General features: G+C 48.0%; 2 protein-coding genes across 2 annotated transcripts; one reads left to right on the top strand and one right to left on the bottom strand.

Annotated features, from left to right (window-relative positions):
• Positions 1-19,528: 19,528 nt before the first annotated feature.
• LOC134413691 (serine/threonine-protein kinase pim-1-like) lies at positions 19,529-20,553 on the bottom strand. The gene is made up of 3 exons (XM_063147734.1): positions 20,097-20,553; positions 19,695-19,871; positions 19,529-19,614 (listed from the first exon to the last, which is right to left on the bottom strand). Exons 1-3 carry the CDS (start codon positions 20,551-20,553, stop codon positions 19,529-19,531), a joined length of 720 nt encoding a protein of 239 aa, XP_063003804.1.
• Positions 20,554-22,391: 1,838 nt separating this feature from the next.
• On the top strand, positions 22,392-45,452 carry LOC134413690 (olfactory receptor 14J1-like). Its single transcript, XM_063147733.1, has 3 exons — positions 22,392-22,461; positions 43,448-43,911; positions 45,420-45,452. Exons 1-3 carry the CDS (start codon positions 22,392-22,394, stop codon positions 45,450-45,452), a joined length of 567 nt encoding a protein of 188 aa, XP_063003803.1.
• Positions 45,453-70,820: the final 25,368 nt, after the last annotated feature.

Here is a 70,820-nt window from a genome sequence, read left to right as displayed (position 1 = left end):
GGAATTTTGAGGTTTTTGAAGTTTTGAAGTTTTTTGGGGTTTTGGGATTTGGGGTTTTTGAGGGGGAAAATGGGAAATTTTGGAGATTTTGGGGGGTTTTGAGGGACTTTGGGGTTTTTGGAATTTTTGGGGCTTGGGGACTTGGGGGGGGTTTGGGGGTTTTGGGGATTTTTGGGATTTGGGGGTTTGAGCATTTTAGGGGATTTGGGGGTTTTGGGGGCTTTGGGAATTGGGGGGTTTTTTGTAATTTAGGGGGAAAAGGGGAATTTTCGGGGAAATAGGGAACTTTGGGCAATTTTGGTGATTATGGGGTATTTTGGGTGATTTGGGAGAGATTTTTGGGGTATTTTGATTGACTGCATTTTTTTGGGTTAATTTTGGTGATTGGGGGTGATTTTGGGTTAATTTTGGCAATTTGGGGTTAATTTTGGTGGATTCTTGGGTTAATTTTGGGTTAATTTGGGGGATTTTTAGGTAAATTTTGGTAATTCGAGGGTAATTTGCGTGATTGTGGGGGGATTTGGGAGGGTTTTGGGGTGAACTTTGGTGTGTTTGGGGTTAATTTGGGTGATTTTTGGGTTAATTTGGGTGATTTTTGGGTTAATTTTCGGTTAATTGGGGGGATTTCAGGGTTAATTTTGCTGTATTTTAGGTGAATTTTGGTGATTTTTGGGTGAATTTGGGGGATTTCAGGGTTAATTTTGGCTCATTTGGGGTCAACTTGGGTGGTTTCAGGGAAATTTTTGGGTTAATTTTCGTGACTTGGGGTAAATAGTGAGCTAATTGTGGGTTAATTTTGCTGATTTGAGGTTAATTTGGGTGATTGTGGGGTGATCTGTGGGATTTTTGGGTTAATTTTAGTGTATTTTGGGTTAACTTTGCGTTAATTTGGGTGATCTCAGGGGTTTTTTTGAGTTAATAATGGTTATTCTTGGGTTAATTTGGGTGATTTGGGGAGATTTTTGGGTTAATTTTTTTGATTTTAGGTTAATTTGAGTGGTTTTGGGGGGATTTTGGGGTGAATTTTGGTGATTTTGAGATAAATTTAGGTGATTTCAGGGGGATATTTGGGTGATTCTGGGTTAATTTTAGTGATTTGGGGAAATTTTTGGGTTAATCTCAGTGATTTTTGGGTTAATTTCAGTAATTTTGGGTGGATTTTTGGGTTAATTTGGCTGATTTTGGGGTGACATTTGGCTGATTTTGGGGTGATGTTTGGTGATTTTTTGTGTTAATCTGGATGATTTCGGGGGTATTTTTGGGTAAATTTTGGTGATTTTTGGGTTAATTTTCGGTAATTTGGGGGGATTTCAGGGGGATTTTGGGGTCAATTTTTGTGCATTTTCTGTTAATTTTAGGTGAATTTTGTTGATATTTGTGTTAATTTGGATGGTTTTGGGGGATTTTAGATGAATTTTGGGTGAATTCTGATGATTTTTGGGTAATTTAGGTGATTTTGGATTCATTTTGGGTTAATTTTGGTTTCATTTTGGTGTATTTTAGGTTCATTTTGGGTGAATTTTGGGTTTATTTTTGGGTGAATTCTGTTGATTTTTGCCGTTTCCCTCCCCAGCTCCATTTGCAGCAGCGCCTGCGGTTCCTGAGCGCCGCCACCAGGGGGCGCCGAGCGGCGCTGAAACCGCTGCAGGAGCAGGTGGGGAGCAAACCAGTATGGACCAGTATGGATCAGTATGGACCAGTATAGACCACTAAGCCCCCCAGTCCCCTCCCAGTATATCCCAGTATCCTCCAGTCCATCCCAGTTTATCCCAGTTCTTTCCCTGTCCCTCCGAATTCATCCCAGTTTGACACTAGCTGTGATCTCAATGCTCCCAGTCCCTCCCAGTATAACCCAGTCCCCTCCCAGTCTGTCCCAGTTCATCCCAGTTTGACTCCAGCTCTGATCCCAGTGCTCCCTTTCCCTCCCAGTTCCTCCCAGTCCATTCCAGTGCTCCCAGTTTGACTCCAGCTGAGATCCCAGTAACTCCCAGTTTGATCCCAGTCCCCTCCCAGTGTTCACAGTAACCCCAGTCCATCCCAGTATCCACCAGTTCCTCCCCAGTCCATCCCAGTATATCCCAGTATATCCCAGTTCCCTCCCAGTCCATCCCAGTCCCTCCCAGTATAAACCAGTGTCCCCCAGTTCCATCCCAGTGCTCCCAGTTTGAGTCCAGCTCTGATCCCAGTGCTCCCAGTAACTCCCAGTACGATCCCAGTTCCCTCCCAGTATATCCCAGTATCCCTCATTTCCCTCCCAGTCCCTCCCAGTGCTCCCAGTAACTCCCAGTTCCCTCCCAGTCCATCCCAGTTCAATCCCAGTTCATCCCAATGCTCCCAGTTTGAATCCAGTTGAGATCCCAGTATATCCCAGTTCCCTCCCAGTCTGTCCCAGTATCCCCCAGTCCCTCCCAGTGCTCCCAGTTTGACTTCACCTGTGCTCCCAGTAACTCCCAGTTTGATCCCAGTCCCTCCCAGTATAACCCAGTCTCTCCCAGCACCCTCCCAGTTCCATCCCAGTATATCCCAGTATAACCCAGTCCATCCCAGGTATCCTGCACTTCCCTCCCAGTTCCCTCCCAGTCCTTCCCAGTTCCCCCAGTTCCATGCCAGTCCCCTCCCAGTATAGCCCAGTATCCCCCAGTCCCTCCCAGTACAACCCAGTCCCCTCCCAGTCACTCCCAGTTCATCCCAGTTTGACTCCAGCTCTGATCCCAGTGGTCCCAGTAACTCCCACTTCCTCCCAGTGCTCCCAGTTTGACTCCAGCTGAGATCCCAGTAACTCCCAGTTTGATCCCAGTGCCCTCCCAGTACAACCCAGTTCCCTCCCAATCCCTCCCAGTATAAACCAGTATCTCCCAATTCCCTCCAGTCCCCTCCCAGTATAACCCAGTTCCCTCCCAGTCCCTACCAGTCCCTCCCAGTTTGATCCCAGTTTGTGAGGTCTCTGATTGGCCGCAGGTTGTGGGTGTGGCACGGGCGGGGCCGGGCTCGGCCCTTCCCCCTCTGGAGGGGGCGTGGCTGCGGTGCCGGCAGCTGGCACTGGGAGCACTGGGAGAGGAGCCCCGCCCCAGGCACAGGCCACGCCCCCTCTGCGGGGGCTGGCACAGGAGATGGGCGTGGCACAGGTGGGGGAGGGGCTAAGGGGGTGGGGCAGGGCCTAAAGAGGGATGGGAGGGGCTTAAATGAGGGAGGGGCCTATACCAGGGGGAGGGGCCTAACCCAGAGGGCTTAAATGGAGGAGGGGCTTAAACCAGGGGATTGGATAAAGTGGGGGAGGGTCTTAAAGTGGGAGGGGCCTAAAGGGTGGGGCAAAGGCTTGAGGGGTGGGACTTAAAGAGGGCGAGGGGCTTGAGGGGGAGGGAGGAGATTTAAGAGTGGGAAGGGGCTCAAAGGGGGAGGGGTTTAGACAGATGGCATCTAAAGAGAGGGAGGGTCTTAAAGATGGGGAGGGGAGAGGCTGGAAGGGTGGGGGAGGGGCTTGAGTGGGGGAGGGGCCTCAAGGAGGGAGGGGTTTAGAGAGCTAAGGGATGGGGGAGGGGAATGGGGAGGAGCCAAAAGATGGGGGAGGGACTTAAATTTAGGGGGAGGGGCTTGAAATGTGGGGGAGGAGCTGGAGGGAAAGGGGAGGAGCTTAAAGAGTGGGGGAGGGGCTTGGAGAGAGTGGGAGGGATTTGGGGTGGGGCTTAAATGGGGCTGAAAAGGTGGGGGAGGGTGCTGCCAATTATGGGCGTGTCCTGCGGGGTTTGGGGGGAGTGGCTAAGCCCGCCCCCTTGTGTCCGTCAGGGCTCGCTGCTGTCCCAGGCGGCCATTTTGCGTCAGCAGCTCCGCCAGGGGGCGCTGCGCCAGGGGGTGGGGCCTGCCCTGGAGGCGGAGCCAGAGCCGCTGGCCCCGCCCCTCCTCACTGTGGACGTGGCGGAGCTGCTGCCCCAGCTGCGATTGGTCGGAGAAGGCTGCGAGCAGCGAATCAGGGACTGGCCCTGCCTCCAGGAGCTCGTCAGCCAATGGTGAGGGATGGGGTGGGGCCTGGAGGGGGAGAGGCCTGGAATGGGAGCCTGGCTCCTCCCACCCCAAGACCCACCCCCTTTTCCTAACCCCGCCCCTCTCCCCATGTGGGCCCAGCCAGCTCAGTGGGTCCTGTTCACACCCCCTGGCTGCGCCCCCTTCTCCCATTGGCTGCAGCACTGGAGAGCCACCGCCCACACCCTGCAGGCCACGCCCACCCCTGAGGAGGCCCCACCCACCCCTGAAGAGGCCCCGCCCACTGCTGTGAAGGGGGAGGAGTGAGCAGAGGTGGCTCCGCCCATTTGAAGCACTCTGGAGGTTCTGATTGGTTGGGAATAAAATGGTGTGGGGAAAGGGGCGTGGCCTGAGTCTGTGCTCAATAGGGGGACCCAAAATGTCCCCAAATGGCCCCAGAATGTCCCAAATGGCCCAAAAATCGCCTCAAAATGGCCCAAAATGTCCCCAAAGTGCCCAAAATATCTCCAAATGGCCACAAAGGGTCCCCAGGGGGGTCCTGAGGTATCCCAAAGATGTGTCCATAATGGTCCATTCAGGTCCCCAAAATGTCCCCAAGATGTCCCCAAAGTGCTCTCAGAGTGTCCCCACAGAATCCTTCAGGTGTCCCCAAGGTGTCCCTGCGATGGCCACTGAGATGTCCCCAAAGTGTCCCCAAGAGTTCTTCAGGTGTCCTCAAAGTGTCCCTGAAGTGACCCTGAGATGTCCCCAAAGCTTCCCCAGCGTCACTCCCATATCTCCCTCAAATGTCCCCAAAGTGTCCCCAAGGTGTCCCCAGGGTGTCCCCAAAGTGCTCTCAGGGTGTCCCCATGATGGTGACCCTGAAGTGTCCCCCAGGGGTCCCCACGGGGCATCCTGAGGTGTCCCCAAAGTGTCCCCAGGAGGGTTCTGACAGTGTCCCCCTGGGGTTCTCAGAACATCCCCAAGGTCTCCTCAAGGTGTCCCCAAAGTGTCCCCAGAGTGACGGCTCTGAAGTGTCCCCAAAAGTGTCCCTAAGGTGGCCTTAGGGTGTCCCCAAAGTGTCCCCAGGGGCCTCCTGATGTGTCCCCTTGGTGTCCCCATGACAGCTCCCAGAGACCCCAGGGTCTGGCGTTCCAAGAATGTCCCCACAATGTCCCCAAAGTGTCCCTGAAATGACCCCAGGGAGTTCCTGAGGTGTCCCCAAGGTGTCTCAGGGATGTCCCCAGGGTCACCCCAAAGTGTCCCTGAAGTGGCTCCAAAGTGTCCCCAAAGTGCTCTCTGGGTGTCCCCAGGATGTCCCTAAAGTGTTCCTGAAAAGACCCCAGGGTGTCCCCAAAGTGTCCCCAAGGTGTTCCTGAGCTGGGGGTTCTTAAAATGTCCCCAAAGTGTCCCCAAAGTGCTCTCAGGGTGTCCTCAAAATGTCCCCAAGGTGTCCCTCATGTCTCCCCAAAGTGACCCCACAATGTCCCCGAAGTGTCCCCAGGATGTCGCCAAAGTGTCCCCGAGGTGTCTCAGGGATGTCCCCAGGGTCACCCCAAGATGTCCCCAAAGTGTCCCCAAGATGTCCCCAAGGTGTCCCAAGAGTGTCCCCAAGGTGTCCCAAAGATGTCCCCAAAGTGTCCCCAAGGTGTCCCCAAGGTGTCCCCAGGCTGCTCTCAGGGTGTCCCCAGGATGTCCCCAAAGTGTTCCCAGGGGGGTACCAAAGTGACCCCACGATGGCCGCCGTGATGTCCCCAAGGTCTCCCCAGGGTGCTCTCAGGGTGTCCCCGAGGTGTCCCTGAAATGACCCCAGGAGTTCCTGAGGTGTCCCCAAGGTGGCCCCAGGGTCACCCCAAAGTGTCCCCAAGGTGTCCCCAGAGTGCCCCAAGGTGTCCCTGAGGTGTCCCCAGGGTGGCCCCGCCCCATCCACGTCAGGGGACACCAGCAGGGGGCGCCCCGGTGCTCCCAGTGCATCCCAGTACAAACCAGTGCATCCCAGTGCTCCCAGTTCAAACCCTGTCCATCCCAGTGCATCCCAGTTCAATCCCAGTGCTCCCACTGCATCCCAGTTCATGCCAGTGCTCCCAGTTGATCCCAGTGCTCCCAGTACATCCCAGTCGGTCCCAGTTTGTCCCAGTTAATCCCAGTCCATCCCAGTGACTCCCCCCAGTCCCTCCCAGTATATCCCAGTACAAAGCCACTCTGTCCCAGTCCCTCCCAGTACAGAGCTGAGGAAAGTAAGGGGAGACGAGCACACATCCTGATTGATGAGCATCGATCTCTGACTTATTGATCCACTTTTGCTACTCATTGCACAGGAACCTTCTTCATTTAAATATTTTGACACATAGGGAAGCTTCCTAACACAAAAGCAAGTCCTGTAGTGTGTCCAAATACTGCCCAATGTGTCTGTTAGACTCTTCACTTTGATTTAGATTCAAATGGTTAGTGAAGAAAAATTTCCTTAGGAACTAGCCTGGCAGACTTGGGCAGGTGTTGACGAATCCTCCAAGGCTGTAACTGCCAAGAGATGTGTAATGCCTCAGTGTCAGCAACGGGACTTTAACTTTGAAACTTAATAATGACTTTACATCTTCTGTTAACCACTGTGGTAGAAGTATCCAGTTTGTCCTGAAGTTGCAGCCTGAATTTCTTTTCCACATCAGAAGGTTTTGCTTCTTTGCTTCCTTTTTCCCTACCAGCTGCAATATTTCATTGATTTTTTTTTCTAGAGCTTTCTGCCTTTTCAGTGGAAGGTTATGCAGCAGAATGAAGGTAAAGCTCCGAGGTAATGTACCTTTGCATTTATTACCAGGTTATTTAATATAAAGTACTGATTGTGCTGTTTGTTTCCATATTTCATAGAATTAAAAAGGTACATTTGCAGCTCAGCACCTCCCACCTGTGCAGCAGCTGAGCAGGTGTCACACAGTGGGTCCTGTTGAGTTTGATGTCAGGTTCTTGGCTCAGCTCAAGATCTACCACTGTTCACAGCAAAACTTTAGCTTGATTATACACGGGAGACTAATTGGTGTCACTAATGGATCGTTTTCACTTCATTCCTCAAAGAAATCTCCAGATAAGGGGACCGATGTGCCTCCTGCCCCCGAGGGATGGATGGTCTGTGTGTGTTTGTAATTCTGGGATGGCTGGGCCCTTAGTGAGAATTCTCCAAACTTCCCTCTGCAGGAAGCTCCAGTTCGGTTTTAGGTTTGCAAAGGCCTTTGATGGGGCCCCTTAGCAACAGCTCAGTCTTATCTGAAGGCTGTGCAGCCTCTCAGAGAGGAAAGATCTTTGCATGAAAAGAATCCTGGCTGGCTGTGGATGAGTGATCTGCAGAGGGAGGTCACCAGTGATGCTCTATGGGGACCGCGCTGTTCAGCACCATCTGAAGTGACCTGGAGAGAAGGCAGACAGCAAAGTGACAAAGCTGTTCCAGAGACTATCATGCATTAAGTTTCCACACTCATTTTCTAATCCCCATTTTAAAGTTACCAGCTCCAGTCTCCCCTGTTCATCATCCTGCTTTTCCTTTGGGTATGGGGATGCTCCTGCTGTAGAGTGGTTTAATATCCATTTAAACTGCACCACTTATGCACACCTTTATGTTGTGTGACAGTTCTGCTTAGGCAGTTATGGTAATTGGGAACATCCAGTTATTCTGCTTTTTACTGCTAGCAGTCAGTGGAATTTGTACCTCTGGCATAATGGTGGAAGTATTTTGATCAGAGGTCTGTTATATGGGAAGAGTAAATGGTTGGTGAAATGAAAAGTACCAGGCTTAACTAAAAAGTTATTTAAAAGACACTTGCCTGGAAGGTTGACTTGCATATAAAGTGCTTGGATGTGTGAAAGAAGTAATTAAAATGCATGATGATTTCTGGGAAAAGTGTGTAGAACTTGCCTCAAAAAAACTTCCACAACTCCTGTGCAAGGTACAGGAAACCCCGTGGAGCTTAATTTAACACAGAGATCAGCACTTCTGTACTTCACATTATTCACATAAAGGTTTGGAAATCTCTCCCACACCCTGACCCTCTCACAGTGTCAGTCAGAGTGGGTGATAGCCTAAAACAGACACAGCCAGTCATGACGTGTAGCTGACATTGGGCAGATAGACCTGCTCTGCAGCATTAGGGAGGGCTTGAAGGGTCTGCTTTCAGCAGAAGTCATTTTTCTTCAGCCAGAGGGGCCAGAATATCTGTTAGCTCATTTGGATCCGTGAGGCAGATCTGTGAGGAAGACACAATTCCTTTGGCACTATGTTCACAGAGCCACCATTGCCGGGGCTTTACAGGAAGCCCTTGGACATGAGCTGGAGGACACAGGGCTGGAGCCCTGAGCTAGGCAGAGGATCCTGATTTGATCACTGCATGGTATTTGTCAACAATGGAACATAGGAATACTCTTTGATTTTTGCTAATTTTCCTGTTGTTTCCCTATATCACTTCTGCTGAATTCATTTCCATCACAGAAAATTGTTCTCAAAACTAAGAAGGTAGAAAGCTCCAGCCCTGAAGATTCCAGGCCCTCACTGACCTGGAATCACCAGACAATCCTTGGCAATTGGTACTGTTCTCTTACTTTGTTAACAAAGATGTTGATGGTAAATTTGTTAACTTTTGCTACCAAAGGTGTTGATGGTAAATATGTCTGTGATTGAGAAGTGTGGATACAGCACTTTGAAGAAAGGAAAAGCTGCTGCTGTACAATCTGTGCCCCCCTGCACACCATCTTCTTCCTCTTCCACTGCTTGTCTTCTCTGAAGCAGGAATCTCCCATGTAAACAGGGAGCACCAAGCAATCCATCATTTGTCAGTTAACCCCAGCAAAGGGCACTGCTATCTCTGAAGGAGGCAGCTTTTATTCCAAGTGAGGCTCCGTCTGCCTCTGACCTTGTGGAGTTTCTGTTGGAACAAGGAGCTCCCACTGCACTTTTCCTCCTTCCAGACTGAAACCGAGCAGGGGCTGAGCTCTCACCAACAGAACAGCAGACAAAGAGCTTTTTTTCCTTTTTTTTTTTTTTTTTTTTGCTAGGATAACAATCTGGAAGTGGAAAGGAGAATGGTGTTGAAGTGAGGGGAGAACGACCATCCTGTGATGCATCAAACTCAATTTATTGATCGATCAGTCAGCTTAAATAATAGTGTTAACGAACTTCATGCATATTCTGAAATACAGGTTTATGATAGGCTAACAGAGAAAACTCTAACCACACCTTTTGTTTTACTACACCGTTGATTGTTTACACAAAACAAAACCAGTGTTCTCACTGTGATACGAACGGTTCCCAAAACTTCCACATCTGTTCTCAGGGTGCCATCTTTTCCCAGAGAGAGTGTTACACTTGTTATGAGAAGACTGCCTGAGAACTTTATTGTTTATACAATGATGCCTGAAAGAGTCTAATTGTTTATAGAAGTCAGGCTGGGAACTGCTTCACAGCTACCTGTTACTTTTCTCTCAATTTCATGGCTTCATGGCCTTTTTCTTCAAGCCATGCCTGAACTAAACTCTCCACAGAATGATGTCCTTTTTTGGATGATTTCAGATGTCAGATGCTTTGAGCAGTAAAATTGCTATGGGCCTGTGCAAGGTTAGAGCCATCTTCAAAGAGCAGGCCTGGAATGGGAGCAAGCCCTTGAACCAGCTAATACAGGTCTCTGCACCAGAGTGCAGCCCACTTGTAAATTCCTTGTAGGATGTGCTGCTGAACCGCCGCTGCTCTGGGGGAATGTTGTTTTCCAGAGTGTGCTCAATGTGCTACTGAAGTTCATGTAATGGCTTTCTTGTTTATCTGCTTGAAGAAATCATGAGAGCAATAAATTCCTTTTCTCATTAAGGGATCTATTGGAATTGTTGTTCCAGTGCTTTCCACCTGAGAGCAGGAGCAGTGATTAATTTTGTTTCTCTTCAAGCTTCCTGCACACATCCTGTTGGCTGCAAGGGATTCTTAGGGAATGGCTCAGTGACTTCTGTGGTTTCTGGTTTCCAGGGATGAGGCATGCTCTCTGGACAACCTGTGCCAGCATTTCACCACCCTCAAAAAAAAACCCAATATGTATTATATGGGAAAAGCAGGGCACTGACACCACACTGCCTCAGCTACTGGCACCAAGTTCAGAAGACTGGGGTTGTTTTTCACCTGGTACAGTCTTTTAGACTGTACATGGCATTCATAACTAGATAAGAGAGTATTTATCTCCAATTTAGTCAATTGAGATGTAATAGCAGCTCTAAAATAGCTACAGCACAGGGGGGCTCATGTAAACACAAATAATATTCCCAGGTTTACCTACATAATTTCCTTCTCTGTTTGCAGACTGTGACACAGCATCCTGTAATGATCACACAGTGATCACTGCAAGAGTGAAAAATACAGCTGGGTTCCCCCATCCTTGGCAGCTACAATACTGTAACAATAAAAGCACAATTATTAGAAGCACATTTCTATATTATCTGTCATAGAAATATCCACATGCCTTCAATAGCACTGTGTGGCCAGATGGTCAGAGACTGGGGCTTGGCTCTTCAGCAGGTTTTGACCATGCGAAGGGCAGAATAAGAAATGCACAAGAAACAATGAGCAATGTGGAATATCCTCCCAAAGTGCAGGGGGCAGTGCTGGCAGCAGAGCCCTTGTAAAGGTCTGAGCCACCAAAGCACAAGAGGAAAAAGCCCTTCCTCTGCTCTGTCCCCAAACTGGAATCAGGTGCTAGGAAAGACCTTTCAAGCCAATGCAATAAACCAGTAAAGGAACCTCTGAGCCCTTCATGGGAATCACTTGAGCAGGGAAGTCTTGCTGGCAAAACGTTGTTGGTCACCAAGTGAGGCTGGAAAAACCAGGTACCAAGCACTAAATCTCTCTCTCCAGGGGTTTGGAAAACCTCTGGCTTCTGGCATTTGGGGATGCATCAATAACTAGAAACTAACTACATGAAAGAAAGGGGGAAAAAAAGCCAAAACTTCTTCTTGCCCGTTTATTCCTTGCAGCAGATAGGTGAAAAGAGTATTTTGCCAGCAGCAGCTCTGAATTATTTCACAACTGCACATCCCTCTTGTGCTGCAAGTTAGAAATGACAGTTTAATTCTTTTTTAATTGCCTCATCTCTAAAGTACCTGAAAGAAGCCGTTTTTGCCAATTGTTCCTGGGCTCTGAAAGCAGATGATTGCTGGAAAAGCAGTCAATGCTCCTCTACTTTGGAAAGGGGCTCTGCAGAGAGGAGAGTGAGGGGTACAAATATTTTTGAAATGACTCTGTAGTTCCCTCATCCAGTGTGCTCTGTGTTTGTGTGGGCTGTGTGTTTTGCAGTGCTCATCTGGCTGGTGGAACGGGAGGCTTTGGGATTTTGGTTGTATGCATTTGAGGCTCTTTAAGCTTCCCAGGCTCCTCACCTGCAAGAGGGCAGGAGACCTCTGGGGCTCCTGCACTCCCAGGGCCATTCCTGCAGGGACCTGGATTTTTGAGCAGGAGGGGATATCAGGTTTGAGGAGCAGAGCAGCTGGCAACTGTTTCTGCAAAGAGGTGTTGTTTGTCCTTGCTCACATCAATTCATGCTTAGATCTGACCTCCTTTCTCCTTCTTCTCAGAGCTAAAATGTTCATTTGAAAGCATAGATTTTTATTTTCTGCACTATGTTATCGCTTCTCCTGCTCTTACAGAACAACCAGGAAACACAGTGCAGATGTTATGAATTACAGAGGTGCTGGGGCTGTGCCAGCTCTCAGATCTGTTTCTGCTGGTGGCTCAGGAGCTCCCATTTACAAAGCCAGAAAAGCACTCCTTCCCTCAGAGATCCTCCAAAATGATCTCGGCACCAAGGCAGCACTCTAGGAGGAGAACTGGGGACGCCAGAATGGGGTCCTGCATCCAACAAATGCCTTCTGTTGCAAGGCACAAGGGCTTGGTGTCCCCTCATCCCTCCCAGCCCAGGCAGCGCCTTTCTCCTCTGTCCACATAACACACACTGCACCATCCTGGGGATCAAAAGGCTTTGGGATCCAGGATTTCCCCCCAAATCAATGACTACAGGGCAATGAAAATAAAAACCACTTCAGATTCATTAATTCTGTCCTTTTATTTAAACAAAAATCCATCAAAACAATTCTAACTTAGCAAAAGCTACAACTCAACAGACTAAGGAACATATTCCAGACTAGTGATGAATATTATCTATCAAAATCAAAAAGGACTTCCTAACAAATTTCATTAAAAGAGGTTACCTCTAGTTCAAGCCTTTAAGATTTTTAATATAAATCCCTTGACTTTTTAATATGACTTCCTATGTTGAAACCCAAAGTGTATTTCATTATTAAACAGGAATAGATGGCATGAGATAGTCATCATCCTGTTACCTTTATTTGTAGCAGGGAGCATTATTGTAGCAGGGAGCATTATTAATTTCTAAAACGTAGAAATGAGAGTGGAATTTCTTTAGAGTCTTCTGGCCACGCTGCAGACAGCACTGCGTACACTCCAGACAGTCCTGGGTCCCTTGGAGCCAGAGCCCTCCTCGGGTGGTGACAGTGACAGGCGTGCCTCAGCTTCTGTCCCTAAAGAGGCTAACCCGAACACTAACCCTAACAACTAAGCATTACTCGAACATGAAAAATAACACTATGCCTAACACTAAAACTAAGCCCAAACCTAATGCTAACCCTAAGCCTAAACCTAAACCTAATCCTAACCCTAGACTAGTGGGAGCTTCCAGCAGGCTTGGGGAGGGGCTGTGGGGGCAGCGCTCTGGAACCAGGCCTGGAGTCAAGGCCTCTGCCCTGCTGTGGGGGGCTCTGCTGGGCAGGGCTGGGCCTTGGCCTGTGGCGTGCCTGGGAGCAGCCAGGGCTCGAGATGTGCTGGGCAGGTCCCCACACGCCTCTTCTTCCCGCGGCGTGTTGGGCTGCCCCAGGAGCTGTGGGTAGCGGGGGTTCACCCAGATGGTGCGGATAGTGATGGCCCTGCTGCCCTGCTCGTCTGACAGCTCCTCGCTCATCCCGGCATCCCCTTTGGCAGCTGCTTGATCTCTGGTTTGGGGAGTAAGCTCTAAGTGTCCTGTGCCTTAGAGGTTCTGGTTCCTCCTCACAGGACACATAGGCGCTCTCCTCCCTGCTGCTGCTGCTGCCGCCCTGGACATCCTCTGAGCTGTCCCCCTCCTTGCTGGGCAGCCCTGCCAGGAGGATCTTTGCTGCTGCCATTGCCCACTGCCTGCGAGCGTCCACCTGGCTTGTGGAGGGGCTGGGGGGCAAGAGAAAAAGAATTGTTTCACGACTGGAGTCCTCTGCCCAGCTGTGAGAGGCTCTGCTGGGCAGAGCTGAGGCTTGGCCTGAGGCTGTGCATGGGGGAACGTTGCTGCGCTCTACCCCGGCCTCGCCTGGCCTCACAGAGGTCCTCACTTCTCCGCCTCTGCAGCTCTGGTCGGGGTTCTGTTCCCCCTGGGACAGCTCTTTGGGGCTGCTCGCTTCCCAGGCCTCCTCCTCACCATCTGGTGTTGTCAGGACAGCCCCCAGTGCTGCCCCTGCCCCCTGCCCACCGAGAGCTTCCAGCGGGGTGGGCGAGGCTGTGGTGGGGCAGCTGGGGCCGTGCGGGGAAGCCGCCCGCCTCTGTCCCCCTGCTGCGGGGGCTGTCGCTGCCGCCACTGCCTCCATGCCCTGATCCCCGTGCCGCTGCGTCCCCGGCTGCCAGCTGCGTCGCCGGAGCACAGCCGCCACCCTGCCGAGGATGGCACGGAAGCCACGGCGCAGCGAGCGCAGCAGAGCCCGGCCGTGGGCCCTGCGGCTGTGCGCGGCCACTGCCCGGCTCTCTGCTGCCGCCGCCTGCGCGCCAGGGCTGGCACAGGAGTCACGCTGCTCCTCGGCCTCCAGAGGTGCTGCCTCATCCCTCACCCCCTGCCTCCGGCGAAACACAGCCACTTCTGCTTGGGCTTCGCGTCGGTGCTCGTCTCCTTGTCCGTGGACATCTCGGAGTCGCTCCGACACTGCCGTCCCCCGGGAAGATGCTGGCTCCTGATGGAGCTGCTCTCCTGGGAATGGCACCCCCGCACTCTTTGCCCCTTTTTATACTGTCCTGGTCAGGGCGCGGCCCCAAACGTCACAATGGGCTCTGGGCACACGCAAGCCTCACGTCACAAAGGGGAACACGGTCTGGGGCGGGGCGGGGGGGGGGTCCCAAGTGTCTCCAAGGGCTCTGGGCACAGACAAGGAGTACAAAGGGTCCATGTTTCTCACTTTATCACACAGAGTAATACACAAGACAGCTCACAAGTTTCATGAGGTAAAAGAAAAGAATCTGCTCATGAGCTATTGGAACAGAATTTTGAAACAAAAGAGACCAAAGACGCATGATGGTCTGGACTGCTTCAGTGTCTCTTTGGCTTTAGTTGAATTCAAAAGATTTCCTTCCTAATGTGATTGGAAGTCCTACACTGCAAACCCTTTCAAGTCTGCCTTTGCCTTGTTGTATCTTTCTCTAAGAATACCACATTTGGTTCATCTCATGGAAGGTACAATCTGCACAAATGCTGCTCTGAATTGCTGTGATGTCTGGGCTGTAGCTGGGGTTAGATGTGATTCTGGTCAGTATCCCCTGAGGCTCAGTTTTGTCGTGATATGAACTGATGCAGTAAGCTTGACTTAAAGAGCGGCACGGGCTAAAGGAGTCAGTCTTTGAATGCTTCTGAATATATGATCTCCCTGTCTGCTGCTTTTCTGGGCACAGCTGCAGGTGCAGGGCTTTGAGGCAAAGCCCAGTGTGCAAATTCCTGCTCCCAATCTTGCCTTCCTGCAGGACACTGACAGAATGTGCTTTCTGTTACAAGCTTGTTTCTCCAGGCTGGACTCCCTGGGCTTGGATTAGAAGGAAAAATATGGATGATTGTATCCCCTGGATATTAAGAAATAAAGACAAATGAAACCAAGCCCTGCCGCCACGCGCACTCTCCTCAGGCCCCTCCGTTCCCGCCTCCTGCCCTGAGGGCCTTGGCGGTGGGGGGCGGGGGGGGGGGGGAATGGCGTTCTGAGGGTGGCGCCGGGATCGTGTGGGCGGCTCCTAGATCGTGTGGGCGGCTCCTGGATCCTGTGGGCAGCGCTGGGATCCTGAGGGCATTGCCTGAATTGTCCCGGCAGTGCTTGGATCCTGAGGGCAGGTGCTGGATCCTGTGGGGAGCGTCGATCGTGTGGGCAACTCCTGGATCCTATGGGTATCATCTGCATCCTGAGGGCAGTGCCCAGTTTGACCAGGCCGCACCTTGATCCTGAGGACAGCTCCCGGATTGTGTGAGCAGTGCCTGGATCCTGAAGACAGCACTCGGGTCCTGAGGGCAGCACTCAGATCCTGAGGGCAGCACTCGGATCCTGAGGGGAGCACCTGGATTGTGGGGGGAGCACCCAGACAATATGGGGAGCACCCAGATCGTGTGGGGAGCGCCTGTCTCCCTCCCAAGCAGACCCATTATCCACAGTTCTGGAACACAGTGACTTCTCCAATCTATACAACTGGTGAGAAACCACATAAGGGCATGTGATTATCTAAAGTTCAAATTTCTGCCAGAGTAGATGAATGGTAAAAGCATCATCCGCCTTCCCTCAGCCCAGGCCAGGGCCAACATCATCCACAGCCCTGGGGCGGTTCCTGTCCGCTTCCTGAGGGAATGTTTCCCTACAGTTCCTCACACTTCCCGTCAGAAGAAAGGGTGAAGGGAAGTAGGACATAAGGGATACATGTTTACTTCCCCAGGATGAGCACACTGCTCCCTACATGCAGGGGAAGTACCCCCAAGCACAGGACCTGATGTGTGTTTTTAAAAACTTGAGCCTCAGCACATCCTTATGGCCCTGCCAGAGGTGAAACTGTTGCCAGCATCCTCCAGTAATGCTACCCAACATAAGAATAGCAATCAAGGAGCGCAGGTACAAGCACACATCTGCCCTTTATCTGCCAGGTCTAGTTGGCTGTGCTCAGTCCTGGAGAATCAAGGTTGGGAGTTGCCTAAAGTTCCTCAAGAAGCTGACAGATTTTTGCCCTCACATAAAAAGTGCCCTCTCTGTTCAGATGATATTGAAGGACTGTGACTTTGAAATGCAGAACTATTTGCCTTGTTTAGTGGCTTGGACAGCCTTGCAGTTCTGGGGAAGTTTAATGCAGATTCCCTCAAAGAACACAGCGTTTTCTAGGGAATATTCCTGTTTTTTGCCAAAATACAAGAGTCTCAGGGCCTCTGCACTCCATTTCAGTGATCCAAAATTCAGGTTGTTCATCCCTTTTGGCCCAGTGAAAGGACTGTCATGAAATTTCATCTCTGACTTGGAATCTCATTGCTACCTGCATTGAAGTCCTGGAGAACTCATCATTAGGTGACCATGTGCTCATTTGAGATGCTTCAGAACATGAAGATAGATGATCCCAAAGTTGCGCATTCCCCAGTCTGGAAAGGAAGGTGCCAAAAAGAGAAAAATGGACACAAAAGGATAGGGTCCTGCATCCAACAAATGCCTTGTGCTGCAAGGTACAAGGGTGTCCTCTCATCCCTCCCAGACCAGGCAGCGCTTTTCTCCTCTGCCCACATCACACACACTGCACCATCCTGGGGACCAAAAGGCTTTGGGCTCCAGGATTTTCCCCCAAATCAATGACTACAGGGCAATGAAAATAACTAGTACTTCCATATACTCATTCTGTCCTTTTATTTCAACAAAAGCAACCATCAAACCACTTCTAACTTAGCAAAAGCTACAACTCAAAGGACTAAGGAACATATTCCAGAGGAACACCTTCCTGACAAAGGGCATAATACCATCTATCAAAAAAAAAATGGCCTCCTAAGAACTTTCCTAAGAGATTTCTTCTTCTTCCTAGGACTTTTCTCACCTCTACTCCAAGCCTTTAGAATTCTTAACATAATCCCCTGGCTTCTTTCACTTCCTAGAGTGAACTTTGATGTGTCATTTATTAATGAAAGAGGAAGAGAAGGCATTAGATGGCCTTCACCCTAATGGCAGGGAGCATTACAAATTGCTACCTTGTATTTCACATAAAGAAACAACTTTATTAACACTCCTGTTTATTATCCTCATGTTCCTGGTATGAACATGGGCAGACATGGGAAGGAGCGTGAGGCACTCACCTCTTCCTCGGTGCTCCAGCTCAGGTGTCTTCTGGCCACGCTGCAGACAGCACTGCGTACACTCCAGACAGTCCTGGGTCCCTTGGAGCCAGAGCCCTCCTCGGGTGGTGACAGTGACAGGCGTGCCTCAGCTTCTGTCCCTAAAGAGGCTAACCCGAACACTAACCCTAACAACTAAGCATTACTCGAACATGAAAAATAACACTATGCCTAACACTAAAACTAAGCCCAAACCTAATGCTAACCCTAAGCCTAAACCTAAACCTAATCCTAACCCTAGACTAGTGGGAGCTTCCAGCAGGCTTGGGGAGGGGCTGTGGGGGCAGCGCTCTGGAACCAGGCCTGGAGTCAAGGCCTCTGCCCCGCTGTGAGGGGCTCTGCTGGGCAGGGCTGGGCCTTGGCCTGTGGCGTGCCTGGGAGCAGCCAGGGCTCAAGATGTGCTGGGCAGGTCCCCACACGCCTCTTCTTCCCGCGGCGTGTTGGGCTGCCCCAGGAGCTGTGGGTAGCGGGGGTTCACCCAGATGGTGCGGATAGTGATGGCCCTGCTGCCCTGCTCGTCTGACAGCTCCTCGCTCATCCCGGCATCCCCTTTGGCAGCTGCTTGATCTCTGGTTTGGGGAGTAAGCTCTAAGTGTCCTGTGCCTTAGAGGTTCTGGTTCCTCCTCACAGGACATATAGGCGCTCTCATCCCCGCTGCTGCTGCTGCCGCCCTGGACATCCTCTGAGCTGTCCCCCTCCTCGCTGGGCAGCCCTGCCAGGAGGATCTTTGCTGCTGCCATTGCCCACTGCCTGCGAGCGTCCACCTGGCTTGTGGAGGGGCTGGGGGGCAAGAGAAAAAGAATTGTTTCACGACTGGAGTCCTCTGCCCAGCTGTGAGAGGCTCTGCTGGGCAGAGCTGAGGCTTGGCCTGAGGCTGTACATGGGGGAACGTTGCTGTGCTCTACCCCGGCCTCGCCTGGCTTCACATGGGGCCTCACTTCTCCGCCTCTGCAGCTCTGGTCGGGGTCCTGTTCCCCCTGGGACAGCTCTTTGGGGCTGCTTGCTTCCCAGGCCGCCTCCTCACCATCTAGTGTTGTCAGGACAGCCCCCAGTGCTGCCCCTGCCCCCTGCCCACCGAGAGCTTCCAGCCCCCTGGGTTTGGTCTACAAGGAAAAATATGGATGTTTATTTTCCCTGGACATTAAGAAACAAGGATAAATGAAAACAAGCCCTGCTGCTGCCCACACTCTCCTCAGGCCCCTCCGTTCCCGCCTCCTGCCCTGAGGGCCGTGGCGGTGGGATGGCGTCCTGAGGGCGGCGTCGGGATCCTGTGGTCAGAGCCTGGATCCTGTGGGCAGAGTCTGGATCCTGACTGCATTGCCCGGATCGTCTGGGCCGAGTTTGGATCCTGCGGGCTGCTCCTGGATGCTGTGGGCAGAGCCTGGGTCGTGTGGGCCGTGCCTGGATCCCATAGGCGTCACCAGGATCCTGAGGGCAGTGCCCAGATCAACCAGGCAGCACCCAGATCCTGAGGGCAGCTTTTCGATCGTGTGGGCAGTGCCTGGAAACTGAGGGCAGCTCTTAGATTCTGAGGGCAGCACTTGGATCCTGATGGCAGCACCTGGATCCTGTGGGCAGCTCCCGTTTCCCTCCCAAAACTCACCCTCTATGCACAGTTCTGGAACACAGTGACTTCTCCAATCTATACAACTGATGAGAAACCACATAACGGCATGTGATTGTCTAAAGTTCAAATTCCTGCCAGAGCAGATGAATGGCAAAAGCATCACCCACCTTCTCTCAGCCCAGGCCAGGGCCGGCATCCTGGGGTAGCCAGAGCAGATGAATGGCAAAAGCATCACCCACCTTCCCTCAGCCCAGGCCAGAGCCGACATCCTGGGGTAGCCAGCCAGCTTCCTGAGGGGGTGTTCCCCCCTCAGGAAGGGGTTGTGCTCCAGAAGAACATGCCAGCTGTGCCCCGGCTTGCAGGGACATCACGATGCCATTGAGCTGTGGTGCCGTGGCATCTTCACTGCACTGCCACCACTTCTCCAATGGGACGGGCAGCATGGAGCCGCTCCCTCACAGCTCACGGGGACCAGCGGAAGCATCTCCTTGGCTGCGCTCTCTCCTCCATGCCGCAGTCGCATGGACACGCTCCAGAGTTTTCTTCCAGCGCCACAAGATGCGTACCGGTGCTACTTGCTGGCTCCTGGATCCTACTGTGCACAGGAATGCATCTCTGCTGTCTCCTGGGCCAGGCTGGGCTCCTGCAGCCAAGAATGCTCAAAAAGGTCCTCCAGTGATGGCCTGTCTGTGGGCTCCATTCATAAACACCACCTGATGAAGTGCTGGCACTCTGCGGAGAGAAACCAGAAACCGCCGCTCAGCGGGACAAGGCTCCTGTCCATGCTCTCCCACATTCCACAATGCCCAGGCCACCAGGAGTGCTCAGAGCTACAGCCAAAATCTTCCTATCAATCCTCTCTTGCGGAGGACACCAGCACAGAGGCACAGGTGCCACCTCCTCCAGCTGAGCCCAGGAGATCTACCTCCTCACCAGCTGCAAGAGCAGGATGCTTATGCGCCAGCTGCCCCTCCCAATCCTGTTCTTCCCCTCATGCCTTGAAGGCACATCCCCACCTTGAGACACCCAGGGCAGGAAGAAGAGCTGGCCCCAGACAATGTCCTCGTTGGTGTGGAAAGGAAGGTACCTGCAGACCAGCTCATAGAGCAGGATGCCCAGGGACCAGATGGTGGCTGGCAGGCCATGGTAGCAGCCAAAGAGGATCCACTCTGGTGGGCTGTACTCCGGTGTTCCTATAGAACACAGGCGCAGCTCATCAGGCCCATGCTGCTCCCTCCCTCCCAGCCAGCTCCCATTCCACAACAGCCAGTCCCTGCCCTGCCAAAAAGCAACTTGGCTGTAGCTGGCTGAAGAAGGATTCTCCCTCCTTCCCTCCCTCCTTTCTTCCCTCCCTCTTCCCCCTCTGCCAGCCAAGGGGGAAACTTTGCTGCCCTGCTGGGCCCCGGCTTTGGACTTACCTGACATCCTGGTGTAGAACGTGTCCTGGAGGATTGTGCCGCACCCGAAGTCGATGAGCTTTGCCTTGCCTGTGGCCAGGTTGACGAGGACGTTCTTGGCCTTGATGTGGTGGTGCAGGGCACCCCTGCTGCTGCAACGCCGCACGGCTTCCAGCACCTGGCAGAGCAGCCCCTGTGCCACGGGCTCTGTCAGGAACCGCTGCTCATGCAGGAAGTACCAGAGGTCCTGACAGCGCTGCGGACGCTCCATGAGCAGTGTGAAGCCATCGGGCACCTCGAACCAGTCCAGGAGCTGCATGACGCTGTGGAAGCCAGGCCATGACACCTTCCACAGCAGTGCTGGCTCCAGGGGCACCAGGGCGCCCTTGCGCTGCGGGGGGACCGCAATGCCGTCAGTGGGGCTGATGCTGCGCCACACCTCAAGCAGCCCCTGCTGGGCCCCGCCGCAGCTCACCATGGCCCGGCCTGGGGCACTGCTCAGCCCCTGCTCACTCCACGCTCGCTGCCCTCACAGCGTTCTGGCTGCCGCCCTGCCAGGCCTCACTTCAGCCCCTCCCGGCACGCCGCACTGGCTCCTCCCACTGGCTCTGCTCACTTACCAGCCGTGCCCACTCCAAGATGCCCTCCCAGGACACTCACTTGGTGGCCACCTGCGAGCCAAGGCCAGCGGTGGACTGAAGATCACGTTTGGTTAAGAGTGTATAAGCTGGACAACACGCAGAATAAAAAAATATTTTTCTTCTTGGACCCTGATCACATGTGTATGTCACGTCTGGCCTAATGGTGACAGTTGTCCCATCTCTGGGTCAAGAAACAAGTATTGTCTGACAGGTAACTTGTCAGCAAACTGAGAAAGAAATTAGTACCTGGGCATGTAGATTTCTGAAGGGAGGAAAGAAAACTGTTGACAAGAATAAGACTAAGTTTTAAACAACTGAAACACTCAAAAATAACATCTTTTGGGCTATTGTACCATATGTTACACAGAGTTCAAACAAACCACAACTCATTAGTATCTGGACTTCATTGTCCACTATGCTTTGAAATGTTGCTTGAAGGCACTTTGTGTCAAAGATCCAGTTCCTGTAGGTCACTGTAGGTGTAGATCAAAATCCTACCAAAAAATCCATATGCAAACCAGCAAGAGCAAGACTTTTGTCCTTGGCAGTAGCTTCCAGGAGCTGGAAATCCCCAGGCCTAGACACAAAGATGTGTATTCAAAAGAGGGAGAGAAGCACCATGCTTAGCTCTAACTGTGACCTTTGATAGCAGGTCTTACTAGCAGGTAATAAATTCCATTTGTTCTGTTCTTAGCCAGAGCCAAGATGGGAATCAAAGTCTAGATGACAGGAGCCTCAGCTTTTCCAGAAGAGGAAAAATACAAAGGATGGTAAATTTGCATTGGGTTTACAGGGTTTTGTTACAGATGGATAGACAAGTGATGAACCTTAAAAGATGACAGCAAAGGAAAATCAACAGATATGCTGAAAGTGAGTGAAGAGGAAGGAGACTTCAGATTCACTGAAAAGCTGCACAGAAAGCTTCTCTACTTTTTGCAGTTGCTTCAAGTTTGAAATTACAAACTCTAGCAGCACTTCCAACTTATCTTTATTAATTCTAGAGCAAAGACAATCAAAACTGTGTACTCCTGTTTACAGTATGCAGTAAAGCACAGGAAGCCATTAGAGTAAGAAAAATTGTGTTTAGAAGGCTGAGGCAGCCTTAGGGGTAGGAGGAATGGGGAGGCGTGGAAATCGGGCATGTGGACACCATTCGAGGAGCATCCAGGCCCTGAGCAGTCCCTCACAGTGGGTATCCCAGCAGATGGAGTCCAAATGGAGCCACAGCTGGGTGGGAAAAGTGCTGGGCTGTTGAGCCATGGTTAGCAGGGGCTCCTGCATCAAATTGCTCCCTGACAGGTGTGGTATGCTGTGTGTGTGTGTGTGTGTGTGTGTGTGTGCCCAACAGCTGGCAACAGCAGGCTGGCACAGATGTGGGAAAAGGCCAAGGAGGCAGCAGAGTGGGAATGGGGCTCTGCAGGAGGCCCTGGTGGTTGCACACATCCGTGGGGGATGAGGCTGGCCCAGATGGTCCCTAGGGCTCTGGGCTGAAAAGGGGGGAAAAGAGAAGCAGGGAGGAAGGGCCAGATGCTGCTGTGAGAATGCCATTCCATCCCATAGGTGACATAGTGAGAGGAGGGTGGGAACAAAATGGTGATTGCTGCTGATCACCCTGACACCTTCAAGACAAGAGGCCCAGAAAGGACTGCACATCTGCATCCTAGTGTTGTCCTGAATGGGAGCTCATCTCCTGGCGTTCATTATCCGCAAGTCTCGCAGCTGCCCATGGGCATTCCACATTTCAGGTAAGCAAAGTTGCTTACCTCCCTCTGTTCTTTGGGCCTCTGAAAGGGACTGTCCACTTAGCTACAGCCTGGCAAGGAAGGGAGTCTCACAACACTCTGGATATTTTAGACTTTTGTTGGCATTCGGGCTGAAACAAAGTATCCCCTCGCCACTTCTCCATCTTCATCCTGCTGCCCTGCAGGTGGCCTGTTCAGGCTGACAGCTTGGAGTGCCTGCAGGCTCCAGTTGGGCTGCAGCCCAGCTTTTCCTCTCACAGCTTAATTCTTATAATGACAATTCTTTCATTTCTACTTAAAAGATACCTCGGAACTTCCCTAAATTAACAATACTCTATTCTAAGCTAAACAATCCTCTATTATCGAAGCTATCTGCAGAATCACAGAATCACAGAATTTATAGATTGGAAGACACCTCTAAGATAATCGAGTCCAACCCCTGTTCTAACACCTCAACTAGATCATGGCACCAAGATCCACATCCAGTCTTTTTTTAAACACATCAAGGGATGGTAACTCTACTACCTCCCTGGGTAGATGATTCCAGTATTTCACCACTTGTTCTGTTAAAAACTTCCTCCTTCATTCTAGCCTGTATCTCCCTTGGCACAACTTGAGACTGTGTCCTCTTGTTCTGCCTGTTGTTGCCCGGAGAAAGAGACCGACCCCCAGCTCACCACAGCCACCCTTGAGGAAGTTGAAGAGAGTGATAAAGTCACCTTTGAGTCTCCTTTTCTCCAGGCTGAACAACCCCAGCTCCCTCAGCCATTCTTCATACGGCTTGTGCTCCAAGCCCCTCACCAGCCTCGTTGCTCTCCTTTGGACACGCTCAAGCAACTCAACGTGCCTCCTAAAGTGAGGGGCCAGAACTGGATGCAATACTCAAGGTGTGGCCTCACCAGTGCCACATACAGGGGAAGAATGACCTCCCTACTCCTACTGGCCAGACTATTCCTGATGCTGGCCAGGATGCCATTGGCCTTCCTGGCCACCTGGGCACACTGCTGGCTCATGTTCAGCCGGCTGTCAACCAGCACCCCCAGGTCCCTTTCCACCTGAGCACTGTCCAGCCACACCATCCCCAGCCTATAACGTTGCAGGGGGTTATTGTGGTCAAAGTGCAGGACTCGGCACTTGGACTTATTGAACTTCATCCCATTAGATTCTGCCCATCCATCCAACCGTTCAAAGTCCCTCTGCAAAGCCCTCTGTCCCTCTAACAGATTGATGCATGCTCCCAGCTTAATGTCATCTGCAAATTTGCTAATGAAAGACTCTAAACCCTCATCCATATCATCAATAAAAATATAAACAGTACTGGCCCCAGCACAGACCCCTGAGGGACACCACTGGTGGCTGGTCGCCAGCTGGATGCAGCACCATTCACCACCACTCTCTGGGCCCAGCCATGCAACCAGTTCCTAACCCAGCAAAGAGTGCTCCTGTTCAAACCACGGGCTGCCAGCTTGTCTAGGAGTATGCTGTGGGAGACAGTGTAAAAGGCCTTGCTGAAATCCAAATAAACAACATCTACAAACTTCCCTGCATCCACTAGGCGGGTTACCTGGTCATAAAAGGTGACCAGGTTGATCTCCATCTACTCTCTGCAAAGGCTCAGATTGGGCAGGGCCCACTCGCTTAGTAGAGCCTTGGGTGTTAACTAACCGGGTGGCTTTTGCCAGATGCTGCTCCCAGTTTTTGAAAGATCCTCCACCTAATGCTTTCAATGTGGTTTTTAACAGTCCATTGTACCTCTCCACTTTGCCTGCCGCTGGTGCATGGTAGGGAATATGGTACACCCACTCAATGCCATGTTCTCTGGCCCAGGTGTTCATAAGGCTGTTCTTGAAATGAGTCCCATTGTATTACTCAGTCCTCTCAGGGGTTCCATGTCTTCACAGGACTTGCTTTTCCAGGCCCAGGATGTTGTTCCGGGCTGTAGCACAAGACACAGGGTAGGTTTCCAACCATCCAGTGGTGGCTTCCACCATGGTCAGCACATAGCGCTTGCCCTGGCGTGTCTGGGGCAGTGTGATGTAGTCAATCTGCCAGGCCTCCCCATACTTGTACTTGGACCACCACCCACCATACCACAGGGGCTTCACTCCCTTGGCCTGTTTGATGGCAGCACACTTCTCACAGTCATGGATAACCTGAGAAATACTGTCCATGGTTAAATCCATCCCTCGGTCTCGTGCCCACTTATAGGTGGCATCTCTGCCCTGATGGCCTGAGGCATCATGGGCCCATCAAGCTATGAATAACTCTCCCTTGTGTTCCCAATCTAGGTCTATCTTGGACACCTCTATCTTTGCTGTCTGATCTACCTGCTCATTGTTTTGGTGCTCCTCATTGGCCCTACTCTTGGGGACATGGGCATCTACATGGCAGACCTTCACAGGTAGCCTCCCTACCCTGGTAGCAATGTCTTTCCACTCATCAGCAGTCCAAATTGGTTTTCCTCTATGCTGCCAGTTGGCCTCTTTCCACCTCTCCAGCCATCCCCACAGAGTGTTGGCTACCATCCATGAATCAGTGTAGAGGCAGAGCTTTGGCCACTTCTCTCTTTCAGCAATGTCCAGGGCCAGTTGAACGGCTTTGAGTTCAGCAAGTTGGCTTGATCCACCTTCTCCTTCAGTGGCCTCTGCAACCTGTCATGTGGGGCTCCATACGGCTGCTTTCCAAAATAGCGTAGCACGTTTCCTCTGGGGGCAGTTGGATGTATGTGGTGGGCAGCCAGCGTGTGTGTGGCTGCAGCCGGCACCGGCCAAGCAGTTCATGCTGGCGAGGGTCCCCGGGGCGTTCTCCAGGCCAGCACCCCGCCTCGGCCAGTGCCTAACAGCCAGCTTAGAAGTGGTGTGGACCAGAGGAATCTGACTGTTTGATTAAAACAATGCATCGCGAAGGCCCAAGGCAGGTGTTGACGCGATGTGATTTCTGCCCAGTGCTTTGAATGTCAAAGTGAAGAAACTCAATGAATCGCAGGTAAACAGCGGGAGTAACTCTGACTCTCTTAAGAGAGGGCATAGTTACTAACTGGGCATGGCTGCGCAAGTCACGCCTCCTTGTAGCCCCACCGGATACCCTTGTGGTAACAGAATTGACTTCTGTACCAGTGTGGGAGACAGCAAAAATCTGCCCTCCCTGTTGTTGGACTCACCACCCAATAATAATTTCACAAACTGCTGAAACAAAAAGTTGGCACAGTCATTTTGCTGCTGCCTAAAGCCTTGTCCGCAGGCTAGTGTTGGACACAGCTGGCAGTCTGGGAGAGGGTCAGCTGCTAACTACTTCTACCCTCACTCTTTTTGTTGTCTCTTTGACATGATGGTGCAATCATTGGCTTTGCGATATGTATTGACTGCCACTCAGACTGACCCACTAGATCTAAGCGTCAAACATGCCAAGATTCCATCTATATACCCTCTGTGCCCATGGAAGAGGGATTTAATCTGGTATGTTTGGACTTTGTTAACTCCACAATTACAAGGGGTTGTGGAATACATCTTGGAGTCGCATGGGAGGGCTTGGCAAAATTCCGTGAGCCTTATGAGATCTCCCCATTGGGGTTGGCTCAAGAGGATTCTGAGTGTTCAGATGGAGGCACAGAAGAGCCAAGAACACCTGAGGCTCTTCCCAGGACCAGTGGTGACGGAGCAACGATAAGAACTCCTGTCATGTCCATCCCTGAGAGAAAGCCATCCTGTCCTTGTGCGACCTGGTTGACTAGGATGTTGGGGCTGATTGACAATCTAAAGAGGACCCAGGGGCAAAAGAAGGTCATCTTTAGGTCCTCTAAATGTGGTAAACAAAATTTTAAGTACCACAGTATTGCCTGTCACGCCCCATGTTGTAAAGGGATGCTGTGTGTGGCTCCAACTGGCAACTGGGTCTGTGAGGTATGCCAATGTGGTTTTGCCACCACGATCGGCCTGGGCCAGCACAAGAGGATAATACATCCCCTTGTGAGGAATTTGGAATGGATTGTTGCCTCCCATCCCAAAGAGTCATCAGCCAGAGGGGCCCACAAAAGGGTATGGACTGATGAGGAGGAGGGTCTCCTGGTACAATTGGTAGAGAAGTTTGCCAGTAGTCAGAATATTAACCAACTTATTGCAAGGCATATTCCATCTAAAAGGGCAAAGCAGATCAGTGATAGAAGGCACCTTCTGGGCAGAGATCCTTCCACGAAAGGTCAGGCTGGGCCAGAAGGTGAGATGGTGATTGAACATCGTCCCAAGTCTGCTAAATCACCAAAGGAGGGGCAATTGAAGCTCCAGTACCATTATGCCATCCAAACGGGATTATCAGCTTGCAGATTCACCAGCTATTGGGAAGCCTTCATGAAAATTTTAGGGCAACATCTGCAAGGGGTGGTGAACGATGTTTTCAAAGAGTGTCGTGGTGCCCTGGGTGGGCCTGGCCAGAATATGAAAACAGCCAGGGGCTGGAAAAGGCAGACATCCCGTGGTTGGGGTGCATCCAAAGCAACAATGAACTGGATGCGAAAGAGAGCGATTAAGAGAGGGAAATTTCTTCGATTTCAGATGTTGTACAAGTTGCATAGGGGGCGTCTGGTGCATATTATTCTGGACAGCAAAGAAGCCTTGCAATGCCATCTGGCGTTGTCCATGCACACTTTAAGTTGAGATGGGATACAGCTGTTGAATTTGGTAGCCTGGTGAATTTTTCTCTGCATGCGGAGGCTGATAACACCATATTTGGGGCCCTGATTACTGAAAAAGAGATTGAGAAAAACGTGAGCGAGATATGTAAAACCTCCGCTCCTGGGCCAGATGGGATTACTTTGGGTCATCTTATTAAAAAAAGACCTTAAGTTTTCCCTGTTGACTAAGATATTCAATCTCTGGCTTGTTACTGGTACTATCCCAGATGCGTTGTGGGACTGCCGAACAGTCTTGATACCCAAGTGTTCTGACTTGGATAGACTTGGTGATACCAATAACTGGAGGCCTATCACTATTGGTTCTATGGTGATTAGGCTGTTTTCAAGGATTGCTACGGCGAGGCTGACCAGAGCACGTCCCATTAACCCCTGGCAATGAGGCTTTATTTGCGCATCGGGTTGTGTCGAGAACCCCAAGTTGTTACAACTTGTGGTTAAGAACACAAAGCAGGAGCATTGACATCTGGGGGTGGTGTTCATGGACATCACCAAGGCCTTTGACATTGCTGGTCACCAGCATGTACTTGAGGGTCTGATCCAGAGAAGGGTTGATCCCCATGTGCTTCAGCTGGTTAGGGAAATATATTGAAATATCAAAACGTACAGTTCCATTGAAAAGGAGAGGAGAGATCCCATTTACATTTGCTCTGGTGTCCAACAAGGTGACCCTATATCACCTTTGCTGTTCAATCTGGTGATGGACCCCCTTCTATGCAAGCTTGAAAGTGAGGGTCAGGGGTTCCAACATAAAATAACAGCCATGGTGTTGGCAGATGATTTAGTTCTCCTGAGTGATTCCTGGGATGGCATGTGTTGCAATATCAAAATTTTGGAGACCTTCTGTGAACTTACTGGTCTCCAGACTCAGGGGGAAAAATGTCATCGCTTTTGCATCAAGCCAACAAGGGTCTCATATACTATCAATGACTGTCCCCCATGGAAGATAAATTGTTCCCCCCTTAATATGATTGACCCAGGGAGCTCAGAAAAATGTCTTGGCAGATGTATTGACCCCTGGACTGGCTTTGCAGATTCGGGTTTATCAGAGAAACTTCTGGACTGGCTCCATCATATTGGGAGTTCACCCCTCAAATCTCTTCAGAGGGTCAATATACTCAGGACTTAAACCCTCCAGAGACTGGTATATCTGGCTGACCATACTGAGGTGAATGTGGGCCTTCTCAATTCCCTTGACCTGTTGATTCAAAAGGCAGTCAAGGAATGGCTTCATCTCCCTCCAAGTACATGTGATGCCATCTTGTATTCGAGTTTTAAAGACGGTGATTTAGGCATCATCAAGTTGGCCGTGCTCATTCCAAGTATTCAAGCGTGAAGCCTTCATAGATTGGCACAGTCTTTGGATGAGGCTCTGGGGGGTCTTCTAAGAGGGGAACAGCTGGAATTGTTATTTGAAAAGTTATGGTTGAGAGCAGCTGGAGAAAGAGAGTCCATCTGTGGGTTTTTGGGGTCCAGCTAGCTGCCGGGGCCCCAAAACTTGGTGGGTGCCGGCAGGCCCTCTCCTCAGCGTCTGTAGCAGTGGAAGGATCCAGCCAGGGTCACGCTCCCTCACAGCCCCGGATGTTTCAAGCCGACACAGCCAAACAGAGAGGTCTTGGGAGGCTCTGGTGAAATTCCAACAGGCTTTATTTTTGGGAAGTCTAAGGGTGCCGATGGGGGAGGAAAAAGGGTTGCAGCTCTGATGACGGGTGCCGGAACCGGGGTGCTGAGCCCCAAACCCAGGCAGGACTTAGGTTTAAGAAGTGGAATGAAGTAGGCAGGCTCAGAGGTGCCCCTTGACCACTAGGACGGGGGTACAGGGGTGGTCTTTTGTGGGATGATGTCCTAGGGTGACGTTATGATGCTTGTATCCCCATTCATGTGTTCTGTTTATGTTGGATATTATGTTCTATGCCTTTGGCTGTCTCTGAATGGTGAAAGTTTTGTTTGGGTTTTTCTTATCAGCCTGGTGGAACACAGAGGGCTACTTTTGCTTTTTTGCTTTTGCTTTTCACTTGCTCTTGACCTTGCTTCTGCTTCGCTCTGCTTCTGCTTGCTTTTTGCTTCTGCTCATTAGTTAGTTTAGCTAAACAGTCCAAATTTTTCCTGGACTGTTTCTTCTCTCCTTTTCTCGACCATCTTGAACCTGCTCCAGACTGGGACCTGGAAACATTGAGAGTTTGCACCTTATGGCTTGCAGCAGCTGCCCCAGCACCGGAGGGACTGATAACAGAGCGACCACCCCCAAGAGAGACTTTCTGAATTTGTCATCTTTTTCCAGAGTGGTGTCATCCGGTATTGTTCATTTTGTGTGCTGGGGGTTGCTGTGCCTGTTAAATAAACAGGTTCTTTCCCCTTCTTTCCGAGGAATTCTTCCCAAACAGGTTGGGGGGAGGGGCTGTGTGGGTTTGCTTACTGGAGGGACCCCTTTGGAGATTCTCTCCCAAATTTGCCCGAGACCAGGACAAAATTTGGTGGCCAACATGGGGCTCAAGAGAGAGTGGAAAAAACCCTGTTTTGAGTGCATTTTGGTTGCCATTACTCTGTGTTGGTATAAAGCAGTTAATAGCCATGCTTTCTGAATTTATAATGTCTCTTGTGGTGAAGGCTTGCATGCATTTCTGGTCCCTAAGGATTTTGAGATCTTCATACCTCTATGGTCCCTAGGTTTATTTTCTTATCCAGAAATAGCTTTAGTATTGTCCCTAATACATAGTTTTTACAGCAGAGGAGCAGTGACCAGAATAGCTATCCTGCTGGGCTTGGTGGCAATGATTTGCAAGAAGTTTATAAACATGCTGGGGTCTGCTCCAGGTATGGATGGTTCATGGCTATAGTTATGCACCCAGTTTGTAAGAGGAGGAGCAGGGGATGAGGCTTTTTAGCCTTTGATTCCTTCTTCGCTTATGAATTGTTCGCATCACTACTGAAGAATGTTCAGTTTCCCCTGAATATTAAAGACACCATCTTTCTGGTATTCGATCTGGTAACCTTCCTCTATACAGTCTGCATCTTCTCTAGAATGAGGGCTGAGATTTCTAGACGGGCTGATGAGATCCCTGATCCAGGAATAGACCCAGGTGTGGAAAATCCTGACTGGTGTGGGAAATGGGAGGATATGGGGCAGATCCTGAAGGAATTCTCTGACCCTATAGTCTGGGACTTTCTCCATGAACAAATTCACCAGGTGAGGTGGGGAAATATCTGAAAGAGAAGTACCAGGATGAGCCTAAGGAGAAAAAGATCATTGCAGTGAGCTGGGCCCTGGCGTATGCGTATCACACTCTGTTAGATACCCTAGGGCAGCAGAAAGAGGCAGGGGGGCAGAGAGATAAATCAGCTATACCCATCATTCAGGCAGCAGCTAATACCCCAGGCTCAAAGCCAGCAGCCAGACCAGTGAGGCTAAGCCAGCAGCTGAAACAATGGCTGTTGCTACCAGTATTAGAAGTGGGAAATGCACGGACAAGACTAATCAACCAGGATGATAATGATGATGATACAGGAGAAGGAACCTCAATGCCTCCTGACATAAAATCAGGAGCCACAGCAGCAGGTGCAAGATCAGACGCAAATATTGAGTCCTTTTCCCTGAAGGACCTTTGTAGCTTACAGAAGGATTACACTCGACAACCTGATGAATCCATAATTAGTTGGTTAGTTTGGCTCTGGGATGCTGAAGGTGAGGCTACAATTCTGGGTGGCACTGAAGCGAGGCATTTGGGATCCCTGCCACAGGATCCTGTCATTGACCAAGAAATGATGAGGGGGGCTAACCCACTCAGCCTTCTGAGCATGGGTCTTGGAAAGTGTTGCACAAAGATACCTGTGTGAAGATGATCTCTATATGCAACAAATCCCATGGAAGAACATAGAGCAAGGGATCCAACACCTGAGAGAAATGGCAGTGGCAGAGATTATCTTCTCAGATGACGTGACAGCTAAGAACCCTGACTTAGTTCCATGCACGTCTGTGATATGGCGAAAACTTGTGCGACTTGGGCCACATGAATATGCTTCTGCCTTAGCCATAATGAAGCGGGATGAGAGGGATGAGACTGTGCTTGACATGGCAAGGAATCTCTGAGCATATGCAGATGCTGTACATGGCCCAACACATGCCAGAATTGCAGCAGTAGAAATACGTGTGCAGAAATACGTGAGGACAAGATAGAGGAGAATCATAAGAAGCTCAGAGAGGAGATTAAACAAGACCTTCTCCAAATTTCAGCAGTACAGATCAGAGGTTCTGGTATCCAAGGCAGACATTCCCCAGATGGCGAGAGAAGGTACACCACACGAGCTGAGCTGTGGTTCTACCTGAGTGGTTGTGGGGAGAACATGAGGAGATAGGAGGGAAAACCTACTGCTGTTCTGGCACGACAGGTGCATGAATTGAAGGAAGACAGGGCTCAGAGAGGGAGTTCTACCAGAAGGAAAGCAGCACCAGTTGCCCATAGCCGAACTGCAAGGTATGATGATGATGATGACATGTCCGATCCCCTTGAAGGAAAATCCAAGATATATGCCCAGGGAAAGGATAACCAGGCTCAGAGGGGCCCTGCCTCTAGCCACATAGAGGCTAGGGAAAACCGTGTTTTCTGGACTGTGTGGATTCGTTTGCCTGGCACATCCGAACTACAAGAATACAAAGCTTTGGTTGATACTGGTGCTCAATGTACGTTAATCCCATTGAGATATGTGGGGACAGAATCTGTTTCTATTGCTGGTGTGACGGAGATCCTAACATTTCACTTTGGTGGAAGCTGATGTGAGCCTGACTGGAAATGAGTGGCAGAAGCATCCTATTGTGACTGGCCCAGAGGCCCTGTATATTCTGGGCATAGACTTCCTCTGGAATGGATTTACAAAGACCCAAAGGAACTCAGGTGGGCTTTTGGCATAGCTGCTGTGGAGGCAGAAAACATCAAGCAGTTGAACACTTTGCCTGGACTATCAGAAGGCCCATCTGCAGTAGGGCTTCTGAGGGTGGAAGAGCAACGAGTGCCAATTGCCACCTCAACAGTGCACTGCTGACAGTACCGGACAAATCGAGATGCCATGATCCCCATCCACAAAGTTATCTGAGAGCTGGAGAGCCAAGGGGTCGTCAGCAAGACCCACTCACCCTTCAACAGCCCCACTTGGCCTGTGCACAAGTCTGGCAGAGAATGGAGATTGACTGTGGACTACTGTGCATTGAATGAAGTGACTCCACCACTGAGCGCTGCTGTGCCAGACATATTAGAGCTCCAGTACGAGCTTGAGTCCAAGGCAGCGAAGTGGTATGCCACTATAGACATTGCCAGTGCATTTTTCTCCATTCCTCTGGCAGCAGAATGCAGGCCTCAGTTGGCTTTCGCCTGGAGGGGCATGCAGTACACCTGGAATCGACTGCCCCAGGGGTGGAAGCACAGCCCCACCATCTGCCATGGACTGATCCAGATTGCACTGGAAAAGGGTGAGGGTCCAGAACATCTGCAATATATTGATGACATCATTATGTGGGGGAACAGAGCTGCAGAAGTGTTTGAGAAAGGAAAGAAAATCATCCAAATCCTCCTGGGAGCTGGTTTCGCCATTAAAAATAGCAAAGTAAAGGGACCAGCTTGTGAGATTCAGTTCCTAGGAGTGAAGTGGCAAGATGGACGGTGTCAGATTCCCACGGAGATCATCAACAACATCACTGCGATGTCTCCATTGACCATCAAGAAGGAAACACAAGCTTTCCTAGGTGCCATAGGTTTTTGGAGGATGCACATTCCCGAGTACAGTCAGATCGTGAGCCCTCTTTACCTGGTCAACTGTAAAAAGAACACTTTCCACTGGGGCCCTGAGCAGCAACAAGCCTTTGTCCAGATCAAGCAGGAGATCACTCATGCAGTAGCCCTTGGCCCAATCAGGACAGGATCAGAGGTGAAGAACGTGCTCTACTCTGCAGCCAGGAACCATGGCATGTCCTGGAGCCTTTGGCAGAAGGTGCTTGGGGAGACTCGGGGCCGACCACTGGGATTTTGAAGTCAAAGCTACAGAGGGTCCAAAGCCAACTACACTCCAACAGAGAAGGAAATCTTGGCTGCCTATGAAGGAGTCCAAGCCGTCTCAGAGGTGTTGGTACAGAAACACAATTCCTCCTGGCACCCCAACTACCGGTGCTGGGGTGGGTGTTCAAAGGCAAAGTTCCTTACATTCACCATGCCAAGAGTGCCACATGGAGCAAGTGGATTGCTCTTATCACTCAGCGTGCCCGTATAGGTAAACTGAATCACAATGGGATTTTGGAGGTAATTACAAATTGGCCTGAAGGTGAGAATTTTGGTGTCACAGATGAAGAACAAGAACCAGTGTCACATGCTGAAGAGGCCCCTCCCTATAACCAACTGCCCCCAGAGCAAACACGCTATGCTCTTTTCACTGATGGTTCCTGTGACATCGTAGGGATGAACCGGAAGTGGAAAGCAGCCATATGGAGCCCCACATGACAGGTTGCAGAGGCCACTGAAGGAGAAGGTGGATCAAGCCAACTTGCTGAACTCAAAGCCGTTCAACTGGCCCTGGACATTGCTGAAAGAGAGAAGTGGCCAAAGCTCTGCCTCTACACTGATTCATGGATGGTAGCCAACACTCTGTGGGGATGGCTGGAGAGGTGGAAAGAGGCCAACTGGCAGCATAGAGGAAAACCAATTTGGACTGCTGATGAGTGGAAAGACATTGCTACCAGGGTAGGGAGGCTACCTGTGAAGGTCTGCCATGTAGATGCCCATGTCCCCAAGAGTAGAGCTAATGAGGAGCACCAAAACAATGAGCAGGTAGATCAGACAGCAAAGATAGAGGTGTCCAAGATAGACCTAGATTGGGAACACAAGGGAGAGTTATTCATAGCTTGATGGGCCCATGATGCCTCAGGCCATCAGGGCAGAGATGCCACCTATAAGTGGCCACAAGACTGAGGGGTGGATTTAACCATGGACAGTATTTCTCAGGTTATCCATGACTGTGAGAAGTGTGCTGCCATCAAACAGGCCAAGGGAGTGAAGCCCCTGTGGTATGGTGGGTGGTGGTCCAAGTACAAGTACGGGGAGGCCTGGCAGACTGACTCCATCACGCTGCCCCAGACACACCAGGGCAAGCGCTACGTGCTGACCATGGTGTAAGCTACCACTGGATGGTTGGAGACCTACCCTACAGCCCGGAACAACATCCTGGGCCTGGAAAAGCAAGTCCTGTGAAGACATGGAACCCCTGAGAGAATTGAGTTGGACAAGGGGACCCATTTCAAGAACAGCCTTATCAACACCTGGGCCAGAGAACATGGTATTGAATGGATATGAAGCCCCAAAACAGATAGCCTTCAAGAAATAATGGGTTAAAACATAGAATGTGAGGCATTTGAAGAAAGCATAGCATTTAGGAAACACATAGAGCAATTAATCAGTTAAAGCATGGAACACAATGGCAGGAAAGAGATAGGGATAGGGGAATTGATGGGCTAAGCATGTTCAGAGCCAACAATGTCAAACTGACCCTAAGAACTTTGCCAAGCCATAGAAACCAAGCCAAGTACACCGGGAATTGGCCAAATTAGGAAAGAAGTTCAAAAGTTTAAGGAGGAAGACTCATCACGAGACCCTAGCCCATGATGAAGGCAACCGGAACGACCACCAAGATGATCCTCAAAAGAGGTGTCCCCGCCCATGCTCCGCCTACACCACGCCCCATATGAATATTCATGCAAAGATATGATTATGTATATGATCTCATGTAATCCTATATTCAAAACTGTATAAAAGGCTTGCTTTTGTTACGGGAAACTTAGAAATCCATTTTGTGATTTCTCCGACGCGTCGCAATAAAATACCTCCTGCTTATTTGACTTAAGCTGAGTCTCTTAAGCAGTTATTCTCACCTTTTGGGGCAAAATTCAGCATCAGATATATCATACCCCTTATCATGCACCTGCTGCCGGGAAAGTTGAACAGTGCAATGGACTACTTAAGATTACCATGAAGGCGCTGGGCCGGGGAATCTTCAGAAATTGGGAAATGAACTTAGCAAAAGCCACCTGGATGTTCAACACCAGAGGGTCCATCAATCGAGCTGGTCCTGCCCAGTCCTGCCCAGTCTGAGCCTTTGCACACAGTGGATGGAGACAAAGTCCCTGTTGTACACATGAAAGGTATTTTAGGAAAGACTGTTTCGATTAATCCTGCCTCAGGCAAAGACAAACCCATACATGGAATTGTTTTTGCTCAAGGACCTGGTTACACTTGGTGGGTAATGCAGAAAGATGGAAAAAGCCATTGTGTACCACAAGGAAACCTAGTCTTAAGTGAGAACAATATGTAAGGTTTCATTGTGATGCAGATGGAAATAGAATAAGGCATGGATAATGTCCTAGACTGCAAGGTAATATGTGTGTTCTATTCCCATCTATTAGAGGTGAGCCAGTTATTAATTGGGCAGTTTTTCTTTGTCTCTTCCACAACCAATCCTCCTTCTGGGAAGACATCTGCTGTTAATGGGCCATTGAGTGTCACTGTGTGACTGATCAAAATTACATCATCCCATTGTGAGATGCTCCACCCAGAGGGAGGAGCCAAATATTCCTTCCTGGCTATAATCTGAGATTTTGGGACACCAGAGACAGCCTTTTCCACTGGATTCCCAGAGGAGCAGCCCTTTCCCACTGGATTTCCAGAGGAAGACCAGCCCACCTACACCACCATAGGATCTTCAGAGGAAGACTACAGCCTTTTACAGGATCACTGCCTCAATAGAACCACACCTGCCACTCCAGGAGGACTGCAGCCACCATTTAATAGGACTACTACCACCACCCTGACCCACAGGGTTTCAGGTCGTATTCTGACTCTTGTCAGTCTTTTGTATTACTGCATTGTTTTGTTTTGTTTTGATTTGCTTTTTTCTGGTAAAGAACTGTTACTCCTTCTCCCTTATCTGTGCCGGAAAGCCCCCTTAATTTCAAAATGATAACAATTCAGAAGGAATTGTTATCATTTTGAAATTAAGCCCTCTCAGAAGGAGGGGGGTTTACATTTTCCATTTTGGGGCAGCTCCTGTCTTCCTTAGCAGACACCCGTCTTTTCAATCCTTGACAAGGGGAAGGATTCAAAGTCTCAGTTATAATGCAAATAAAGTTTGAAGGAACAAAAAAAGAATAGAAATTGGGGATGTTCTGTTAGTTTCAGAAGCAGGGTGAAATTTATTCTGACAGGATTTATGGGTGCAGTTTGACATTGAAGTGCTCCCAAAGAAGGGGAAAATGGTAATTAAGCTTCTCCAATTAAGGGAATAAAATAAGGGGAAAATTCATGAGATGGTGTGGGCAAAATGGAAGAAGTGAGGTAACTTAAACATCAAACCTATAGTAATAAAAATAGTTAATGAGAACCATCCAGTTCGAGCACGACAATACTTGCTCTCCCTGGAAGGGAGACGAGGACTATAGCTGGTGATCCAGGACCTGCTTGAGGACAGGACCTTAGAACCATGTATATCCCTCCATAATACACCCATATTACCAGTAAAGTCAGATGGGACTTACAGGCTTGTCCAAGATTTGAGAGAAGTGAACAAAAGAGCGGTGAATAAGTACCCAGTAGTGCCTAATCCCTCCACACTACTAAGTAACATTCCCCCCACCAGTGGTTTAGTGTGATAGACCTAAAAGATGCTTTTTTTTCCACTGGTAGGGGAAAGTGGGATATATTTACCTTTGAACGCGATGTCCCCAGTTCTGGGAGGAAGCAACAGCTTTGGTGGACTAGGTTACCCCAAGGGTTTTCCAACTCCCCAAATCTCTTTGGTCAAGCCCTAGGAGAAGTACTACAACTCTTTTCCATTAAACCTGAGATAAAGCTCATCAAATATGTAAATTATTTGCTTCTCCCAGGACAGGAAGAAAAAGAAGTTTGGGAATCCACCATAGTGTTGTAAATTTTCTGGGGAACCAAGGACTTTGGGTATCAAAAGGTAAATTCCAATTTGTAGAGTGGGAAGTAAAATTCCTAGGACATATGATTTGTCAAGGGAGCTGGTGGCTGAACCCTGAGAGAATTACAAGGATAGTGTCACACCCATGGCCAAAAACTAAGAGAGAAATCAGAAAGTTTTTAGGCCTGTTGGGATATTGTAGGCTATGGATTGAAGGATACAGGCCATCCAGTTCTTGTAAGAAAAGTTAGTTGAAGAAGAGATTAGATGGGAAGATCAAAAAAAGTTTGAAGCTTTAAAGCAAAAAATTAGTCAGTGCATCAGCACTGAGTCTTCCTGCCTTAGACAAACCCTTCTATTGTTTGTTGATATAGAAAAATGGGTAGCACATGGAGTGTTAGCCCAGGACTGGAGAGGATCCAGGAAACCAGTGGCCAATTTATCAAAATTACTAGACCTTGTCAACTGCAGGTGGCCAACCTGCATTCAGGCTGTGGCAGTGACTGCCCTACTCATATCAGAAAGCAAAAAAATACCTTCTGCGGAAAATTGAAGATATATATCCCAAACTCAGTGAGGAGTATCCTAAATCAAAAGGCTGAGAAATGGCTCACTGATTCCTGAGTGCTAAATTATGAAGCCATCTTAATACAAAATGGTTTAGAGCTAATATTGAGTAACCAACTCAACCCTTCCCAGTTTTTGTATGGAGAACCAGATGAGGAACTAATACATAATTGCCTAGAGGTTATAAACTATCAAACTAAAATGAGACAGGACCTAACAGATCAACAACTCCAAGGTGGAAAACGATTGTACATCAATGGATCTTCACAGGTAATAAAGGGGCACAGGGTATCAGGGTGTGCTATAGGCCATGAAGGGTTGATGGCCATAGAGAAGAAAAAGTTACCTTCCAACTGATCAGCCCAAGCATGGGAGTTATATGCCCTAAAGTGAGCTCTGGAAATGGAGAACAATATATACAGACTCAAAATACACTTTTGGCATAGTGCATACCTTTGGAAAAATTTGGGAAGAGAGGGGGCTATTCAATTCAAAGGGAAAGGGACTGTTTCACAAAAAATTTCTTTTAGAAGAGTTAGAAACCTTACAATTACCAGAGGAAGTAATGGTGGTTTATGTTAAAGGACATCAAAAAGGGGAGCAAGGGAACAATTTAGTCAATTTAGAAGCTAAAAATGCAACTGAATCAGAGACAGAAAAACTAATTATAATACTAACACCCCTGAGAAAAATACAAAAAGTCCTGATGTTCAGTGGGACATAAAAGGAAGAACTCCTCAAAATGGGAGCCAAGAAAGATAACAAAGGGAAGTGGAGATTAGCAGATGGGAGGCCAATGTTGAATAAACCCTCTGCAAAGAAAATGCTAGAAGGCATACATGGAACAACGCATTGGGGTACACAAGTGCTAAGTGATCAATTTCTAAGGGATTGGGGATGCAAAGGAATTTTCAGAATAGCTAAGCAAGTAAGTGAATGGTATGTGATATGTCAAAAAGTAAATAACAAAATTATGAGGAAAACCCCCAGGACGAGGCGAGAACTAGCCTTACATCCCTTCCAAAACATCCAAGTAGACTTTACTGAGCTTCCCCATGTACAACAGTGGAAGTTTTTGCCAGTGATAGTAGAACAGATGGCTCGTTGGGTAGAGGTGATACCCACTGTGAAAGCCATTGCCAATGTTGTGAGTAAAACACTTCTAGAATCAATCAGTCCCTGATATAGAATGGCAAACAGGATTGATTCAGACCAGGGAAACTCATTTCACATTGATGATATTGCAGAAAGTTGTTCAGGCCCTGGGAGTAAAATGGGAATTACACACTCCATGGCATCCACAGAGTTCCAGTCAGGTTGACAGAATGAATGAAACTCTTAAAAGAGCTCTAGTTAAGCTAATGACTGAAATCCAAATGTCATTAATCAAATGTCTCCCTTTGGCTTTATTAAGAATTAGAACCCAACCTCCGTCAGATCTGGGGGTGTCACCCTATGAAATAATGTTTGGGTTACCTTTCCTGACCTCACCCCAGAAAGTTGCCATCTATGAGGAAGGAGAGGCCAATGCCAAGAAATATGTTATGTCCATAGCACAAACCTTAGAAGGGCTAAGACATAAAGGGACAATTCCTCAAACTACCAATCTGGATTTCAGAATCCATAATATAAATCCTAGGGATTTGGTGATGATTAAGTCATGGAGAGATCAGCCTCTAACTCCTCAGTGGGAAGGTCCTTTCAGGTACTGCTCACCTGAATGGGCCATGTGAACTACAGAGCAGGGATGGACTCATGGCAACAGAGTCAAAGGCACAGAGGAAGAACCCACAGAGTGGACTGTAACATCCAGGCCAGGTGAAACAAGATTGACTCTCAAGCAGAGACTGAAAGACAACCAGTAAAACACCAAGACGCCCAAAAAGTAGAGTCAAACTTCCACTCACAAGCTCGAGAACTGTCTTTTTGTTTTCATGGGTGACAATTACCAGCATCTGTTGAGGAGAAGTAAACAAGGGACTGTAAAAGGTAATGGGACAGCTTCTTCAAGAAAATAAGACAAAGGAAGGAGAGCAAGACCGAGTTGGCCCCTTTGTTTGCTACCAAGAAGGCTCCATAGACCTGCTGTGAGTAGCAAACCCGTAGGCATGATAAGGTAGGGACATAAGGCCATTCCAGACCTCTATCATTCCTCAGTTGTCTTTTAATTCAACAGGGACTGGAGGGCAGGAACAAGTTGGCTTCTGTACTCACCCCTAAGATACACCAACTATGGGTAGCAGCCACATAGGCACGGTAGATGGCAGCCAAAGCCATACTGGACATCTGGGATGCCCTTTTGTCCATTCCAAATAAGTGTGTCTGAGGAAAACCTGAGGTTTTTTTCTCCTGCTCCCACTGTCCTTGCCCACATCAACAGATGCTGGTATGACTCATTCAAGAGAGAGAGAAAATTTTTTACTTAATTGTTCAAGCAAAATGACTGAGAGAAAAAGAAAAGGAGTGTTATAAATGAGTAATTCTATGGTTGACTCCTACAATTACCAGGTGAATATTAAATATATGTTAAGAGAAGTTTTGTAGATGTATAGTTATCCTTCCCCTTGCATTGTTATCACAGGATGGCCTCAGTAGTCAGGGCATTTGGGAGAGTTGGCTTGTTACTATGGCAGCACCTGACCTCCAGTCAAGGTGTAAGACAGTGATCTCCACCACTGGACAGTGAAGAAGGAGTGGATTGACAAGACTTTGGGAGGGGCTAGAGGTATAAAAGACAGAGCATCCATTTTGTAGATGAGCATATGGTGACTGAATTCTTTGGTCCCAGCACTGTATTCTTTTCTTTATTCAGTCTTTGGTTATATTTTAACAGATATGAAAATCAAGCTTCTTCTGTTGTATTTTGATAAGGTCTTAGTAAATCATTTATATTTTTGAAAGTGAAAATTGTTTCTCACACAGGGTTGGGGAATGAGGGGCAAGGTTGTCCACATTGGGTCAGCTCCAAGGTACAACTTTTCTGACCTGGCCAGACCTCCTTAGGAGAGACCCTGGATCAATATAAATCACCGAATGTTGCAATCAGCTCTTGTATAATAAGAACAGCAATAAAAGACACTCTTTAAGATAGGAATACATATTTCTTAGAAGCTGTTTCAAATATTTCTCCACAACTGTAAAAGGAAATCCACCTAATGAATTGCTCCAGAGCCGAGAGAAATCAAGGCAGAGCCATGGTTTGTCAGGTATTGCTTGATGCTAGTGAGCCCTGTGGTGCATTTGGAGATGAGCCCTGGAAACTCAGAGCCTTAGATTGCACAAACCTTTCCAGGAGTCAAAGTCAGAGAAAAAACTCAAAGTGTTTCAAACCATGAATGGGTCCCACTGAGGTCCATCCCAAACACAGGCTCTTCATGGACTCTTTGGAGGAGAGAATTGGAGGCCAGAATTGGAAAAAACACTTCTCAGATATTCAGAGTGGAAAGGAACATCCAAAGTACCTCAAAAACCTTGAGTATCTCAAAGCATTAATGAGCCCCACTGAGTGTATGTACGAAGCTCTCAAGGGACTCATTAAAGCAGATAATTGGGGCCATGATTACACAAACCTCTCACAGAGTCTGTATCAAAAGGGCAACACCAAGTACCTTAAAATAACTAAAGTACCCTGAAGCATTAATGAGCTCCACTGAGTGTTGTTACTGACAAAGCCTCTCCAGGGACTGATTACAGCAGAGAATTGGAGGACAAGATTGAACAGACCTCTCAGAGACTCCAAGGCAAAAGCCAAACCCAAAGTCCTTTGAAAAACCTGCAGTCCCTGCAGGGAGCATTAAGGAGCCCTGAGGGCCATTTCTGAGCAAGGCTCCCCAGGGACTCCTTCCAGCAGATCCTTGAGGCCACTGGGATGTGGGCTAGGGGGGGATGCTGAGGGCAGGACAAGGGGCTGACAGTGCCCAGCCTGGCTGGGGCTGTGCCAGGACGCCCCAGGGCCTCAGGACAAGGTGTCTCCTCCCAGCCCTTGGTGGCACAGACCCTGTTGCTGTGCCCCAGGGCACCAAGACTTGGCTTCTCTTTGTCCCCAGCTGCCATCAGTGCCTCCAGTTCTCTGCTCTGCCTGGGGCCTGGGGACACTTTCTCAGTCGTGTCCCTCAGTGGGACCCATTAAAAGTCCAAGAGACTTTGGAGTTGGATTCTGACTGGAAGTTCTGGAGAGGTTTCTTTAGCTCCCTCTCAGGGACTGATGTTCAGGGCCTGAGCACAAAGCCCCAGAGGCTCATTAATGTCCTTGTGCTGTGTCTGTGCTGCTGAGCTGGGCTGGGCTCCTGGCACAGAGGCAGCTCCTGGTAACCAAGAAGAGCTTCAAAAGCACATTTCTCTGGATGAGCAGCTCTTCTGCCAGCCCAGCAGGGCTGAGGCACTGCCTGCAGCCAGCCCAAGCACAGCAGAGAGGCACAGAGAGCTTCAATCAGTCAGGGCTGGGAAGGGGCTGAGAAGTGCCTGGGGCACAATCAATGCCAGCCCTTGGCACAGGAACCTCTGGCTGCAGGACAATGCAGCTGCAGCTCCTGGAGACATCTCCTAAAGATGGAACATCCCACTGCCTACAGACCCTGTGAGTACATTCTCTGATTGTCGCTTGGGCAGATCAGCCAGGGGTGCCCAGGGCTGTCCTGCAGAGCAGGGTCCTGCAGCCCAGGGTGCTGTGCTGGGGCAGGAACTCTGCTGCCTGCCAGGGACAGCTCTCAGCCAGCCCTGGCAGCTGCTCCCAGCACTGGGGGACAAGATCTGGATGGGAGGAGACAGCTGGTAAGGCTCGGAAGTGTTCCTTTTGTGTGGGGAGGATGCTGCATTGTTCAGGACTGCTTCCGGCGTGCCATTTACCTGCAGAACATTTCCAAGTAGATTATGCAGGGGGAACAGTGAGGCAGGGGATGCATAAAAGGGAAAATCCTGGTTTTTTTAATCTCCTGTTCTGGTTTGCCTGGATGTGAAATTGCACATAGATATTCCTCTCTCAGTTCAGGCAATAAAAAATAAAACAGGATTTCCCTTATATCTGAATTAATTGGGCAGTTATTGAGATCAGCACAGGGCCTCTTAGAAGCAGGATCAGTGTTGCTTTTCCAGCCTCTTCAGGGTTGCTCTGACATTGTGATCAGAGCCTGCAGAGCCAGAGCTGCCCCTGGCCAGTGTCTTAGCTGGGAGGGGTCTGTAGGGCAGAGCTGAGCCCCAGGGCTGGGCTGGGCTCTGGCAGCACTGGCAGGGCTCAGCTCTGGGCACAGGGAAGCAGCTGCTGGCAGGGACAGCTCCAGGCAGCAGAGCCCTGGGCAGGCAGTGGGGGGAAAGTGCCCCCAGGCTGTTCTGGGATATTTAAAATTCTCTCCAAATCCAACTATTCCATGATTACTTTTTTTACAGATCCCCATGCCAAGACAGCACAAATGTCCAACAGCAGCTCCATCAGCTACTTCCTCCTGCTGGCATTGGCAGACACGCGGCAGCTGCAGCTCCTGCACTTCTGCCTCTTGCTGGGCATCTCCCTGGCTGCCATCCTGGGCAACGGCCTCATCATCAGCGCCGTCGCCTGCGGCCACCACCTGCACACGCCCATGTTCTTCTTCCTGCTCAACCTGGCCCTCACTGACCTGGGGACCATCTGCACCACTGTCCCCAAAGCCATGCACAATTCCCTCTGGGACACCAGCAACATCTCCTACACAGGATGTGCGGTCCAGCTATTTTTTTTTGTCTTTTTCATTGCAGCAGAGCTTTCCCTGCTAACCATCATGTGCTACGACCGTTACGTGTCCATCTGCAAAGCCCTACACTACGGGACTCTCCTGGGCAGCAGAGCTTGTGCCCACATGGCAGCAGCTGCCTGGGCCAGTGCCTTTCTCTATGCTCTCATGCATACAGCCAATACATTTTCCCTGCCCCTGTGCCATGGCAATGCCCTGGGCCAGTTCTTCTGTGAAATCCCACAGATCCTCAAGCTCTCCTGCTCCAAATCCCACCTCAGAGAACTGGGACTCATTGCTATAAGTTCCTGTTTGGTATTTGGTTGTTTTATGTTCATTGTTTTCTCCTATGTGCAGATTTTCAGGGCCGTGCTCAGGATTCCTTCAGAGCAGGGACGGCACAAAGCCTTTTCCACCTGCCTCCCTCACCTGGCTGTGGTCTCTCTGTTCCTCAGCACTGCTGTGTTTGCTCACCTGAAGCCCCCCTCCATGTCCTCCCCATCCCTGGATCTGGCCCTGTCAGTTCTGTACTCGGTGGTGCCTCCAGCCCTGAACCCCCTCATCTACAGCCTGAGGAACCAGGAGCTCAAGGCTGCAGTGAGGAGACTGATGGCTGGATGGTTTCAGAAACATTAAACTGCTGGCCAATTTCGGCAAATCACCTATAATAAAATCATCTTTGATACTTCTTATTGGCTTCAGTGTGGAAGTTTGTTTTGTTTGCTTTAGTTTTTTTATATTATCCACAAAGATGTCATTCTTTCTGCCATTTCCCATTTTGTTTCTCTCCACCTTGATTTGTGGCCACAGACTGTGTCAATGAGGGCTGCACTCTTGATGGCTTTAAATGAACTAAAGGACCTCCCAGCCGAGTTTTCTGCAGAGATGCCCTTTTGTTGCCTTCTCTGGAGCTGCAGCAGCAATGTCTGTGTGCAGAGCTGGGGGCGGATCAGTGCTGGCACAGCAGCTGTGCCCAGCAGCAGCAGCACTTGTTGTTGCCGGTGCTGCTGCTGTGGCCCTGCCCCGCTGCCCTGGTGGCCCTGGTGTTGCTGTAGGGCCTGAGTGCTCTCGGGGCCGGGCACAGCCCTGGGGGTGGCAGTGCCAGGGCTGCAGCAGGGACAGGCCATGGGCTCTGCTGGGGCAGTGCTGACGCCTCAGGCCAGGCCCTGGGGGCTCCAGGCTCCTTGCCCAGGCTCTCTCAAGAACACAGCCAGGCCAATGCCCAGCACAGAAAACCCCCGTGAGCAGCCCCAGGCTGGCCGTGGGCAGGCTGGGGGCAAACAGCATGGCTGGTGCGCTGCAAGGGCCCTGGGGCAGACGGGAAGGAGCAGCAGAGCAGGGGCTGATCCATCCCCAGTGAGCTGGACAGCCCAGGGCAGCATCCCAGAGCGTCCTCATGGAGCTGCCAATAACATCCCCCCTCTGCAGCCCTGGCCTCTCCCCCAGCTCACACAGGTGCCCCATCCTTGCAGGCACAGACACGGCAGCACTGGTCAGCAGCCCCTGTTTGCATTGCACACAGCAGGGGGAGCACCCCCATGCTGTTGGTGTGGGGACATGAACCTGAGGGAGCACAAATGCCATCAGCCCCTGGGGCCTGCAAGGGCTGGTGGACACCAGGGAAACCACTCAGCTTTGTCCTGGCCTCTGCAGTCAGCCAGAAAGTTTGTTCTCATCAGCTGGGAGTTTCCTGTCCCACTGCGGACGCTCTTGCTCAGAGCCAGGGCTGCCTGTCAGCCACCCTGAAACTGCCCTGAGCATTTCCTCTGCTTCACCTTTGCTTTTTTTACTCTTCCCTGGTAGTAATTTCTTCCTTTTGCCCACCCCTGTTCCTGCCCTGGAAAAGGGCAAATAGCCCATCCCTGTTTGCCCTTTCCTCTCCTCTCCCCAGCCTTGTTGCCCTTTTCTGGGAAACACTCCAGCCCCTCCATGTCCTTCCTAAATTGGGGGACCCAGAACTGGACACAGCACTCGAAATGCTGCCCAACCAGTGCTGAGCACAGGGGAAGAATCCCTGCCCTTCTCCGTCTGGCCATACCATTCTTGATCCATAGGAGTGCCAGGGGTTGGATAAAAGAAATGGTTGAGAGGGGGTGGGAATAAAGTGCAATTGATTGTCAGCCATGAGGGGTCCTGATATTTGTATATATTCAGACTGCATTAGAAGGTGCTGGGGGTCAATATCAACTGGGGATTGTAGATATCAAACTATAAAAATGAAAAGAAAAGAGCACAAAAAGTTCTCTCTGCGTTTTTTTTTTATGATAGCAGATTGAATTTTGTTGTTTGCTCAAGTATCCCATCATAAAAATACCCAAACAATATTAAAAGTAGCAGCAATTTTAAATGAATAGTTAAAATAAAAAAACTATAAATTGCATAAAATATAATTCGAATTAAATAAGGGATAATTTGGTTCCAATAATAGCGCATAAGCAAAAGATAACCACGGGGTACGGAGGGCAGGGTTCCGGGACCCTTGGAACCTCACGTACGAGCTTGCCAAGTGAAAATCACCCCTTATATGCCATGTGTCAATACCATCTCCTCCCATTTTCGGTTCGTCATATCTCTATCTTAGCTTTCATTACCACCTTTACCACACATGCGCCACCACTCGGTTTGGTGGTCACACAAGTCTTTGGGGGTCGTCACTGATTGAGACAGAGTAAAGATCTATTTTGAATTAGGTGAAGTGTCTAAGAGAAGTGAAAAGTTTGTGAGGCTAAAGCTGAAGGAAGAACTCGCATGCTGAGACAGTAAAGAGACAGAGAAAGAAAAACAGAAAAGACTACAAGGTCGGTTTGCTCTTGACTTAGAAATTCTTTTGATAAAGAAGAACTAGTGCTAAATGTCACACGGAATGAATATGTATGAACTTATTGTGAAACTGTATGCATATGCATTTGGAAGGAGGATAAAAGAAGACCCGAGGTCTTCAGAGGTACGCATGCCTTGTTGGGGGACTTGCGTCCGGCACGTGTCGTAAATAAATATACCGGGCTTTACAACTTTTATAAAGTTGTGAAGTTTCTTCTTTTCTCCGCAAAACATTATGGCGAGCCAGGCAGGAGTTCTCTGTCCCCGCAGGGGCAGGGGGGATAGACGGACCTCCAAGGCGCGCCCTAGGATTTTTTCCTAGTGGGGCTCCGCTCGTCTCAATTTGCCACCTACGAAGACAGACAAGGACCTGCTAGCCTGCAGAAGAAGATACGGTATGTACTGAGGGGCCCCCGGGGGAGGGAAAGGAGAGCAAGGGAGTAAACCGGAGACGTCTGAGTTCAGCTGATAGAGCAGCTGTATTAGAGACGAGGTTCATCGTTCTGATAGAGCAGACCGCTAGTGGCTCTGGGGGTGAGCCGGGTGAACCCGTGTATGTGTGTTGGGGGTTCATAGTTCTGATAGAGCAGAACTGTTGAGCCCGTGTGTGCTTTGTTCGTGTGTGTGTGATGTCCGAACATTGTTTTGCTGTATAGTTAATGTGTGCATTGTGTAGTCGGTGAGCTGTGTTTCTAATCGTGCAAGTGTATAAGTGTATGGTGTATAAAAGGAATAAATCTACAGTGTGGGGGGTCAGTACTACCCGTGTTTGAAGCAGCCGAGTGAGGCCTGAGGTGCCGGCTGCAGCAGGCTGCGGGGGCAGGGACAGAAGTGCCCCGCAGAGAAACGAGTAGAAGAATGTCAGTGATGGTATTTATCGTGTTTAAATGTAGTGATTTGTGTAGATTCTAATTACTTGGTGGTTTAAAATCCATTCTTCAGGTCTCTTTAATGTTCCAGAAATTTGGGTGCGATTCTACTTTAAAAATTGCTCTGGAGCTAAGTTCTCAGTTTTTCCACTGCCATCTTTCAGCCATTTTTAGACCTCTACAAATCCAACATTTGGACAATCCCAATTCTGTAGCAATCTCTTGTATCAATCCCACAAACAGATTCTTATTCGAGGCTGGCAAATCCCAATCTTTGTAGTGCTGTTTTAGTTGTTTATACAGTTCAGCCAATTCTGTTGACTCTTTTCTCCTGTTATTTCCTCTATTCCCCTTTGTTTTTTTTTTTTCTTTTATTTTCTCTTTCCATTTTTCTTTTAGTGCCTGGTTTCCCATGCCTGTACTTGGATCCTTTCCATTATCATCTCTTTCAAAACAAAAGAATCTTCCATACTGAGGGCAAATTTGATCACCATGGGGATAAGGAGCTTGTCTATTACATCTCAAAATTTTCCTTACCCAATACATCTTTCTTTCCTTAATACAAACATCTATAAAACTGCTGCGATTGTAGCAAGCAGAACTAACATATAGGTGTATCACAAACACAGATTTCATCTTGTCCTTAATCCACACAGAGTGATTGCAATAGTCACAAATGTTGAAATTGCTGGGACTTGGTTTTTGCCTTGTTTGCTTTTTCATTGCTGAAACTCGGTCTAGTGTGGCTCTCTGGCTTTGGCCAACCGTCCAGGGTACCATAATGATCACAGCGAAAATAATCCTCAGGAAATCTACCTTTCTACCTTTCTCAAGGCCCCTTGGGTGGCAACCAAGGGCCAAGATGCCAGTCTTCTTGGTAGCAAAGGTAATATCTCGGAATCTAGTCACTGGTGCTTTTCGTTTCCTTGGTACCCATAGCCCCACAGGGTTTGCTTGTCCCCTTTTAAATTCCATTTCTCAGTTCTGGCTAGTTAAGAAGAAATAATTAAAATGAAAAGAACAGGGAAAAGGTTAGGCCGGAACACTAGAAATTTATATTTTCCAAAATTTCAGGGATGTGCCAACCACAATAAGATTTAATTAATTTTTTTTTTTATTTTCTTCAAGGGCGGGGAGTGCAATAAGTGTCTGCCTCCAATTCCGGGGCCAATATGCGCCAAAAACATGCCTATGATGTGATATATAGATTTCTTCTCCACAACAACTATCAATTATGAGACACTGGTCTATAACATTATGAGCTGCTCGTTCTCTTATTTGTGCTATTGCCAATATAGCAAGAACCAATTGATCTAAGTTCTCTATTAATCCAATTGCTGCTGGAAGCGTCCTGTCTCCCAGTCTCAAAGGTATTTCAAAGAAATCAATAGCAATGAGTTCTACAGTTAGCTGGCTAAATACATAACCATAGCAAAACAAGCAAATCAATTGTCTCTCCTTCTCTTCCCTCTTACTTTCCACCATGAGTTTAAGCAAAGTGTGCAAACAATACATATCTGCGCATGACACCCTAAACCATGTTTACTGCACTCCCAACATTTTACTTGTCTCTGAGCTCTTTTAGCAACGGGTGTTATCAATCTGTTTCTGGAATTGCAGTTCTGTAATCAATTCTAATAATGTTGCTGGTGGGTGATCCTGGAGGAGATCTTCAATCCATTTAGGCTGTTCCTACCGATTCAGAAAGTCTTTTATTCTTTTTCCACTGGTGTTCTTCTGCCTCTGAGCTCAAGGGAATTGCGGTCCGCAGCCACTCCAGGATGCCTAATTAATTCTTAATAAATCAGGGTTAATATAAATCTACTTAAATCCCACCATATTTTCACATTCTTGGAATTTCATGTTCCAACAATATTTTAGCTACTGTTTAAACTGTAGCCCGAGCTGCTGGAAATGCTTCAACTCACTGAGTTAATTGATCTATTATAACCAACAAATATTCCACCGAGCCACTTTAAGCAAGTCTACAAAATCAACCTGGATCTTTTCAAATAGCCTGTAGGCTTTTTTTTTGTCCTCCAGAGGGAGGGCTCTTTAACACTTTCTTATTTACCTTTTGACAGGTAAGACACATCTGGGTAATTTGTTTTCCAATTTCAAATATCCTTATGTACCCATAAAATTTTAAAAAGTGATCACAAAAGGCCCTTGTTTCCCTGTGTGTCTGTCCATACAAGTTATCTAAGATCTAATGTGCCACTGGTTTTGGCATCATAATCCTACCATCAGGAGAAACTCACTTTCCCTCCTTAAAGGTTGCTCCTAATTTCCTTATAGCTGCCAGTTCTGCTAGCGGAAGGGAAAGTGTCTCCTGCTGAATTTCTATTTTTTGTAAGGTCATGATTTCAGTATCTCTTTTTCTTAAGGTCGCTCTTTTTTGCTTCTTCATCAGCCAAATTATTTCTCTGACTCTAATATCCCTCCCTCTCTGGCATTCCTTTACATGAGCTACTGCTATTTTCTTTGAGCCTTTTAAAAATTCAAGTATCTGAATTATCAATTCCCTGTGTATTAACATTTTCTCTTGAGAGTTTATAAGTCCCCTTTTTGCCAAATATTTCTAAAAGTATGTACTACAGTAAAAGCATATTTGGAGTCTGTATAAATAGTCCCTTCTTGCCCTTTTATTATTAATAATGCACAGAGTAATGCATAAAATTCACAGGCTTGTGCTGACCAGGAGGGACAAAGGGGACCAGACTCCTTTACCCTAAACTTTTTCCCACTTCACCTGAATGCCAACCCGTGTCATTAATTTCTAGATTATCTTCTTCAGTTAAAGAATAAATTTTAAGTTTTCCTTCACAGGGTTTTATCTGTAAATTTAAGGCCATTATTAGATCTCTGCCTAACATATTATTCTCGGCCTCTGGTATCAACAATAAATCATTTACTCCAAATTTGTCATCTGTTTCAATTTGCACTCCTTTTATTACAGGAACAGGGAAACCATCTCCCGTAATTCCGATTACTGAAACTCGCTCACTACTTATCTCACATCCCTGGGGTAATTTTGTCACTGTCGACTGAGAAACTCCTGTATTTACTAAAAATATAACTTCTTCGTTCTGAGGACCTATTTTTTAGCTTTATTATCAAGGGCTCTTCTGGTTGTATTTCGGTCCTCGTCATTAAACAAAACTCTTGACCTCTCTGATTCTCCTGAGTAGTTTTCTCATCTTGCTGTTTCTTTATGCAATTTTTTTGCAGGTGCCCCTTTTTATGACAATAAAAACAGGTAGGTCCCGCATCCTTTAAAGTAGGACAAGAATTTTTTAAGTATCTTTTTTTGTGGCGGGAAAAATGCACAGGTCTTATGTTCCTCAAATTAGATCCTGACATCCGCCGTTTGTTTTCCCCTGCAGATTTTTCTGTATTCAAAGCTGCCTGCATTTCTCTAACTGCCGCAACCAAAATTCTGGCATCTGCTTTCTGCTTTTTCTCATTTCTCTTTACAAACGCCCTTTGTGCTTCTCTCAGTAACACTTGAAGTCCCCTGTCCTGCCAATTTTCTAATTTTTCCAGCTTTTTCCTGATGTCACTGCAAGATCTGGTCACAAACTGAATTTTTAACAGAACCTGCCCTACTGCAGTATCAGTATCTATGCCTGAATATAATTGCAAGTCTCTTTTTAATCTTTTTAACCATTCTGATGGCGACTCATATTTTTTCTGATGCTCACTCAAAGGTTTTCCTATATTATGTCCCTTAGGCATTGCCCTCTGAATTCCTTGATTTTCTTCCCTTTGGGATTCCCATTCATCCCAAAACCGTATCATCATCCCCAGTGGGCTGTCCTGAGGAATGCTCCTTCCCTGAGAACCCCCCTCACGCTTCCCAGATTCCTCAAACCACTGCGAATTTTTCACACAATCTGCAGCCCCTGGGTCAAGGAACTTACTTTTTCCCTGACCCATTTCTGGCGGCAACAAACTAAGAAATGCCCGGTACCAGGAGAGTCTTAGTTTCCCACACTCACCTCGTGGCTCAACTTCCTCACTTATTACTCTGTCACACTGCCTTTTCAATCTACCTCTTCCACAACTATCTCTCCCTCCTTCTCAATCTATTAGCCCCGTCCTCTCACCATCTAATCACATACTAAATTGCCTGCTACCAACCCCTCCAAGGAAATTGAACGTATTCATTCACTCTCTTTCTCAGTCTCCCTAAAGAGTCAATCCCTCCTACCCAAGGACCTTCCTACAGGTGCCTGGACCAGGGATCCCCTTCTTCCCCCTGGGTCAAACCCTCCCAGGGTCCCCACTCGTTCACTTTTCACTTCCGTACTTTCCCGGCCGGCCTCCTCTCGGAGGGCGCGAAAACGCGGTACTGGGAAGTCCCACTTGCTTTGGGGGTCGGGGCCGCCCAGCCTCTGTCTCAGACACTCCACACACACTCACACATGCATACAGCCCCCCCCCCCACCCAAAACCTCGTGATACTCACAGCCTTCTTTTCTCATGAGGGTCTTCGTACACAAAGCAGCTTTCTATGGGTACTCTCTTTCCTATAAGCCGGCACTATGATGGGAGCCTCTCTTGCGCGCTCTTAAAAACGAATTTGTTTATGCATTACTGTAATGAAAATTCTCTTTTCCCAAGGGAGAGTGGTCTAGCCTTGGGACCACTTAAAAGTCTGGTGGGGAGCTCCTTCCCAGAAACTATCTACCTCCCCGGAGTTGAGAGAGTCACGGATGTCGGCACCAAAATTCTTATGTTTGCCCAATTATCCCATCATAAAAAAAGCCAAACAATATTAAAAGTAGTAACAATTTTAATTGAATAGTTAAAATAAAAAAAAAATTGGATACAATATAATTTGATTAAAAAGAGGGATAATTTGGTTCTAATAATAGTGCATAAGCAGAAGATAACCACAGGGTACAGAGGGCAGAGTTCTGGGACCCTTGCCACATCACGTACGAGCTTGCCAAGTGAAAATCACCCCTTATATGCCATGTGTCAATACCATCTCCTCCCATTTTCGGTTCGTCATCTCTATCTCCACCTTCATTACCACCTTTACCACACATGCACCATCACTCGGTTTGGTGGTCACATAAGTCTTTGGGGGTCGTCACTGATGAAGGCCCTGTAGTCTTCTTCATTGTCCTTTAATTCACTTTTGGGTTACACATGCGCACCAAGCCAGTATAATGTAAGCCAAAACTAACGTATCACTGCATCTACATATCAAGGCAATAAATCCCTTATAATTAGCACTTTCTGTGACCCAACCAGGTTTTTACTCATTTTTAGCAACTGTATCTTCAGCTTCTTTCCTGTGGTCGTTGACAACATCTGCTGGGAAGGGGGGGCGGGTGGAGCCCCTCCTCTCCCTCTCTTCTTTGGCATTACAACTTTTATCTATTTTATTAATCTCAAATATAAATTACTGTATCAATATTGATTGCTGTTTCAATTTTTATCAGCACGAATCATACCTATTCATCATATATGTAAATTGCAGTTTCATGAACTTGACTTGAATTCAGTTTTGACTTCTGAAGAATTAAAAATCCGAATGACAATGACACAGCCTCACCTTCCCTTAGTGATATGTGAAAGTCCAGAACAAGAAGAGAGAATCTGGTGCCTGCTGAAATCAACACGTACTGAGAAATTATTGGTATTATTGAAAGAACAGTTTAAATTACAGGAGGGTCTCTTGCCTTGGTGAGCCCTCATCCATCTGTGATACGCCTCACCTCAATGTAACCTTCAGGTGGTTTGGGGTTTTCTTTTTCTTTCTCCAAAACACAAAGAGATCAAAATTCTTGGTAAAAACAGGACTTCTACTTTCAGTCAAATCTAAAGAGAAGCTCTGCAGGGCTTCTTCCTAGATACGGATAAAATACCCTGGTGATCTTATCACACCCTGTTCTCAAACTTTTGGGACCAGCTTCTACTCTGGAACACCATGGCTTCCTTGTAATCTGAAAGAGGGAACAAATCAAACCTCAAGAGCTGGTCCTACCTTTAAAGCCAGTGTCCCTCCCACCAGAAACTTGTTTTCCTGTTGTGAAAGATGAGTCATGTGATGATTGACTCTCACAATTAATAGAAAAATATCATGTATATAAGTTAAGTAAAGTTTTATAGATTTATAGTTATGCTGCACCCCATCCCGTGGTTATCAAGGGACAGCTGGAGTTGGGACATCTGGGAGGGCTGGCGTGTCACTATGGCCACACTTGACCTCCAATCAGGATTTGAGGAAGAGATCACCACCACTGGACAGCAAAGAAGGTGTTGATGGACAAAACTTTGGGAGGGGTTAAAGGGTTAAAAAGGGAAAGTCTCCAGTGTGAGGGGGCTGAGCACATGGCGAGGAAAATCTTTTGCTCCTGGTGCTGTAACCTTTTTTCTTTATTCAGTCTTCTGTTGTATTTTTGATAAGGTTTAATAAACCTTCCTAAACTATGAAGAGTAGCTATTTCTCACACTGTGGTCTGCAACCCTCACTCTATTACAATAAAATGCTTCTTTTTATTAGGTTTACATCAGTTCCATATGAGCTTTTATGAGCTTTTATGCCTTTTTATCTATATATGTTTAATACCACTATCTGCTTATTGCAACATTCCAGGAATCGCTTTTGACTCTTCTCTCCATATTCCTGCAGAAGGTCAGGTCACTGTGGGTTTTACACCAATAAAAATCCACGTTGTTCAGATCCTAGGTGTGATGGGCAGGCACAATTTCCCTGCTGACACAGGGACTGATGACAAACCCCTCTGTTGTCACTGAAAACAAAAGAAAGGAGGAAGTTTCTGCCCATTGAAAAGTCCCCGTTTGCCCTGAAGGACTCTGCCTCTTCTTTCTCAGCAGCAGCTCAGCAGCCGGATGCCAAGGACAAGAGAGGGAGGGGTGGTTGATTTGTGTGACAATTTAACAGCCCTTGCAAACAAGAGCTGAGTCTGTCAGTAACATCTCTGCAGAGGCAAGTCCTTGCTGAGGCTGCAGAGCTGTGTCACTTGTGTTTAGTTTGCATCGAGTTAATGGCACGGTGGGTTTTCATGCTGCAGGTGTGGCCCCTGTGACAGCAGCCTGTTCATCCTTCAGGGGGTTTGCACCCACAGGGACAGTGCTGCTCCTGCCAGCACACCACAGTTTGTCCTCATGCCAAAAAGTCCAGGCAGAACTTCTTAAAGGAACATTTTCCTTTTGCTCTCAAACCAAAGATTTAGATGTAATGGTATAATAGAAACAAATTTTTTCCCCTGTTGTCTGTTGGGACAGGAGGAAAATCCTATCACATCCAGATAGCAAGGCACTGATTTCACATCCACTCTGGAAATGACTTGCAGGAGCAAGTAAAGTAAATTCTCTGCCAGAACAGTGAAGTCCTGCCACTCTAAATCAGTTTGGTGCCCGAAGGGTTTTGTAGCAGGGTTTCACCTAAGTTGATGCTCAATACGTTTATGAGGTCCAACACAGACCTAAGGTTTGCACATCAGAGTTTAGGCTGACAGCTAAGGGAGCATAAATTAAATGGTCTTTCCAACCCAGAAGGCTGATGAGAACTGTTGGTATTTGTGCTCTCCTTCCTTATTTAAAGGATAGCAACATATTTGATGAAATTTTGGAATTGCAGCTAAACGTCATGGCCAGATTAAGTCACCTAAGTGATTGTTGTGCATTTCTAATTGTGGAGGTCAATATCAATGTAGCTGCTTCTGGTAATACAAAAAGCTCTTTCAAGACACTTCTTAAGAGAAATGTCTTTTTCCTTTTCACTCTTAACTGCAAAGCCCCTCCAGGATGTACAGCAAACAGGTTATCTAGATTGTCCTTTCACAATAACAGAAAACGTCCGCTTTAATCAGCCTGAATTGCATGATTCTCATCTATATGAAGGAATTTCATTTAGTCTCTGCTGTAAAGAAGTGATTTCTATGCAAGAGGGTTGATAAAGGGAGGACCCAAATTAACAAGAGTCGTATTTGTTAGCGCTGCCATTACTCATCACGAACTTTAAACAACCCACAGCACCCAGCCCAAAGCTAATATGGCTCTGTGTTAAACATTTCTGAGGGATTACACATCCTTGTGTGAAGATGGAATTAGGATGTAAAGCCAGTATTTCTGCATATACAAGCATTGTGCAAGAACACTGCATCTTCAAAATGGAAACCAAATATCACCTGTACAGGGTAAATGCTGCAATAACATGAATACACTTCTCCCATCAGGTTCACAGGCAGCTTAACCAATTCTGTGCTTGCAGATAATCTGTTCTGGCATCTTTTGGGGCCCTGAACCAGGAAAGTCAACTGAAATACTGTGAGACCATGAAAATTTCTCCAGATCCAAACCAGTCTCCAGGTGACACAAGTGACTGCAGCAACCTCCAATAATGCAGTGGAGGCCAGGTTTGCTGTGTTCTCTTTGTCATTGTGGGTTTGTAATTCAGACTCACAGAAAGGCTTGATTTGGAAGGGGCCTTAAAGACCATCTAGATCCAACCCCCTGCCATGGGCAGGGACACCTTCCACTAGACCAGGTGGCTCAGAGCCCCTGTGAGGTTTGGCAAATACCCAAAGACACCTTTTCCTCTGGTTTGCAAGGTCAGATTTCCATGCTCACTTTCACAGATGGCTCCAGTCTCACACAGAGCATTGCTGATTGGTCACTCTTATCTCCACAGCCCAGCAGAGATCCTGTTTTGGATGGCTCTCACTGCTTCCAAGGCCCCAGGGACCAGCCACTGCCTCTCCTCCTTCTGCTTTCCCTTCCAGGATCAGAGATTTCCTGCTCCTTCCTCCATGTCTGAGACAACTGGAGGAGATGAGGGGCTGAGGATGTGGCTTCTGACAGAGAGCTGATAACGCTCAGTTGAGTATTTTATTCTTCTGCCACTAAGCTGTCAGGCTGCTGCTGAAATTCCTCCTGCTTGGAAAGGGCTGGTGTGAGCAGCAGGAATTGTTGCTGGCTGGAACTTTTCCAAGAGCTGGACAAAAGAAGCATTTTGTGGAAGGCCACCAGCTGCCCTTGGTCAGCAGCACAAGGTGTGAGGTCCCCTTTGAAGGCCATCCCTGCACAAGGACAGCCTGGCCTTCTCCAGTGCCCAGAGCACCTTCCAGGCTTTTGGGCTGGCCTCATCCCTCACCCTGGAGAAGCAGGTTCCTGTTGGAACTCTCATATCCACAGTTTCTGGCTGGATTGCCGTGTAGTACCACAGACAGCCCTGGAGACACCAGCACAGGCTCCATCTGCAATACAAGGGGACTTTGTTCCAGCTTTTCCCTTGGACCAGCGTGCAGCAAGCCCACCTGGGCCTCATTCAGGTCTGTGTGGGCTGGTAGTCAGCTTCTGCTGGGAATTTAAAGCTTTTACCCTACTTTCCCCAGCAAATAGTGGAGCAAACCCAGCTGCACCAACCCCCAAATGTCACTCTAAAAACCACAATTTTCATTTTCCTCTATTCAAGCCTTGAAGAAAACAAACTTTTCTTGAGTGAGCTGGAGGCACAGTGTCCTCCAAGATCATTCTTGAGTAGGACAATATTGCAGGGGAAGATTGGCAAACCCAGAGTTTACTGGTGCTTAGGAAGCTTTGCAAAACCTTCCCACGTGCAGTGCTCTTGCACCCTCCTGAGCTCCTGGAGCCCTCACTCAGCTCAGGCACAGTTTGGACAAAAGGGGATGGTTCCATCTGTCACATGTGGGGACAGGAGGAGGGAAGACTTTGCAAACACTGCCACGAGGGCAGGGCTGTTTTCTTTGATGGTGCCAAGGTAGTACATCATCTTTGATTAAATGTGAGGTGCTGAAGGGCAAAAATTCTCAGTGATAAGGAGAGAGTGTCTCCACTCACACAGCAAGGTAAGTGAAGGGGAAAGTGCAATCTGTATTTTATGGGAGGTGTTCAGTTTTTAACAAAACCTTTCTGCAGAAGACGTGCCTAGGCAGGGGTGATTCAGAGCATTTTATCAGCCTCACAGAGTATCCCCACATCTGCTTTTCCACGTTTTCTCTCTTGTTTTCATTGTGAATGATTTCTCCTGCCAGGGTTGCTCCTGCTTGGAGTTCTACTCTCAGTGGAGCCCCGGAGTTTTCTCAGCTGCCTCTGCAGCGAGTTCTGAGCCAACGTGGGGCTCTGCTGCCAGCCCAAATCTGCCCTTCCCCTGCCCAGCCCGAGTGCAGGTGGGGCAGGTGCTGGGCATGGCCGGAGATTGGCATGGCCAGAATCCTCCAGTATTTACACTTGCCCATGGCTTTGGGTAGCACAAATGTCAGAACACCCATCATAGCTGACAAATGGCATTTCTTACAGCCACGCTGCTGATCCACAAACACACAAGAATCAATTTCAGTTGAAAAATGTCATTTATTACAAAGTGCTACACCCACGCTGACCATACAGAACTATACAAATCTCAATTTAGGTTAAAAATGGGAATTTTTATTAGATTTATTACAACCTGTGTATGTAATAATATACAAATACCAACCTCAGTTAATTTCTTGCCAACCTCCACAAAAACTCACTATACACAAAGATCAATTAGGCGTTAAACAACTTAATTTATTACATATTACTACAAGGATTAAGCCCATCCAGGAATACAAAAATATGTCCATAGATATGTAAATAGAATTACATCTATAAACAGATAAATATACCTATACAAATAGACTTATATACCTATACAAATAACAATATTCCTATTTTAAAAGCCATATAACAAAAATCATATCAAAAGAGATACCTACACCACTGTACCCATAAGAAACAGAAATTAACACAGATATAAAAATATCCATGTATACATAGATAAATTGATACACATATATGTAATTTCAAACATATATGTATATATACAAATAGCATACATTCATAACAAAAAATATACATAAATACAAGAATATACACATGGAAATAAATCCATACAAATAGCAACCCACATACAGAAATACAGATGTAATAATCCCTGTCTATGTTCAAGTCCATCTATCTGTAAACAGCACTCCAAGCAGAGGGATCCCAGCTGCCCCATCTTCAAAGCGTCTCCCTCGGGCTCCTCCTCCCGTGCAGAGCAGCTCTCCTGGATAGGGACAGCAGATGGGACATCTGGGAAGCAAAGGGAACACTGAGTGAGTGTGGGGACGTTTCCCTTGGCAGCAGCTGCACTTCCCTCAGGGCAGAGGAAATGTCAGAGCCTCCCCAGGGGGTCAGAAAGAGAAAGCAGCCGGGCGGGCCGGGCTGTGTTGAGCGCAGCCACGGCGGGACTGTCCCGCAGCCCCGGCAGCCCGGCAGAGCCGGCACAGCTCCCGAGCCCTGCGGCACAGCTGCCTTGCCCAAGGACAGCCCCTGTGCCAGCCGGGGCAGCTGCGCTGAGCAGCCCCAGCACGGGCAGGGCCCGCTCCTGCCCCGCCGGGCAGTGCCCACGGCCACAGCCCACGGCAGCCTCAGCCCCACCTGCCTCCCCGGGCCTGTGGCCTCAGCCAGGCTCTCTCCAGGCTGGCAGCAGCAGGGCCCCGTTCACTTCTCTCGCTGCTGGCCTTCAGCTCCTCCCTGCTGGCTCCCGTCAGTCTCCGGCTGTCCTCAAGGTCTTCATGGCAGCTGTGGCAAAAGTGGAGGCTCTGGAATTGCTTCCAAGGCCTGGCAGAGCTGCAGTCCTGGACCCCTCTGTCCTCCCTGCTGGCCCCCTCCATCCCCTCAGCCCCGCCATGCTCTCGGTGAAGCCCCAGCCCCCTTCAGTTTTTCAGCCCCTCACAGTCCTCTCACCAGCCTCAGTCCCTTCTGAGCCATCCCGTCCCCTGAGACCCACCACCCTGCCAGCCTGTGCCACTTCCCTGTCACCTCAGTGCCACCAAGGCCCTCGGCTGCCCCGCAGCCCTCAGCCCCAGCAGCAGCTCAGGGTCACCGTCCCTTCAGCGCCACGGCCCCCTCAGCCCCCTCTGTCTCACCGTCCTTCAGCAGCTCCTCAGGGACAGTGCCTGGGGCCAGCGGCAGCTCCCACCGCTCCAGGGACAGCCGGGGCTGGAAGTGCTGCTCCGCCCGGCCCGGCCGCCAGGTCGGACCCAGCACAGGGACAGGGGACACGGGGCACCGGGGGAAAAACAAGAGGTGAAAAAGGCAGCTGAGGTGGGAAAGAGGTACAAATGCAGCCTAGGCCTACACAAACAGCAATCCTTCCATCAACGTCTCCATCTAAACATTCCTCTTACTATATAACTATACACATTCATAAATATAACTTCATATATATATGTATAAATATTTTACTCTACACATAGAAAAATCTAACTCTGAAAATCTACAAATGTAAATATATTTTAAAATGTAATTACATCATATCTATACCTATATACATATCCACATTTAACTATACAGATCTATCAATATATGTCTATAAATAGAAGACTATCATCTATAAATGGAACTATAACCACTAATAAATAACCATAGAAATTGATAAACATATCTACAAGCAGAGGAGTTCTACCTGCCTGATGGTCACAGGCTTTCCCCTGTCTCTTCCAGCCCTCCTGGAGATGTTGGTCAGATGGCATCTGGGAAGCAAAGGGAACGCTCAGTCAATATTGGCCCTTCTGCACCTTTCCCTTGGGCAGCAATTGTCCTTCTACCAGGGGCTCTCAAAGATGGCCTGACAGGCAGACTCTCACTTGGCAATTTGGAGCAATGTGCCCTTAAAAGAACAGGGACCATTCCAAGGGTTCAAAAGTGTGCTTCAAAGCATTGAATTATCTCGATTAATTCCCGGCCCCCACAGTGCAAAGGGCACCCAGGAGAGCTTGAAACACAGACAGTCCCAGCTGCCACAAGGAAGCCCAGCCTTGTTCTTTCTCTGAGCTGACAGAGAGACCTCAGTCCTCACTGAAATGGCTGAAGCTGAAGGTGCTGGGAGCTGAGTCATGAACCAGCTCCATTACCTGCCATCTACAAACTGCCCTCTGCAGTGAGCAGCAGCTGCTCCACCTTGATCATCAGCTCTGGCAGGAAGGGCTGGGAGGGACAGAGCTCCCTACGAGGCCTGCAGGCTGCACCAGCTGGGCTAAGGGATAGATGCAAAGTGCTCCTTCTCACCTCTTAGGCCTCCCTAATCAGGGGTCATTCAAGCTTTTCCTTCTGATACTGGAGTTACCGTGATTTTTCAATTGGTTGGCCTCTGATGTTGTGCTCCTTGTTTTTCTTGTGGGTCAGGACCAATACCAGCAGACTGGTACTACATTTAGTCAGTGATTTGGACTTCTACCCTGAATTTTTGCTCTTTTTTTCCCCTGCTCCTTCAAGTGTCGCTCAGCCTGGCCTCCCCTGGCACCTTGCAGTAAATTTATCCACCAACTTCAGCACAAAACTGGGACACCCGGCTTGGTGACACAACTCCCACAAGGTCAGGTTTATTCCCTGCTCTCTGCCCCAGCAGAGGACTTAGGGTCAGAGCCTCCGGAGAAGCGTGGAGGGCAGGGCTCAGAGAGGTTGTGCCAGTGCAGGATTTGAACTCAAGGCACCAGGAAGCACCAACCCTGCTCAGAGCAGCCATCTCACAGCTCTCTAAACCAGTGGGGGCTCTGTCCTTACCAGGCTCCTCGGGCTCCTGGGAACTGTTCCTGCAGCTCTCGGTGCCAGATGAAGCTTCCTCTGCTGCAGCTCTGTTCACAGGCTCCCCTCCTGAAGAATCAGGGGCAACACCAACATTGCCCTGAACAGAAAAACAGAAAGAAAGGAACCCAAAGATCACTCACTATTTTGCTGGAATCATATCAGGGATACAATAACTGTCCTTCTCCACTCCCAAAGGACATGGAGCACAGAGGAGGGAACACTGCCCACATGGTTCACATGACAAGCCTTTTAAACTCAGGATTCAGGGGGCCAAGGTGATGCCTGGAGGACACACATGGGGCAGTAGTAGAATGTCGGTTTCTCGGCTGTTTAGGTGGCCTGGAAAGGCCCAGGGTGGCCTTGGACAGTCCGGCGCTTCAAAGGACGAGAAGAGACTTCTGATCTTTTCTCGGTCTCGGTGTTTATTAATTGTTTATCTAAAAGATTTTCTTTCAGCCCAACAGAGGTCTGCACAGCAAGCCAGCCATGAGCACACTGAGAGCCCCCGGGGCAGTCACTTATCTTTATACCCAAAGTTACGTATACAATATTTATAATTTTTCCCCAATACCTTCTACTCTTATTAACCGGTGCACTTCTAGCAATAAACAATCCCAAAGTGCCAACATCACCACAGAAGATGGAGGCCAAGAAGAAGAAGAAGAAGAACAGGACACGCCCCAATTCCTCCATCTTACTTCTTTAGACCCCCCTGTACAGAAATCTTAAACCCAGTGTTTTACACTCTAATTAACTTATCCCTTCACCATTCACCCAGTGAAATCCCCCCATCCTCATACAGGTGTCGTCTCCTGTGTAGGATCAAAGTCCTGCCACCAGACACTTCTGGCAACATTCCAGGACTCCCGAGCCCCCCAAGGGTGGTCTCGGCCACTCTGCACCTCAGTCCTGAGGTGCTGAGTTCCCACATCTCCCCCTTCTGTTTGCACCAGGAAGACCTCTTTTGCTATCCGATTCATAGCGTGTTTTAAACATGCAAATATGCATGGGACGACAAGTATGAGGACTAGGAGAACTATTAAAACATAGAATCCTACTCTTAAAATTCCTCTCCAAATGGGAGAGATGTCAAAGAAGTCTACCAGCTGATCGATCCATGATCCTGTGATCTCGCCAAGCTTATTTATGCTGTCCTTTATATTTTTGATACTTTCATGAATTGACCTTGAATGATCTGAGAGATTCATGCAGCACATCCCTTCAAACTCTTCACACCCATGTCCATGACTGAGCAATAGATAATCGATCGCCGCTCTGTTCTGAAGAGTTGCCTGTCTTACACCACTGATGTCTTTTAACTTGTCATCCAATGCGACAGACACAGACCGTGCATGTTTGCTCAACCAACAACCCATGCGGTCGACTTGAGTCAAGGCTACCCCTGATGCTGCTTGAGGTGAGAAGATTGCTGTAGCAATTCTCGCTGCCTTGTCCCAAGAAAATATTTTATCATTGCAATCTGCCACATATTGTTCTATTGATCTTTTTTCTCTGTGTTTTCTCTCCCTTAACATGTTCAAATCAGACGATAGCATTGAAATTTCCCCAATGCTGCATGGACCTCCCGTGGCATTAGCAGGAGTGCCGTGCCAAATTCTGTCTCCGCAAATTAAGAACAAACCCCGTGGCAATTGCACTGGGACTTGGACCGATCCTTTGGTAGTTTTCTCTGTATATTTACACCATGCTGACGCATTCTTATAAAATTCATGAATGGGAGTCAAATCGACAGTTTTCGCCTTTGTGACCTTCGAAGCCTCAAACTGCATGCAGAGTTCCATTGTCATGGACCCAAAAATCTCCAATTCCTGAGGTTCTGTAGAAGCCACAGGAAGTAGATTTGTCCAAGCACACCACTCTTTCACAGGATCTTTAATGACCTGCGAAATGTTAACTGCGGAGTGCCCTGGAACTGGCCATTCGTCCACTGGCCATCCAACCATGCATGCTGAAAATGGTTTTCCTGGCCTCGAATGTGTCAGGCAAATACTATCTAAATTTGCTGCCTGAGCTAAAGTCTCCCATACATTTTGCCTTGGTTGAGTAATAGGTAAATTACCCCCATTGCTTATTGCAATGAATGAAAGAACGATGCACATAAGCATCATGAAACCCATGACTCCGCTTCTGCGTGAAATCATTGTCCTGTTTTTCATTCAAGACCCTAAAGGAAAATTCCCCCAAAGTCTTTAGCCTCTTTTTCTTTTTCTTCTGAATCGTTCTGTGCAGTCTGAGTCTCGACTTCTGTCCGAGTACTCGTCTCTTTGTTTCTTGGATCAGCGTTCTCGTGTTCTTGCGTTCGGAATGGCTTCACGTGCCGCGCTGACACCCACTTCAGACCTCGATCTGTGGAGATACAAGCAACACCCTTGCCCCAAGTGATTAGCTTGAAAGGACCTTCTATTTGTCCTGTCTCTGGGTTTCTGATCAAAACTAAAGGATTTTCCCTTAGCTTTGCCTGTGTGCTGTTTAGAAAATGTCTCACGATCGGTGGATTAGGTTCTGAGGATGAGCTATTTAGGAAATTCAACACATACAGTGCCTTATTTAATTTCATGTGAGGTGTTGCCTCTGGTTCACCCCTTCTTTGTCTGTCCAGAAGGGATTTCAGGGTGTGATGTGTTCTTTCAATGATCGCCTGACCTGTGGGCGAATGTGGAATACCAAACGTATGTCTGACACCCCACTTTTTCAAGAATCTGTCAAGCACTCTGCCTGTATACGTTGGTCCATTATCTGTTTTTATCTCCTGAGGCACACCTAATGCTGCGAATGCTTGCAGAAAATGTCGGCAAGAATGGTCTGCTGTTTCTCCTGCATGTGCTGAAGCAAAGACTGCCCCTGAGAATGTATCTACAGAAACATGAACATTTTTGAGCCTCCCAAAAGATGGATATTTCGTGACATCAGCTTGCCACAACTGAAGACTTTGCAGCCCCTGCGGATTGATGGCTCCGGTAGAAGAAGGTGGCTGCACAAGCTGACAGTCTGGACAAGCACTAATGATTTCCCTCGCCTGACTCTTTGTGAGACGAAAGGACTCCATCAGCGCTTGCGCATTCTGATGAAAGAACGCATGTCTTAATCTTGCCTGCTCAAAAATGTCCGGCAGCGTTTGCGAAATGGGCATTGTCAACCTGTCCGCCCGAGCATTCCCTTCCGCTAAAAATCCTGCAAGTGTTGTGTGCGCTCTAATGTGTGTGATAAAATACTTTCTTTCCCTGCTCTCTAGCAGTGTTTTCAAGCTTGTCAGATATAAGACCTCATTACTGACTTCTTTCAAGAGCGAACCTTCCAATCTCTTGACCACACCCGCAACATATGCGGAGTCTGTCACCAGATTGAGAGGTTGTTCGAACAACTGAAATGCTCAGACAACGGCTGCCAACTCCACAATTTGTGGAGAGCCCTGAACCATCCTCACGTCAGATTCCCAATCCCCTGTCGTTGAGTCTCTCCACGTGATCACTGACTTGTGTGTCTTCCCTGAGCCATCCGTGAACACTGTGATCCCGTCCAAAGGTTCTTCACTTATTCTTGGTTTTGCTCTATAGCATATTTGCGATTGCAGTATTCTATGTCGCAGAAAGTGGACTGTGCAAGTTCCTGGGAACGCTAACAACGCGATTAACAGGTCTTTCGATTGTTGCATTGCCCAATCGAAATAGTCTCGCTTCAAAGGTAATCTGATGACTGAGAATTCTCTTCCTGCCATTGTCAGCAACCTTGTTCTCGCCTTTATGATGATTTGTGCTGCCATCTCTAAATCTGTGAGAATTGTTTTTGCGGGCCTGTGTGGTAGGAAAATCCACTCTATGATTATCAAAGAGTCCTTTTGCAATTCGTCCCACTGGAAGATCAAACCATGGAACTGTGTTTTCTTCCCCAGCACTGCCAACTGAAAAGGCAACGTTGGAACAAATTGATGTGCCTGCCTTTTCTGTATCACATCTGCGACTTTCTCCAACTCCTTTTTCGCTTCTGGCGTGAGCGTCCTGGGAGACCAAATGTCTGTGTCTCCTCTCAAAAGATCATGCAACGCTGGGATGTCGCTGTTCGTGATTCCCAAAACTGGCCTCATCCAGTTGATTTCTCCCAAAAGCTGTTGCAGATCATGCAAATTGCTGACCTTGGTGCTGATCTCCATTTTTTGAGGTTTTATTGTTCTTTCTGAAATTTTCCACCCTAGATATTTCCAAGGTGCAACCTCTTGAATCTTCGAGATGCTGATTTCCAGACCTGCCTTTTGCACCTCTGCAATCACACAGTCATGAGCTTCTTGCAGCTCCTGTCGAGTTGATGCTGCAATGAGCAAATCATCCATGTAATGAATGACTTCACCTTCGGAAATTTCTTCCGCACTGGTGCCAAAGCTCGTGCCACGTACCATTGACAGATCGTCGGAGAATTTTTTAGGCCTTGTGGAAGAACGACCCAATGGTACCGCTGCAGAGGTGTTTCCCTGTTGATACTCGGAACTGAAAAGGCAAATCTCGGAGCGTCATCTGGATGGAGTGGAATACTGAAAAAACAATCCTTGAGGTCAATGACCACAAGCTGCCAATCTCTGGGAATCATTGAGACAGATGGAAGTCCCAACTGAAGTGGTCCCATGTCTTCTATGACTTCGTTGATCTTCCTGAGATCGTGTAACAATCTCCATTTGCCCGATAGTTTTTTCTTGATGACAAACACCGGAGAATTCCAAGGGCTGTCTGTTGGCTTGATGTGTCCTTTCTGCAATTGTTCTTGGACCAGGTCTTTCAAAGCACTCAATTTTCTCCGCTCAAGGGGCCACTGATCCACCCAAACTGGATCATCTGTTTTCCATGTCAGCTTCAGTGTGGCGAGTGCTGCAGTGACCCCTATTAAAAATCCACTTCGATCTTCGCGCCCCATTGTGCGAAAAGGTCCCGACCCCAAACTGTGATCGGCTTTTGGACGACAAAAGGACGAATGATCGCCGTCTTGTCTCCTGGTCCCGTGACAACTGACAACTTTGCAGACACAGAGATGCTCCCCCTATGCCTGAGAGAGAACCCATTGGCGCGACCATGCTCCAATTGGTGGCCAAAAGATATACGATATTACCGTTACATCCGCCCCTGTGTCGAGCATACCTCTGATCGCTATTGTCCTGTCCCCACATGTCAATTGGCACGTGAGCGTGGGTCGGTCTCGACCTATGTGTTTCATCCATGTTGTATGTACTTCAACATGTTCTTTCATAGGGAAACCTTTGTCGACGGAAGGGAACCAGGACATCATTTTGATCATCACAGGCTCAATTTTATTGATCAGTACGGCGGGTTAAATACAGTTAATAATGAGCTTCATAAATATTGCAAAAGTTGAGCTCAGGATTGGTCAGCTTACATATCAGCACTTACGCCTACTTCTACATTCCTATGGTTCTACTTTTGATACTTTCTACATATTCTTAGGATATATTCAGGACTAATCTCAACTCCCTATCCTCATGTTGCAGCAAGGTCACTGCTGACTCTTCCTTTTAGCTTGCTGACTGCTGACTTTTCTCCTTCAGTTTAACCAGTGGCATTATATCAGTGTGGCCTTTCTCAGCTAACCAATTATTAATAATGCTCTCCACATTTCCCCCGTTTTCTTCTTGTGCAAGGAGATTAGTTTGCCATGTTTTTGCTATTGTACGGCTGACCATGTTTTGGATACAGTTAAAGATACAAGGCAAAATAAGCAAAAACAGTAAGATTACACCCAGCAGTCCTATAGCATAGATCACAAGGTTCCTCAGCCACGGTCCGAGTCCCAGGCCTTTAAGCCATTCGTCAATTCCTAAACCGTCTTCTTCCTTAAGTTTGTGAAGTCCCTGTTGTGATTCTTTTATCTTAGTGTGAATGGACACTGAATGATCAGACAGATTCATGCAACACATTCCCTCGAACTCTTCACATCCATGCCCTTGTGCTAAGAGCAAAAAATCTACAGCAGCTCTATTTTGCAAAACAGCATGGTTAACACTTTGCACATCTGCAGTTAGCATGTCTAGGATTTGTGATGTCTTGTTCAGCTCATCCCTTGCCCAGCATCCTAATTGTTTTGCTAAATTCATGGCTTTATTGGCAGATCCTCCTGGTAAGATAGTTGAAACCACCACCTGTTTGAATGTGCCCCAAAACCGTGGATCTCCTATCTGGCTGCAGTCTAAGTCATGTATGCTACGTTTTCTCCTGTTTGAATTTTGACTCAGCTGCATTAGCAAGGACACATTAGGATGAAACAGTGACAATTTTCCCAAAAAACAGGGTCCACCCTGTGGTTTAGCTGGTATACCATTCCATGCCCTGTCTCCACAAATCAAAAATATTCCTGTGGGTAATTTCATTGGTGCTGTGATATTTGTGCCGTTACATTGACTGTAATGCTGTGGAGAGAATTCACTCACATTCAGGGATGAATCTAGGGTGGCCCATGTTTCTTTAGGTTGGTTTAAATTCTGAGCACCCGAAAGTTTGAAGCTAAACCATCCACCAGCTGTAGTGTTAGATATGCTGGCATTTGTACTTCCAAAAAGATCCAATTCCTCAGGAGGAGAGTGCAAAGAGGTGTTAAGTGATTGGATTAGTAAGCATTGACGATAGCCATCACTCTGACCTGCAGTATACCCTTGTTGCACCGGCAATGTGATGTTTGACATGTTAGACATACATAAGGTTTGATTGTTTATCAAACAGCAAAATTCTCCAGGAGACCACACCGGAAGTCCCACCAGGCATGTTCGAAATGGGTTAGTGACTCCTCCAAGACTAAGACAAAGTGATGATTGGTTAGTTTGATTAGCAAGTGTTAGCCATAAATTTTCCCTTGGTTGACTAAAGTGTGTTACTCCTACTGCTTCACTTGCTACAGCATTGAGCAGTATTACAAAAACAAACCTCATTTTTCTTTCTGCTTGCTTTGCTTCTCCTTTTCTTCCTTCTGCTTACATTGTTTTTCCTTTCTTTGCTGTCTTTTCCCTGGCTTGCTAGATTGTCTATTGTAAGGCTGAGTCAATTCTTGAATATACTGATCTAATTCTAAATCAGCATCCTTGCTCACAAGTATAGCACGAGGTAAGTTTGAAGGCAAATCAGCTTTGCAGCGAGCTGCTATGATGCGTGAGGCTTTAGTAATTTCAAATATTCTAAGGTTTTCCTGTAACTTCCACCTAAGATATGCTATAACCACTTGTTCTGCACTCTCAAAGAGCTGTAATCCTGTCCGTCCTGGCAGGCCAGTACTTTGTTCAAGAGCTCTAACCCAGATATGATTTCGAATCCACTTTCCAAAACAAGATGTACACCATAAATATCCCAATGACTTCTGTGAATACCAATAAACCTGATTACAATCTGCACAATGCAAAGCTACCCATGCATAGCATTTATCTTTATCCTTTTTGCAAACATAACAAGGAAGCGAATGTAAGTAAGGACCAGTATAAAATTGTGTATCTTCAACCCAAAGCAACCAATTCAATGGTGGTGATCGCAAAGCCTCTTCAGTCTTTTTACTATATGAGGCTAACAGCTCAAGGTCTTTCTTTAACACAAGGTGTATCTTAATCGTAGTTCTTGTTCGTTATCCTTCTCAACAACTATATCCTCCCGAGGGTCCCACAACAGTAAAATTGTTCTAATCATAGAAAATTAATTAGCAATCACTGATACCCCTATTCAAATGAGACCGTTCCCTTTTTTGCCTTCTTTTTCTTATCTGTCTTCAATCTTGCTGCTCCTAATTTCACTGGTCCTGCCACTTTCAAACTTAATTTTTTCAACTTATCAATGCAGCAATCTAATGCTCTATCAGGATCCCCTTGGAAGGGTCCTACAACTGAATGCTGTGTTAAAGGCACTAATTTCCTACACCTTATAGAAACTATACGTGATTTACTTTGAACCTTAATTCTATTTACAATACATTGTATTTCCCATCGATAATAAGCAAGAACCTTCTGTTCAGGAGACTCATAAAGATTTAAAGCTATATATGCGTTTTGCCCCGTTTGTCTCCTTAATTCATCTTGCCAGCTTTTACCCCACGTGTGCTCGTGTTCACAAGTATGACACCACAAATCCCGTAATAATGATTGTTCTATCCAAAAAGTTCTTTTACAACCCCCACAACGTAGAGCTATCCAGGCAGCACAATGTGGATTGTGACAGTCAAGGCAATGTAGTTTCGCTGGATCTGTTAAATGAAAAGTTGATAATGAGTCAATGAAACCAATCAACTCCTGGACCGTCTGGTAGTGACGTGTCAGTGCTCTGTCCACCGCTTCCGAGTACCCCTTCAATTGAAACAGTAGTGGTTGTAGGACTAGAAGCAGTTTCTTCCCCAGTCGCTCCCTGTCCTCCTCCGTAAGGCGATCCACCAGAGGCTGCATCAAAAACAGGTTTAGTCCACTTAGCAGGCACCCACAAAGGCCCTGTAGGTGAGGAAACACAAAGATACCCCCGACCCCAATATAATACTTTTGCAGGTTTTTCCCATAATCCTGTACTTGGGTTCTTATACTTAACCCAGACCTCTGTTTCCTTAGTATTTTCCTGTCCTGACCTCGGATGATGTTTCATTGCAGGGGGGGTATCATCTTCCCCAAAAATGCATAAATGATTAATCACATACAAAACCTTAGCCAAACATGCTTGTGGATCTGTCAAATCTTGATGTTTTTCAATATACTGCTTAAGGGTACCGTTTGCTCTTTCCCGTAAAGCTTTCCTTAACTGTATCAGTAACTCATACAATCGTTTATTATTCACTTCCTTAATTGCTGCTTCCTCTATTCGTTTGACTACTCCTGCAACATACATAGAGTCTGTGACCACATTTAAAGGCTCCTGTAAGTTGGACACCGCCCATACTACTGCTAACAATTCCAAAGTTTGTAAGCTATCTGCAGGGTCTGCTGTGAGGAGTTGATGCTTCCATTGTCCTTTTTCTTGCCAGGTAACAGCAGCACACCTTGATTTCTTTCCTGCATCTGTAAAAACTGTAATAGCTCCTTCTATGGGGTTTTCTTCTCTCAAAGGTCGAGTGATCCAGTTCCATTCTGTAATCCATTGCAAAACTCTAGGCACTAATTTACTAGTCTCTACTTTAGCAGGTGACATCAATATTGCTTCTTGTGAATTCTTTGAATTTATCAAGTACCAGTCCAAGGTTTCTTTTTCCATAGGCAACCTAATAGTAGCAGGTTCTCTACCATCCACTTCAAGAATTCTGAGACGACCCTTTTTGATTAATGCAGCCAATTGTTCAATTTTTGAAGATATTGTTTTCTTGTGCTGTAGCGGTGGTGACAACCATTCCAACACCCGTATCTCCCCCGTTTTCTTTTGCAACTGAGAGAGAGCACCAAGCAAGTGGCAAGGGCTATTCCAAATAGTAAGGTCAATGGGGTGGTCGAGTTGTCGACGAGACACATACCCTTGCTGTACACAGTTACTAATTTGCTGCAAGGCAAGATGATGCTCCCTTGTCAGGTGTACAGGAGTAGTAGGGTCCACACCTTTTAACAAAGGCCGTAGGGCTTCTAATAAGTGATTTGGTATTCCCACAATAGGCTTCAGCCACTGTAAGTCTCCCAGCAACTTCTGTGCATCATGTAGAGTTTTAATGTCCAATTGTAATTCCCATTTTTGTGGTATCACTATTTGATCCGTCAAAGTCCATCCCAAATATTTCCAGGGCTTTGTAGTCTGAATTTTCTCTGCAGCAATAACAAGTGAATATGCAGCAAGAGTATCTTTAATGGTGTTAATCTGTAAAGAGGAGAATGGCTGTTGCTGTGCAAACAAAATATCGTCCATGTAATGATATATTATAGTTGCTGGCCATTTGCGACGTAGTGGCTGTAATGCTGCATCAACATAAAGCTGACATAAAGTGGGAGAGTTGCGCATGCCCTGCTGAAGGGATGTCCATTCAAATCTTTTATCTGGTTCCCCACAATTTATTGCTGGTAAAGTAAAAGCAAATCTCTTCATGTCATCAGGATGCAGGCCAATAGTGAAAAAACAATCCTTTAGGTCAATAATTAAAAGTGGCCAGTGTTCTGGAATCATAGCTGGATTTGGAAGACCAGGCTGTAAGGCCCCCATAGGTTCCATTTGGTCATTT

This window comes from Melospiza melodia, unplaced genomic scaffold, assembly GCF_035770615.1.
Source record: "Melospiza melodia melodia isolate bMelMel2 unplaced genomic scaffold, bMelMel2.pri scaffold_48, whole genome shotgun sequence".
In the NCBI taxonomy this organism is placed as follows: Eukaryota; Metazoa; Chordata; class Aves; order Passeriformes; family Passerellidae; genus Melospiza; species Melospiza melodia.
This window is presented reverse-complemented; position numbering and strand designations above follow the sequence as displayed.

What these genes read in the sequence shown, in the direction of transcription:
- LOC134413691 (XM_063147734.1), bottom strand. Translation starts at nt 20,553, where the DNA reads ATGGTGAGCTGCGGCGGGGCCCAGCAGGGGCTGCTTGAGGTGTGGCGC. An exon ending in GTTCTACACCAGGATGTCAG is followed by an intron (nt 19,872 to 20,096) that starts GTAAGTCCAAAG and finishes TGTGTTCTATAG; the next exon opens with GAACACCGGAGTACAGCCCA. An exon ending in CCTGCCCTGGGTGTCTCAAG is followed by an intron (nt 19,615 to 19,694) that starts GTGGGGATGTGC and finishes CTGCTCTTGCAG; the next exon opens with CTGGTGAGGAGGTAGATCTC.
- LOC134413690 (XM_063147733.1), top strand. Translation starts at nt 22,392, where the DNA reads ATGGGAGCTCATCTCCTGGCGTTCATTATCCGCAAGTCTCGCAGCTGC. An exon ending in ATGGGCATTCCACATTTCAG is followed by an intron (nt 22,462 to 43,447) that starts GTAAGCAAAGTT and finishes CCATCTGCAAAG; the next exon opens with CCCTACACTACGGGACTCTC. An exon ending in TGTACTCGGTGGTGCCTCCA is followed by an intron (nt 43,912 to 45,419) that starts GCCCTGAACCCC and finishes CTTGATCCATAG; the next exon opens with GAGTGCCAGGGGTTGGATAA.